The sequence below is a fragment of the Mustela erminea genome, chromosome 17 (assembly GCF_009829155.1).
Source record: "Mustela erminea isolate mMusErm1 chromosome 17, mMusErm1.Pri, whole genome shotgun sequence".
Lineage (NCBI taxonomy): Eukaryota > Metazoa > Chordata > Mammalia > Carnivora > Mustelidae > Mustela > Mustela erminea.
The window spans coordinates 59509829-59581175 of NC_045630.1; the positions used below are offsets into that span (position 1 = coordinate 59509829).

At 45.3% G+C, this 71347-nt stretch overlaps 1 protein-coding gene and 1 non-coding gene across 4 annotated transcripts; both read left to right on the plus strand.

Moving 5' to 3' along the window:
• The first annotated feature begins 2057 nt into the window (after window positions 1-2057).
• On the plus strand, window positions 2058-31109 carry LOC116576378 (mitochondrial amidoxime-reducing component 1). 3 transcript variants are annotated; one of them, XM_032318554.1, is made up of 7 exons: window positions 2732-3003; window positions 6692-6865; window positions 16442-16604; window positions 17600-17740; window positions 21607-21668; window positions 21765-21836; window positions 29691-31109. In XM_032318554.1, exons 1-7 carry the CDS (start codon window positions 2732-2734, stop codon window positions 29812-29814), a joined length of 1008 nt encoding a protein of 335 aa, XP_032174445.1. In that variant the 3' UTR covers window positions 29815-31109. The 3 variants fall into 3 exon arrangements, with proteins under 3 accessions (XP_032174446.1, XP_032174447.1, XP_032174445.1); XM_032318555.1 differs by lacking the exons at window positions 21607-21668; window positions 29691-31109 and adding an exon at window positions 25730-25880 and having other exon boundaries at window positions 2058-3003; XM_032318556.1 differs by lacking the exon at window positions 21607-21668 and having other exon boundaries at window positions 2072-3003.
• Window positions 31110-41670: 10561 nt separating this feature from the next.
• Window positions 41671-41794, plus strand: LOC116576842. The gene has a single exon (XR_004280305.1). It is a non-coding gene; the product is annotated as a U6atac minor spliceosomal RNA (small nuclear RNA).
• The last annotated feature ends 29553 nt before the right edge of the window (window positions 41795-71347 follow it).

Genomic DNA, 71347 nt, shown 5'->3' on the forward strand with positions numbered 1-71347 from the left:
TATTCTATACATTCACAACACAGCACATAGTTAACACATGTTAACTATAGTCAACATGCTGTTCATTTTGTCCCTAGAAACTTTTTCTCTTACAACTGGAAGTTTGGGTCTTCTCACCACCTTTATTGATTTTGCCCCCCCCCCCCCCCGACTTGCTGCCCCTGGTAAACTCGTCTCTTCTCTGTATCTATGGGTTGTTTGTACTCTTGTTTTTGTTCTAGATTCCGCTTATAAATGAGATCATACGGTGTTTATCTTTCTCTGACTTACGTCGCTTAGCATAATGCCGTCAAGATCTATCCATTTTATCTTGAATGGCAGGATTTTTTTCTTAAATAAAGCTGAATAATATTCCATTGTAGGTAGACACCACATTTTCTTCATCTGTTCATCTGTCCAGTGGACGCTGAGGTTGTCTCCATGTCTTGGCTGTTGGATATAATGCTTCAGTGAACAAGGGGTGCATAAATCTTTTTAAGTGAGTGTTTTTCTGGATAAATATCCAGAAGTGGAATTGCTGAATCCTATGGCAGTTCTGTTTTTAATTTTTTTATTTTAAAGATTTTATTTATTTATTTGACAGAGAGATAGTACAAGCAAGCAGAGCAGCAGAGGGAGAGGGAGAAGCAGGCTCTCTGCTGAGCAGGGAGCCCAATGCAGGGCTCGATGCTAGGACCCTGGGATTATGACCTGAGCCGAAGGCAGATGCTTACCTGACTGAGCCATCCAGGTGCCCCTGTTTTTAAATTTTTGAGGAACCTCCATACTGTTTTCCATAGTGGCTGCACCAATTTACATTCCCACCGACAGTGTACAAGGGATCCCTTTTCTCCACATTCTCCCCAACACTATGCACAGTCTTTTGTGGTTCCAAACAAATTTTGGGAGTCTTTTTCTTACCTTTTTTTTTTTTATTTTTAAAGATTTTATTTTTAAGTGATCTCCACACCCAACATGGGCTTGAACTCACAGCTCCAAGATCAAGAGTCACACGCTCCACCAACTAAGCCAGCCGGATAACCTAAGATTGTTTTTTTTCTATTTCTTTGAAAAATGCCATTGGAGTTTTGATAGAAATTGCATTGACTCTGTAGCTTTCTTTGTGTTCTGTGGCTATTTTAACAATATTAATTCTTCCAATCCACGAGCATGGAACAATTTTGCATTTATTTCTGTGTTCTTTAATTCCTTTGATTAGGGGCGCCTGGGTGGCTCAGTGGGTTAAGCCTCTGCCTTGGGCTCAGGTCATGGTCCTGGGGTCCTGGGATCAAGCCCCTTGTCGGGCTCTCTGCTCAGCAGGGATCCTGCTTCTCCCTCTCTCTCTGCCTGCCTCTCTGCCTGCTTGTGATCTCTCTCCCTATCAAATAAATAAATAAAATATTTTAAAAAATTCCTTTGATTAATATCTTCTAATTTTCAGTGTACAGATCCATCATCTCCTTGGTTGAATTTATTCCCAGATACTTTATTCTTTTATATATATATGGGATTATTTTTCTTAATATCTCCTTCTGATGGTTTGTTGTTCTGTATAGAAATGCAACTCATTTTTGTATATATTTTTTTACTGACTTCAGTTATTCTAATAGTTTTTGGTGGTATCTTTTGGGTTTTCCAAATATATGATCATGTTATCTGCAACACAGAGATTTCCTTCTTCCTTTCTGATTTGGATGCCTTTTATTTTTTTTCTTTCCTAATTGCTCTGCTAGGGCTTCCAGCACCCTGTCGAGTAAAGTGAGAGGATGGACATCCTCGTCTTGCTCCTGATCTTAGATGAGCAGTAGTCTAAAAAGAAGTCTTCCTTACATTTTAACAAGTGTCAGAGTAATTTTTAAAGTCTGGCCCATGAAACCGGAGCCCAAGACTCTTAAACCACCCTGATCCTGATGGTTGACCCTGTTGTTTAAAACATGACCCGATTGAAAGAGAAACGTGACTGAGGTCAGTGCCTGCCGCTTTGGTGGACAGTCCCTTCTGCCCTGAAGAAGCCAAGGGACTTCGGGCCAGGACCCGCCTCCCAAACCCCGAGTGCGGGGAAGGCGGCCGGGCGCGCCCTGTGCCCCAGACCCAGCAGAGGGCGCTTTTCGCCGCTCAGTGCTGCTCCGACCCCCGAACCCCAGCGGCCGCTGGCTCCCCTCCAGGCTCGGTTCGCGGGCTCTGGGCGGCTAACCGCGTCCGTCCGCCCCGATTCCCACTCCCGCAAGCTCCCTGGTCCCGCGTGGCGGGCGGGAGGGCGGCGGAGGGCAGCGGGACGCTCCGTGCCGGCCGCGTCGTGCCCACCGGCGCCCCATTACCCGCACGGCAGGGACCTCCCGGCCGCCGGATTTCTGACTTAGAAATCACACTTTGTCCCGCAAGTTTGGGATCTCGGACCACTTGAGGTTTCGTAAAACCGCGCCAACACGTAAAGAAAGTGTCGCTTGCAGCGATCGTGGGGGAGGGCCACGCGGGCCGCGGAAGGCGGAGGAGGCTGCGGGCCGAGCACCCGCCGAAGCGGAGCCACCACCTCCCACCGCCGGCGCCCCAGGGGCCACCCTCAGGCGAAGACCGCGGTACCCGGAACGCCCGGAAGGGGTTCTGGAGCGGCCTGCCCTTTCGGCTCCCGGCCAAGGGCCGCGCCTCCCTCCCAGCCCCAGCGGCGGCCGCGCTCTGGCCGGGTGACCGCTGGACGTCCGTGGAGGGCCCCGCCGGAGCTGCCGCCGCCGCCCGCGCTCCCGCCCGCTCGGCCATGGGCGCCGCCGGCTCGTCGGCTCTGGGCCGCCTCGGCCTCCCAGCGCCGTCCCGGCCCGCCTGGCTCGGGGCGGCCGCGCTGGGACTGGCCGCCGTGGCGCTGGGGACGGTCGCCTGGCGCCGCGCGCGCTGCAGGCGGCGCCGGCGGCTGCGGCAGGTGGGCACCGTGGCGCAGCTCTGGATCTACCCGGTCAAGTCGTGCAAGGGGGTGCCGGTGAGCGCGGCCGAGTGCACGGCCTTGGGGCTGCGCTGCGGCCACCTGCGGGACAGGTAAGGCTGGGCCGGGGCTGCGCGGGGTGGGCTCCTGCCGCCGGCAGGTCCGTCCTTCCTTTACAATGGGGCAAGGACAAAGAGAGCGAGGGGCACTACCTCCCGACAGCGGACCCCGGGAGCCCGGGACCCTGGGCCTCTGTGTCCCGACCCAGTTCCCGGAGACAGCTGTCTCTCCGCCTCCCGCCGGCGCTTTCCCTTCTGCGCTCCTGCCGGGGACTGGTTTTGGCGCCCAGGTGGCTGCGTGTGCAAGCGGACTTCAGCTCCGTCTAGCGGAGGCGACGAGCGTCCAGGGATTGGTCCCGCCACATTAGTTTTATTAATTGTCTCTGGAGAACTTGGGGAGACTTGGGGCCGCGGAGCCCAGCCCTCCTGCAGCGCACCCAGGTGGGGCGCATAGTCCAGAGGACAGCTGTTGCAGTTTAAGCTTCCGGCCGCTTTAGAAGTGCTGTTGCGCTGCCCTTTTCCCGAATTGTCGCAAGGCCTCCTGCAGGGATGAACAAACCGAGCTCCCGCGCCCCCGAGCCGAGGAACCAGGACTCTCCTTTCTCTGGAGCACGCGGGTGCTTTGTGGGGTCCTGTTAGTCAAACCCTGTGTGGGCGCTCACGATCTGCGTGAAGCCTCGGGGTGCAGGGAAGGCTGCAGAGGCCCCGAGCGAGCGGCTTGCTTCTCCTCTGGGTCGGGCGTCAGGCCAGCCCGGAGCCTCATTGTGAGGCTGCGCTTCAAGCGTCTGCAGGGAGCGCAGAGCAGAGCGCGGCTGTAGCCTTCCCGCCTTGCAGCCCCCGCGGACAGAGGCGACTGTCAGCACCAGTGAAGGGTGAGCTATGCGTCTTTGCTACAGGAAGGAAGCCAAGAGTCCTAGATATTTCGTGGTTTGTACGGAGCTCCCCAACTCTGCAAGATGGTCGACTTTATTGAATTCGTTTTGTAGGCCCCAGAGGCAAAGGGCATTATCACTTTACTGTATGGACTGGGAATAGTTACTGAGCTCATATATTAATAAGTAACAATCAGAGCCTGCATTGTGGCCGACCCTATTTTTGTCCACCCACTACCACCAAGTATGATCCGGAGCCGTCAACAAAGGCTTACTGTACTCAGTGTGGCAAGTGCCAGGGAGCGCCAGAAACCGCCTGGGGTGGGCAGGCATGACTTCCTCACTTGAACTGAAAATTCACGAATTTTCAAATAATTATGAACTTTCCAGGCAAGTAAATTGGGAGAGGAATATTCTAGAGAGAGGGACACCGAGGAAGCTGGGTAAAGACCCGGATTTGGAGGGAAAGTGTGCTGGGGGAAAGATGAGTGAGTTCTTAGAGAATTACGGGAAGGAATTGAAACCGGGCAGATATGTCTACACCACCGTGACCAAAAGGTGGAATCAACCCAAATACCCACCCGCAGATGAGTGGATAAACATCTCTGCACAATGGAATATTGTTCAGCCACAAAGGAATGGAGTTCAGATACACGCTACAATGTAGATAAATCTTTTTTTTTTTTTTAAGATTTTATTTATTTATTTGACAGAGAGAGATCACAAGTAGGCAGAGAGGCAGGCAGAGAGAAAGGAAGAAGCAGGCTCCCCTCTGAGCAGAGAGCCCGATGTGGGGCTTGATCCCAAGACCCCAAGATCATGACCTGAGCAGAAGGCAGAGGCTTTAACTCACTGAGCCACCCAGGTGCCCCCCCCCCTTTTTTTTTTTAAAGATTTTATTTACTTATTTGACAGAGAAATCACAAGTAGGCAGAGAAGCAGGCAGAGACGGGGAAGCAGGCTCCCCGCTGAGCAGAGAGCCAGCAGCGGGGCTGGACCCTGCGATCATGACCTGAGCTGAAGGCAGAGGCTTAAGGCACTGAGTCACCCACGTGCCCCCAGCATAGATAAATCTTGAAAACATTATGTTAAGTGAAATAAACCAGACACAAAAGGACAGATATATGATCCTAATTATATGAAATCGCTGCAGTGGGCAAATTCCTAGAGACAGGAAGTGGATTGGAGTTTACTAGGGGCTCAGGGGGCGGGGGGGAATGGGGAGTTATTGCTTCATGGGGTTAAAGTTTCTATTTGGGATGATGAAAAGTTTTTGAAATTGATGGTGATGGTTGCATAACATTGTGAAGGTGCTTAATGCCCTGGAATTGTGCACCTAAAATGGTTAAAAACACATTAAAAAAAATACCCATTTTCTGTCTTGGGTTGTTTCCACGTTTCGGTGTTGTGGGTAAGGATCGGTGTGAGGCCCTGTTTTCAATCCTTTTGGACATACCCAAGAGCATGCCGGGCATTTTATGTTATATATACTTTACAATAAAAAAAAATTAAAAAAGGAAAAGGCTGGCCTGCGTGAGGGCACAGGGAGTTGTGAAGGCAGCTGGGGTATGCAGGGCCTTGCCTGCCTGGCCAAAGACTTCGGGTTTTATCCTGAAAGCGGGAGCCATGAAGGGATTTTTCAGGAGGGGGTGACACGATTAGATGGGTGGTTGGGAAAGATCAGACTGCAGGATGCCCGGCGGGCTCAGTGGGAGGAGCCTCAGGCCCTTGATCTTGGGGTCCTGAGTTCAGGCCCCCCGCTGGGCATAGAGATTACTTCAAAATATTAAAAAGAAAGGAAAGATCAGGCTGCCATCGTTACCTGGAAGAATTATGACCTGCAGGAGAATATTCATGTGCTGGTACGAAGGATTTGGAGCAGGCCAGAGCTCCGGCGGGGTCCAGGATGAGGACCGGTGAATGGGCAGTTCGGGAAGGGGCTCCCACTCACCTTGTTCTCTAGTGTAGCTGAAGGATCTCGGCCATAATAACCCACTAAAGTGATGCAAGGAAGCTCTCTAACAACCTCCTCTATTTACCGGCAAGTTCTGTTTATGGATTCCGAAGGCACAAGCTGACTTTTCTAACTGTAATCGCTTGATCCAGCGTGAACTGAAATTACCAGCGTGTCCGTACGTTTAGCTCCCATACGTGCAGCTGAGGAGCGACCTGTACAAAGGACTCCCCACCTCCCACCCCAGAACAGTTTCCGATCGCTCTTCTTTTATCTTTTTCCTGGCAGGTACCTCTAGATCAGGAGTTTTGTGCCAGAAAAAATTTTGTCCATGGTATCAATAAACCTGGGAGCAAACTGCAGAATTCACCTCCATGAATACTGAAATTAATTTTTTTAAGAAAGTAGGGGTGGATTTGCCAAGGTGTAAGTGGTGTCTTATACCCCACCCCCCGGACTCCATGCTCTGAAGACAAGAGAGCAACCGTCTTGTTATGCGCTGCTGGAGCCTGGGGCCTAGTGTGTGCCAGGCAAGTACCTCCCGGTGCTGTTAGCCTCTCTCTGGGAAATAGTTTGTTGTCATCTCTTTGGGGCACATTTAATGAAACGGGTCAGAATTTCTGGCAGTTGAAATGAAAATATGATAACATCTTTGATTTCTGTGCCATCCCGGAGTTCAGAATGTTCTGAAGATCTTAGAGATACCGGATGCTTGACCGATTCCTAAACCCTTTGAAATTAACCAACAGACTGAGTCGTGCTGTGCTGCTGAGTTGATGTTTAGGATGGACACACAGACACACACACACACACACAGACACACAGACTCACACACCAGGCTGACAGGGAGGAAATCAAAGAGGACAGCGTATGCCTGAAGCTCCCACGTGCGGATCTTGTGTTTTGACCACGGCAGGTTTTGGCTGGTGATCAACGAGAAGGGGAACATGGTGACGGCCCGGCAGGAGCCTCGGCTGGTCCTGATTTCCCTGACTTGCGAGGGTGATGCCCTGACCCTCAGTGCAGCCTACACGCAGGACTTGCAGTTGCCTCTCAAGACCCCGGCCACGAATGCGGTGTACAAGTGTAGGTAAGGAAGGCGTAGACAAAGTCTTGCCACCAGAGGATGGAGGACAGGGATGGGGTGGGAGTGACAGCAGACCATGTCCGGAAGAGGTGAGATGTGACCTGCGTATTGCGGTCAGTCTTTGCCTATTATGCCCCGGGGAGACTGGGAACCTTCCAAATCTGAGTGAGGAAGGGAGTGGCAAATGTTTTTGTGAACTGTGCTGTTTAGTACCGGTGAAAGAGAGTTCTAAGATAGAAAAGACAGCTGTAGCCAGGAGATGCTCCGACCTGCGTGTGCCCGGGGGTCTGTGTGTGTGATGATGAGGTGCCCAGGGGTCTGTGTGTGTGACCGCGAGGGTGGGGGTTTCAGGCAGGAAGGGGCTCTGCACAGAGGCTTGCTCTTCCCCTGACATTAGCGGGGCTGCAAGGAAACAGTCTAGGAAAACTAGCTTTGCTTCTGAGAATGCATGTCTCGAGGTGATTTTTTTTTATCCATAATGGGGAAAATAGAATTTGGTCTAATTGTACTCCTGTCGTTGTTTTCTGCATTTTGAACTAAAATGCATTGTGAAAGGTTGGGGCGCCTGGATGGCTCAGTGGGTTAAAGCCTCTGCCTTCCGCTCAAGTCATGATCGCAGGGTCCTGGCATTGAGCCCCGCATTGGACTCTCTCCTCAGCAGGGACCCTGCTTCCTCCTCTCTCTCTGCCTGCTTCTCTGCCTGCTTGTGATCTCTGTCTGTCAAATAAATAAAATCTTAAAAAATTGAAAAAATTAAAAAAAAATGCATGTGAACGCTTAATGGAGTCCATAGCCTATCATCGCAAATAACATCACATCAAAAAATGTAGATCTAAATTAGTTGAAAAATATCTAAAGACTCCCAAAAGCTTCTAAGAGGCAATACCCATCTAATTTCTGTAATATTTCAGAGGTTCAGACATAATATATTTGTATTTTAATTTGATGTTTTTTAACTATATTCATAGTTGAAAAACTGGAAAATACTAAAAGGAGTAAACAAAAACCTGTGAGATACCTATAAGTAATACACTGATATTTTCTGTAAAAAAAAGACTCTGATAAAAATCAGAGTCTTGAATACGGCCATATACTTGATATGTTTAGTACTTTTTCATATTGCTAAAAATCTTCAAAGATAATAATTTTCACATTGACCTAACATTTCATTCTGAGGGTGTGTCCTATAATGCATTTTAACATGTTCCCACAATTAAATATTTGGATTGTTTTCCATTTTTTCCAGGTGTGAAGAAGAATGTGGCAATTATCTCAGTGTAAATCTTTGTTCAAAAATGCTTATTATTTCCTTAAGGAGAAATTTTTAGTGGTGGTTTTGCTTGAAACAAGAAACTATAGACCTTTGATGTATGTTGCTAAATAGTTTTGCCAAATGGTTACGCTAACTGTATAGCAATCAGTATTTTGTGGGTATCTCTAATTGCATTCTGAGCACTATGTTCAAAAATATTTGGCCATTTCATAGGGAAAAAAAATCACAATTTCTTGTTGTTTTCATTTGCATTTAATTTTTATCTGAGGCAAACTTTTTATTTTTAATTTTTTTTTAAGTAGGCTCTGCACCCAGTGATGGGGCTTGAGCTCATGACCCCAAGATCAAAGAGTTGTATCCTCCATCACCTGAGCCAGCCAGGCGCCCTCGAGGCAAACTTTTTAATATGTCTTTTGTAATTTGTGTTATATATTTGCTCATGTCCTGGTTCCTGTTTGTTTGCCATGATTAGGTATCTACCCATATTTTCTTGTGTTTTTTTTTTTCCACTTCATTATTAATTCATTTGGAATTACGTGGAAACTTTTTTCATGGCCCCATACAGGCTCTTTGGTCCACACTCAAAGACTAAACAAGAGCATGTTTGGAAATTGCAAAATGAGAAGGCTTAGACATGTTAAAATAGTTCACAGACTCTTAGGGCGAGTATGTCAAGGACCTTGTCGACCTGGGTTTCCTTTGGCAGCCCAGGCCATTCTCTCATGGAGTTTTAACTTCAGCCCACAGTCTCCTAAAGATTTCTTTCTTTATTTTTTTAATAAGATTTTTAAATTTATTTATTTGATAGACAGAGATCACAAGTAGGCAGAGAGTCAGGGAGAGAGAGAGAGGAGGAAACAAGCTCCCAACTAAGCAGAGAGCCTGATCTGGGGCTCAATCCCAGGACCCGGGGATCATGACCTGAGCCGAAGGCAGAGGCTTAACCTACTGAGCCACCTAGGGGCCCCATCTCCTAAAGATTTCTGATGAGTCTTAGGTCCCTGGGATCACTTTCAAAAGGTCATGATCACAACCAATACACCTGTTTTTACTGTTGAAGTTCTTGCTTGATTTTCTTACAAGCCATACCAGCCACTGATGGATACAGAGAATTAGGGCCACTCAATGGATTATCCATTTGGACTTTTTTTTTTTTTTTTTTTTTTTTGCTTGGCTTTTTTGGGACAGAGTGTCAGTGGAATGTTGGACCCAATGACACAGCCGAGGCTGCACAGAACACAGGAGAAATGTGGGAAGAGAAAGGAAGAAGGCAGAGAACAAATCGTGCTAATTTAAGGGCCTCATGTTGTGGGTATTTATGAATCTTCTCTACCGAAGGCAGTTAGTAAAGGATGGAGGAGGTAACTCCTACTCAGATGTGAAGACAGCAACACAGAACCCTGAGCATCATGAGAAGTCAGTGAAACCTGACATCACCAGGAGAGCATAGGAACCTAGTCACGTATTTCAAAGACACGGAGGTGTGTGATTTACCCAACAAGACATGCAGACAGCTGTTTTAAGGAAACTCCTTGAGCTACAAGAAAACATGGAGAGACAATTCAGTGAAAACAGGAAAATAATAAATGGACAAAGTGAAAAGCTAAGCAAAGAGATAGAAATGATTAAAAAAAAAACAGAGAAATTCTGGAAGAATAAAATGAATGAAATAAAAAAATGCCTAGAATGTTATCAGCAGCAACATGGGTCAAGCAAAGGGAGGAGGAATCTGTGGGGTTGAACATCAGAACTTCGAAAATTATCCAGTCAGAGGAGAATAAATGAAAGAGAATGAGAAAGAGTGAAAAAAGCCAATGTGTTGTATTGATTACCATTAAAAGAAACAATTGGTGAATTATTGGAGTTCCAGAAGAAGAAAAAAAAGGGAAGTGGCAGAAAAGTTACTTAGAGAAGTAATGGCTGAAAACTTCCTCAATCTGGGGAGACCTTTGCATCTCCAAGTTTGTGAAGCTTATAGGTCACCAATAGACTTAAATAGAGCCTCTCCCAGATCCCAGACATTATAATACATCAATCAAAAGGCAAAGAAAAAGAATCTTTTTTTTTTTTTAAAGATTTTATTTATTTATTTGACAGAGAGAGACACAGCGAGAGAGGGAACACAAGCAGGGGGAGTGGGAGAGGGAGAAGCAGGCTTCCCGCCGAGCAGGGAACCTGACGTGGGGCTCAATCCCAGGACACTGGGATCATGACCTGAGCTGAAGGCAGACTCCCAACAACGGAGCCACCCAGGCGCCCAAAAGAAAAAGAATCTTAAAAGCAGAAAGAGATAAGCAGCTCGTAACTTACAAGGGAACCCCCATAAGGCGATCAGCCGACTTCTCAGCAGAAACATTACAGGCTAGCAGAGAGTGGGATGGTCAAGAATGTTACCAGTCAAGAGTACCCTCTCTGGCAACGTTAGCCTTTAGAAATGAAGGACAGATAAGGATTTTCCCAGATGAACACAAGCTGACGGAGTTCGTCTCCACCACATCTGTCTCACAGGAGATGCTAAAAGAAGTTCTTCAAGCTGGAAGGGAAAATGCTAATTAGTAAGAGGAGAGCATATGAAAATATACAACACACTGATAAAAGTAAGCACAGGAGTGGGGCACCTGCTGGCTCAGTTGGTAGAATATGTAACCTTGATCTTGGGGTCATGAGGTTGAGCCCCATGTTGGGTGTAGAGATAACTAAAATAAATAAATAAATAAATAATAAACAAAGAATCAAATTGACAATACTCTAATACTGTAATATGTGGTACGTTAATCACTAACTCTAGCATAATGGTTAAAGGGCCAGAATCATAGAACTATAGCTACAATAATTTTTCAATAAATATGCAGTATAAAACCAGTAAATTGTGACATTAGAAACATAAAAGGGAGTGGGAAGTTAAAGGGTAGAGCTTTGTAGGAGATCTAAGTTGTCAGCATAAAATAGACGGCTATATCTATAAGATGTTTTAACTAAACCTTATGGGTAACCACAAAGCAAAAACCCTTCAGTAGAATCATAAAAGATAAAGGGAAGGAAATCAAAGCATCCCACTATGGAAAGTCATCAATTTACAAAGGAAGCTAGAAAAAGAGGAAGAAAGGAACAAGGGAATTACAAAACAGCTAGAAAATCACAAGATGACATTATCTTCGTTATCAATAATAGTAATCAGTAATACAACAGCTGGGGGGAGGGGCAGAGGGAGAGGGCAAGAGAGAATCTTAAACAGGCTCCACGCCCAGTGTGGAGCCCGATGTGGGGTTCAGTCTCACGACCCTGAGATCACGTTCTGAGCGGAAATCAAGAGTTGGATACTCAACTGACTGTGCCCCCCAGGCGCCTCTAGGTATTAATAATTAATGGAAATGGATTAAATTCTCCAAAGGCACATGTATATGCTGCCTCTTAGAGACTCACTTCAACTTTAGGGACACACCCAGGCTCTGGGTGAAGGGTTGAGAAAAGATAATTCAACACACCTGGAAACCAAAAACCGAAAGAGAGCAAGGGTTGCTGTATTTAGTCAAACAAAACAGACTTTCAGCCAAAGATGGTAATAAGAGACAAAGAAGGTCATTATATAATGAAAAGGAATACTTTTTTTTTTTTTTGAGATTTTATCTATGAGAGAGAGAGAGATCGCACAAGCCAGGGATGGGTGGGCAAGGCGGGGGAGGGATAAGCAGACTCCCCACTGAGCAGAGAGCCTGATGCAGGGCTCGATCCCTGGACCCTGAGATCATGACCTGAGTTGAAGGCAAACACTCAGCCGACTGAGCCACCCAGGCGCTCTGAAAGGGATAAATTCATCAAGAATAGGTACCAATCATAAATATATATGCCCCCCCCCCGCTTTGGAGTTCCTAAATATTAATATATTTCTTGTATATATTAATATAGTATATGTAATATATTAATATATGTACTAATTTACTAATACTAACAGAATGGACAAGACAATGATAGTCCGGCCTTAGGTATCCCACTTTCAATGATGGATAGATCACGTGGAGAGAAAAATCAATGGTGAAATGTTGGCCTTGAACCATACTTCACACCAGGTGGACCTAACCGACATTCACAGAACATTCTCTCCAACAGCAGCAGAATACACCTTCCACTCAAGGACACGAGGGGCCTTCTCCAGTGGAGGTCCTGGGATAGGTCACAGAACAAGTCAGCAAACCAAAGAAGACTGAAATCATATCAAATACTTTTACTACCACAATCGTATGAGACCGGAAGCCAAAATAGGAGGAGAGCTGAAATGTTTACAAACACACAGAAATTGAACACTACACTCAGACGAACCAGTGAGTCAAAGAAGAAATCGAAAGGGAAGTTTAAGAAAACATCTTGAAACAAACGAAAATGGAAACACAACTTACCCAAACCTGTGGGACGCAGCAAAAGCAGTTCTCAGGGAGAAGTCTATAGTGATAAATTCCGACATTTAAAAAAAAGAAAGATCTCAAATAAACAGCCTAATTTTATACCTCAAGGAGTTAGGAAAAAAAAACCACACTAAGCCAGAAGTTAATGTAAAGAAGGAAATAAAGATCAGAGCAGAAATAAATGAAACAGAGGCCAGAGCAATCATAGAAAAGATCAACAAAACCAAGAGCTGGTTTATTTATTTTTAATTTTTTTAAAAATTTGAGGATAGGGGTATCTGGGTGGCTCAGTTGTTAAGCATCTGCCTTCGGCTCAGGTCATGACCCCGGGGTCCTGGGATTGAGTCCTGCATCAGGCTCTCTGCTCAGTGGGGAGCCTGCTTCTCCCTCTCCCACTCCCCCTACTTGTGCTCCCTCTCTCGCTGTGTCTCTCTCTGTCAAATAAATAAATACAGTCTTAAAAAAACAACAACAACAAAAAACCCTCCCAAATGTGTTCATCACCTGTTTATGTTATCTTTAAGGCTTCTGGTCAACATAGGCTATTAGTAGTTAAAATTTTGGGGAGTCAACATTTAGATGTGGATTTTCCACCGCATGGAGGGTTGATGTCCCCAACCCCCACAGGTTCAAGAGTCAACGGTACTTCCTTAATGTTTTCCTTCAAATTGATTCAGCTTTTAAATAAGACCTTAAAGGCATTTATTTATTTATTTTTCTTATTCTCGGTATTTCTTTACAGGGTATGTAGTGAGCTCATTTACATACATCTTCAGTAGTGAACTATCAAAGGCTTTTCGTTCTATAAGAAACGTGTATCTAGGGGCGCCTGGGTGGCTCAGTGGTTTGGGCTGCTGCCTTCGGCTCGGGTCATGATCTCAGGGTCCTGGGATCGAGCCCCGCATCGGGCTCTCTGCTCCGCAGGAAGCCTGCTTCCCTCTTTCTCTCTCTCTCTCTCTGCCTGCCTCTCTGCCTACTTGTGATCTCTGTCTGTCAAATAAATAAATAAAATCTTTTAAAAAAAAAAAAAAAAGAAACGTGTATCTTGGGGCACCTGGGGATCAGTGGGTTAAGCGTCTGCCTTGAAGGCTCAGGTCATGATCCTGGGTCCTGGGATGGAGTCCCACATCTGGTTTCTTGCTCAGCAGGGAGTCTGCTTCTCCCTCTGCCTGCTGCTCCCCCTGCTTGTGTGCTTTCTCTCTTGGACAAATAAATAAATAGAATCTTTAAAAAAAAAAAAGAAGCGTGTCTCTCATGTACTGATACTGGATTTCATAGGCGTAAGATAGACTATCAGCACAACTTGAGTCGGCTTTTCTAAAGCACATTCTGGAATTCTGGGGAACAGTAGGCATTAGGATATTAACTAGAAAGGTTTTAGTAGGGGTGCCTGGGTGGCTCAGTGGGTTAAAGCCTCTGTCTTCAATTCAGGTCATGATCTCAGGGTCCTGGGATCGAGCCCCACATTGGGCTTGAGCCTGCCTCCCTCTCTCTCTGCCTACTGTGATCTCTGTCTGTCAAATGAATAAATAAGATTTTTTTTTTTTTTTAAAAGGAAGGTTTTAGTAGATTCTGGCAGGTAATCATGCAGGCAGGTCCTAAGGTTTCTTGAAGGTCCCCTGGTTTCTTCAATTCTGCAGGTGGTGCTTATTGTGTCTGTGGCTGTCCCAGGCTGAGCCCCCTCCCCACGGAGTGGTGCCTGTCTCCTAAGTCCTGGGAACAGCCCCCTCCTCCTTTTTTCCTTCTCTACTCGGGGCTTCTTACTTTCTGCAAATGGTCTTCAGTTCTGGACCTGTTCGTTAGCCGTGGGTTTCTCTCCTCAGATGGACACATGTTATTTCTTCATAGAAATTAGATTATTGCCCTGTATATATTTGCTGTTCTGAACATGATTTAAAATTCTAATCCCAGGGTGCCTGGGTGGCTCAGTGGGTTAAGCCGCTGCCTTCGGCTCAGGTCATGATCTCAGGGTCCTGGGATCGAGTGCCGCATCGGGCTCCTTGCTCAGCAGGGAGCCTGCTTCCTTCTCTCTCTCTCTCTGCCTGCCTCTCTGTGTACTTGTGATTTCTCTCTGTCAAATAAATAAATAAAATCTTTAAAAAAAATTATAACCCCAGATTAAAAGGTTTTTTTTTTAAATGTTGAGTTCATTTACTTATAGTATGATTAATTAGTTAATTTGATGTCGTGAGAATGAAAGTGCTTTTCCCCTTCCCTGCTGAACAGGGATCCGTGATTTGTGGGACTTGATGAAAGGAACTAATTGGGTGAAGAGGTGAATTTAGATTTTCTTCCTCTTCCTCTGATGAATGGTGCCGTAGACAGCTGAAAAACATGTTCCTATTTTAAATGAAACTGATGAACAACGAAGTTGCTGTATTTCTATGAATTTTGCCCTAAAATATAGGCTGGCCATAATTTCCTGTTCTGTGGACAGACCCCTAAAGGAAGGATCCTTTATTTTTTTTTAATTTCAAAATTAAGCTGTGTAAAATTTTACTGTTTTGGAGCAGCGTGGGTTTAGCACGAGATACTTTTTTCTTTATTCTTTTTGCTGCTTCTGCTGCTTGAAATGGATTTTTGTTTTGTTTTGTGGTGATTTTGCCTCTACTTTCTGTCATTTTACAGAAAGGACAATTATTTTTTTAAAGGTTTTATTTATTTATTTGACAGACAGAGATCACAAGTAGGCAGAGAGGCAGGCAGAGAGAGAGACGGGAAGGCAGGCTTCCCGCCGAGCAGAGAGCCCGATTCGGGGCTCGATCCCAGGACCCTGGGATCATGACCTGAGCTGAAGGCAGAGGCTTTAACCCACTGAGCCATCCAGGCGCCCCCAGAAAGGACAGTCTTAAAGGCATTTATTTAAAAAGGAAACCTTGGAAGTTCCTGGGTGGCTCAGTCAGTTAAGTGTCCAAATCTTGATCTCGGCTCAGGTCTTGATCTCAGGGTTGTGAGTTCAAGCCCCACGTTTGGCTCTGGGCATGGAGCCTACTTTAAAAAAAAATAAATAAATAAGGAAACCTTATATGGGTACCTAAACAATTTGCCAGGTAGAGAAGGTAATTGAAATCATAAATATGCTATAAATGGAATGTTACCCAATTCTAGCTAGAAATATTGCCTATGGAGAGGTCTCTGGACCTGAGGTCTTTCTTTTTAAAAAGAGACCAACAGCATGTGTTGCTAGAAGTTAAAGCCGTGCTGTCATGAAACCGAACAGAAATCACATTCTCTCTGTGCAATTCACCCTTCTTTCCTGTTGTACCCAAGTCCCAGTCTTACCTTGAATACCCACAGTAGTACTGATCCTATAGCTCCCACCCAGTCCTGCATCCTGGATGTCTGCAGCTGGGCCAGGGGTGGGGGAGGGGTAGACTTCAATGGTGCTCTGATTGCCAGCCATCAAATAAAATTGGATTATTAGTGTTGTCTATAATATTTTAGATTTTATAGGACATTTTCGCAGACATGACTGCCTCTAGTTTCATTATCTTCATACTGGTAACGTTTAGCTGGGCCTATCAGTAGAGGTTTCTGGTTCCTCTCCAGCTGGGGAAGCCAGATTTTGCTTTAAAGACAAGCATACTTTATACTGACACATTCGTTTTCTTCCGGAGAACACCATATCTTTTCAAACCTATGATCTGATTTGATTTTCCCGTGCATGCCTTACAAATAGAGAGGCACAGGTATGCATCACTCTGTTATGAAACTGGGGAAAGCAAGGCTTGAAACAGACTTCACTGAGCCTCAGACAGGGGTTTGGAGGCAGGGCCAGGCTAAAATCATGTTTCCTGGTAAGTAAGGAGTCACAGTGACATCCCGGCTTTTCGGATGTGTGTTGGACACGCTAGGTATCCAGATTTTCAAAGCCATGGCCGTTCTCTGCTCCTGTCCCCGCTGCAGAGTGCACGGCCTGGAGATCGAGGGCAGGGACTGTGGGGAGGCTGCGGCCCAGTGGATTACGGGCTTCTTGAAGACGCAGCCCTACCGCCTGGTGCACTTCGAGCCTCACCTGCGACCGAGAAATTCTCACCAAATATTGGACGCGTTCCGGCCCACCGACCAGGTCAGAGGAGCATCCCTTGGCTTTGGCCCTTGGTGTGTTCTGTGGAAGGCAGCTTCCTCGGCGGTGCCGAGCCCATCAGGAGGGGCAGCCTGTCTGCTGAGCTCTGCTCTGTTGGTTTGCCAGGCAGCGCCCCCCCCACCCCCCACCGCCAAGCTTGGCCCTAGCTGCGCCTGGAGATTATAAACAACAGGCAAAACAAAGCCCTTCCTATGGAAGCTTCGTCTGTGTTTCTTGATTTGGGGGACTCTTGCATTTTTCCCATGGCCATCTCCCTTCCTATCTGTGGAGGCGTTCCAGTGCCAGCAGGGGTTCAAAACTGTTCTATATCTGGATCTTTCCCACTCTGTTCTGTAGTTGTCTGTGGAGTCCAGCCTTTTTACCGTGTGATTGCAACGGTCCGATCACACAGTTGGGCAAATGCGTGTGAGGGTGTGGAGATCCACAGGCTTAAAGTGACCAGGTTGGCCCTTTCAGGAATAAGGCTGCGAGGATTCATCAAAAGGAGGGTTGGTAACCCGATGCTACGGTAGCACCATTATTATGGCTGTTAAAAAAATTATATAAATAGGAAACGGACTTGATGTTGATTTGCAGGTTGCATAAAAAATAAGTATCCAGGGAATCAATTAATTTTTTTTTCAACCGTGTTGAGGTCATCAGACTCATCAACATTGGGGCAGTTAAGGCTTGGAAAGGTGGAGTGACTTCCTTAAAGGCACTTGGCCGGTGGCAGCTCTTGATCCCAAGGCCACGTTCTCTTCATTTCATCATGTAATTCCTGTTATCTGTAAGGCTGCTTAAGAGTTCTGAACTGCTGTGACTTTTCTACAGAAAGAACTAAAGAAATACGTGGAGATATTGTGTGTGTGCACGCGTGGATGTGCGTGTGCACACGGAGTGGGGGAGCTGGGGAGGAGAGGGTTCCAGGAACTAGGCACATGGGACACATATGACCTCTGTGTGCCACATTCTGACCCTTTCTATTTCCTTACCAGATTGCGTACTCCGATGCCAGCCCCTTCTTGATCCTGTCTGAGGCATCGTTGGCAGATCTCAACTCCAGGCTGGAGAAGAAAGTTAAAGTGACTAACTTCAGGCCCAATATCGTAATATCAGGATGTGGTGTCCATGCTGAGGTAACAGGATACCTTCCTTGTCCCTTTCCTTGGATTTAACCTTTTTTTTTTTTTTTAGGGTATAGGAGTCTCTGACGTTGCATTAGTTTATTGAAGAATTCATTAATTATTGGTTGTAGGCTAGACAATTCAGAGTTTTGATTTCTGGAGCATCTGATCAGGACAGACTTCTGCAGGGAGGGCAGAAATACAAATGTACAAAGGACATGCCGGTGTCAGGGGGCGGTTCTGCGTCTGCGACTTCTAACGACAGTTCCCGGTAGCTAGAGTAGTTTTCCAGCCAGCTTTATGTGGCGTAAAATACATGACGTGTGTGGGCCATGGATCAGAGGCTGGTGTGTTCATGTCTTGTCGAAGCTGGCTTTTCTGTTTAGTCAGTGGCCCCAGGAGAAGACAGGCATTTACAGTATGGCTGCTGCGGGGTTGGGGGGGTTGGGAGCAGAGCCCCCAGGCTGGATGGTGCTGCCCTAAAATCCTTCCAGTGCCACCTTTGACCTGCACTCAGATGTCTACGCTGTGGCTTAGCGTGGAGGGTTCCCACCACGTGACATGGTTCTGGTGGCAGACTTACCTTTGTTGTTGTCTTTGGACATTTCATTGGGTTCTCTCCCTCGTCAGCCAGGAAGGTAGAGGTTGGTGGTCTGGGGGCTTGGGGACTTAGCACAGTACCAAGTACCCATCTGTGGGTACTCGACAGGCACTAGCTCTCAGATGGGAATTCTAGAGTTCAGATGGTGCATGTTTCTAGATGGAAAGCGGAGGGGACAGGCAGGGGCAGAACCGAATCCACGTGACTGAGTTCTAATCCCTTCTCCTCAAGGGAACGGATTCTGGCTTTCTGTCATGCTGTGAGGAGGCAGCCACGTGTGCTCAAAGAAGCAGTCTAGGAATTTGAGGCTCACACGCAAACCCGAGGCTTTGAGGTGGGCCATCAGCTTCCTCGCTGGCCTCTGTAGGACCCTGTGCGCTCCCTCTAAGGCTCCTTTACCTGCATGGATAATGAGGCGATCCTTTCTGCCCAGGATTACCTTGCAGGCTTATTAAAGGACCAATTTGGGGGGCCTGGGTGGCTCAATGATGCCTTCAGCTCATGTCATGATCTCAGGGTCCTGGGATCGAGCCCCGCATTGGGCTCTCTGCTCAGCGGGGAGCCTGCTTCCTCCTCTCTGTCTGCCTCTCTGCCTACTTGTGATTTTTCTCTCTCTGTCAAATAAATAAATAAAACCTTAAAAAAAAAAAAAGGACCAATTTGGCTAGGGTAACTTATGAAAAGTATAAATGCTGTGTCAGGCAGTGCAGGGCAACAGAGGGTCCCCCAGACCCCCTCCTTATGTAAAGCGCTCTGAGCACATCGAGTCTTCCAAAGATGGCAGGTCAGCTCCTAGTGTGAGGCCGGACACGCACTGTCTCCCCGGGAGCCGGGACTGGGTTGTCTCTCCGTGGTCCGCTGTGACAAGGGAGCTTGTCGGCCCTCACTCACGTCCGGCACAGTTCAGCCGGACTCAGGCAAGAGGGAAAAATCAGCATGGGCTGCCTTTGACCATCTCACTGATCCTCATCTCGCCCCAGCTGTGGCCAGTAAAGCAGTTTCTCTGGAGGGTTTTCCTTCTCGGGGAAGAGAAAGGAGTGAGGAGGGTTTCCATTTAATGCTCACACTGTGTTTTGCAGCCCAGGGAGGTGAAGTCATCATTCCCGTTTTATTAGGGGGAGGGGGGCGGAGAGGCCCGGGGAGGTGAGCCGGCTCACCCCGGGCTACCCCATGGCAAGAAGTGGAGGAGCTGGGTCTTGAACCCAGACTGTACCAGGGGCCAAAGGAACTCTGAGCATTGCAGGGGATGTGCATGAGGTTGGGGCACCAGATGTGAATCCACCTGCTTCACTAAGTGGCGGTGTGACCCTGGACAGGTCCTTGTACCCCTGAGGCCTCTGCTTCCTGCACACGTTAAATGCTGATGATTTCAGCTGGCCCGTCCCCTGAGGGCAGCTGTCAGAATCAAGGTCCGTAATCTGCGGGAAAAGCTCGTAGGCACAGAGAGTGTCCCAGAGGGGTGGGGGAGGGTTTCTGTCCAACAGTCAGAGCGAAGGGGCCTGGCTCAGGCATTCCCCCAGCTATGACCGACTTAAGCTTCTTTCCCCCTGTGATCCCTGAGCCCTGGGTCTTGTTGATGATGTTTCCTACCCCAGAGTTCCGAGATGGTCAGTTGTCGATGAATCTGAGTACGGAGGAGATGGCCCAGAGTAGGACCTCTGGTTTGGATTCGTTTGAACTGAATCTTCTTCTGGAAGCTTTCATTTCCTTCCAACTCTGAGCGCTCCCTCACTGGGAACATTTCGCACTTTAAGTCAGATGTTGACATGACACTGGCTGAGCTCATTGTGTCCCAGCGTGTCCGTCCTCACGCTGTGAGCTGGCGCCCCCGTGTCCGGTGCACTGTGTATAGACATGTGGAAAAACAGGGTTGAAGAAACACGCTCCTTCTTCCAAGGAGATCACAGTCCCAGGTGAACAGATTGTGCGCAGGCCAGGAGGACGGTGAGTGCAGGATCGTAGGTGACCCTGGGGTATGACTGACCCACACTGGATGGGAGATGCTGGCCCCCAACGGTCTGCTCAGGCTCCAAGCGTCCTGAGGCTCAGGCCTTTACATCTCTGGACTTTTCTTTTTTAACCTTATTTATCTGTGACTCAGCCCTCAGCCATTTCTGGTGTACCTGAAAGGGGCTCTGGAAATACTTCTTTGATGGATAATAAATGAACCCACATTTCTCTTTTTGGATCTTTTATGTTTTTTAATAACCACAGTGCCCCCTGGTGGACAGACACACACAGAACAGGCTGGGGTTGCTCCAGTTAGGGTGCAGTTTTTTTGGACCCTTGTGACACCAACAGTTCAAAGCCCCGCTTTATGATTAAAAACTGTAATACCTAGGGGGCGCCTGGGTGGCTCAGTGGGTTAAAGCCTCTGCCTTTGGCTCGGGTCATGATCCCGGGGTCCTGGGATCGAGCCCTGCGTCGGGCTGAGCCCTGCGTCAGGCTCTCTCCTCGGCAGGGGGCCTGCTGCTTCTGCCTTTCTCTCTGCCTGCCTCTCTGACTACTGTGATCTCTGTGAAATAAATAAATAAAATCTTAAAAAAAAAACCTTTAATACATAATAGCAAGAATGATACACACTCTTAGAGTTAAAATTCTGAGTCTGCAAGTCTCTTTCTGGCTTGTGGCCAACAAAGGCCTGGGCAGGTTGGTTTTAATTTAAGAATTTTTGTCTTCAGGCAGCCTGCGACTCTCTGCCAGGGTAAGAAGTTCAGGGCTATGATCAGATGTCCTTTGTCTCCTCAGTGTCTTTCTTCGAATCGTTCCCTGAGTCTCCTGACCCGTCTTTTGTGTCTTCTAAAGTCTCTGTTCTGGAAGGTTCTATTCAAATCCTATCTTTTCCATAAAACCTCTGCCAGGGGAGATGCAAGGTAAACCTACCAGTGCCCTCAGGGTCTAAATCCCTAGAGGAGGAGGACAAGAACAGGTTAGGGCGATCCCCTTCCAAGCCCTTTCTCTCTGTCGCCCATGCCCTCTGGGGGCCCCAAGCCTTCCATTCCCACCTCCTCAAGCCCAGTGGCAACTGTCGGGGGTGGGGGACTTTCCACCACAGTGTGACCAGTGGGAGCGGAGAGAGCCTTTCACGTCAGGAAGATGAACAGACATGTCACAGGCGGAGAGGGGCCAGGAGGGTGTGTGGCTTCTCAAGGCTGACGTAAACTTCTGCCATCTTGGGCGTACGTGGCTCCATTGGGCGGCATGTCACGTGAAGTCCCTGCATGGTCAGGGCGAGGTCTCAGAAGGGCTCAGAGGAATTTTGTGCTTTGTCCCCTAGGATTCGTGGGATGAGCTGCTTATTGGTGACGTGATAATGAAAAGAATAATGGCTTGTTCCAGGTAAAGCTCCTCCAGCCCTGGCCAGGAGAGGGAGGGGCGGGCCAAGACTAGTCCTCTCTGCCCCTTGTATGATGTTGTGTGTGTGTGTGTGTCCAGGTGCATTTTAACGACGGTGGACCCGGACACCGGCGTCATGAGCAGGAAGGAGCCGCTGGAGACCCTGAAGAGGTAGGACTAGGCAGCATGATCTCTCTAGAAGCTGTGAAAATAGCACCAACAGTCTTCAAGCTGCAGGGGGTCCCAGTGACTGGGTAACTTGGGCAGGATTCCGGGGGGCCGTGGTTCTACAGGGCCTGCTGGCACAGATCGTTTGATTTCTCATCTGGAGTTCATGATTGAAGCCAACCCATTAAGAAATGCGTTGTTGAGGTATTTTGGCAAATTATATTATGAAGTGAGTATTAGATGATACTAAAAACCTGTTAGGTGTGATAATGGCATTGTGATGGAAGAATTAACCCCATATATTTTGGGGAGGGGTGTTGAAATAAGTAGGGAAGTGTCTGGGGTGTGCTTATATTATTCTAACAACAACAACAAACAGAGGTCACGTGGAAAAAGATGCCAAATTTTGATTAATAGAATCTGGGGGATAATTACAGGGGGATTAAGTGCAGCATTTCTACTTTTATGTTTACTCTAAAATACTCATAATAAAAAATAAAAGAAATTTTAAGTGAAAGGTACAATTACAGAGAACAAGTTTAGACTGCATAGAAAGATAGTTAAAGTAATATAGATTTTCATTTTATTTTATTTATTTATTTTTTAAAGGATTTTATTTATTTATTTGTCAGAGAGAAAGGAGAGGGCACAGGCAGGCAGAGTGGCAGGCAGAGGCAGAGCGAGAAGCAGGCTCCCTGCCGAGCAAGGACTCGATCCCAGGACCCTGGGATCATGACCTGAGCCGAAGGCAGCTGCTTAACTGACCGAGCCTCCCAGGCATCCCAGTAACATGGATTCTTAAAAGCTGATTACAAAATAGCATGTATAGTATTTTTTTAATTTGATTTTGCTTTTTAGTTTTTTTTTTAAATTAAAGATTTATTTATTTATTTGAGAGAGAGCGAGCAGAGGACAGGGCAGAAGGAGAGGGAGAGAGAATCTCAAGCAGGCTCCACGCCTAGCACAGGGCCGGACTTCGGTCTCCATCCCGTGACCCTGAGATCATTACCTGAGCCTAAACCAAGAGTCAGATGCTCAACTGACTGAGCCCCCAGGCGCCCCCTGATTTTATTTTTTAAAATATACAAATGCACACGAGTGATAAAGGTCTGAAAGTTTATAAACCAAAATGTTAATGGAGATGCTCTTGTGGTAATGGAATTAGGGGCAAATCTGTATATTCTTATATGTAGTCTTTAGACTTTCTGCAATCAGCTGTGTTACTTTTGCTAAAAGGGCAGTTCAGGACCTGAGCGCTGCAGTGGTGGTATCTGCCCACTGTGGGGCTGGAGGGGGGCTGTCGGGTCTCCTCTCTGCAGCTCCCGAGCAGCCCTGACTTGTGTCCCCGGAAGCTCGAAGAGGGGGGGAGGGGAAGGCATGGAGTGTAGTGGTGGCTGCTTCAGGCAAATCCCCGAAAGACTTGGGCAGGAACGCAGTTGGTGCCCTCTGGCTCCAAAACCGTCGTGGGAGAGCACAGTGAGGGGGTCTGTGTGATCAGACTCACTGCCCTGGAATGTGAGTCCTGCCGCCTGCCCCCCGCCCTAGTGCTTACCCCCACCCCCCTCATCCTCTCTCACAAACCTCGTAGCCTTCTTTGGCCCAACCATTTAGTTTCCTTTGATCAACACCAATCTTTTTCTGCCAGTCTTGCTGTTCCAAAAGCTACCCTCTGGCCATTCCTGGGCCGGCTGAAGCCCTGGGGTAGATGGCTGTTGTCCCAGCCAGCAAATCCCCCCAGGCATGAGGCTCTGGGCCTGCCCCCAGAAGCCAGCACCCATAGACTGGGAAGACGGTGTCCTTCATGAGGGCCAGGCCACAAGGCAGAGAAGCTGGTCGGGAGTAAAGTCAGACAAGCTGGGTGGAGGCGGCTTAAGGAGAGGCATTCTTTTTTTTTTTTTTTTTTTAAAGATTTTATTTATTTATCAGAGGGGGGGGGGGGGAGAGAGCGAGCACAGGCAGACAGAGAGGCAGGCAGAGGCAGAGGGAGAAGCAGGTTCCCTGCTGAACAAGGAGCCGGATGTGGAACTCCATCCCAGGACGCTGGGATCATGAACTGAGCTGAAGGCAGCTGCTTAACCAACTGAGCCACCCAGGCGTCCCAAGGAGAGGCATTCTTGAACTGAAAAGCAAATGGCTGCTTTCCACTTGGGTCCCCACCACTCAGCATGGATTTGCCAGAACATTCCAAGAGACGGTGCAGACCAGCCTAAGGCAAATCTCATCATTTTCAGGGGTGCTGTGTATTTCTCAATCCTCAAAACAATGTGAATTCACTTTCTTGTTTTCACTTAATTTTATTACTTCATATTAAGAACTTATTATGACAAAACATTTCAGTTTTGGGGCGCCTGGGTGGCTCAGTGGGTTAAGCCGCTGCCTTCGGCTCAGGTCATGATCTCAGGGTCCTGGGATCGAGTCCCGCATCGGGTTCTCTGCTCCGCGGGGAGCCTGCTTCCTCCTCTCTCTCTCTCTGCCTGCCTCTCTGCCTACTTGTGATCTCTCTGTGTCAAATGAATAAATAAAATCTTTAAAAAACAAAAAAAAACATTTCAGTTTTGTACATTTCACTCCATGAACATCTCCCCCATCAAAAAAAAAGTATGGAAAATTTTAACTCTAGGGGGATGATGTACCAGCTGAACTGTTTAGAGATGAAGTCCACGGATGTCTGTGAGTTATTAGGAAATGCCAAAAAATTATAATGCATTGATGGATGGATACTAATGTGATCAAGGAAGTGTTGTAAAGTGTTATGGGTAGTGGGGTGCGTGGGTGGCTCAGTCAGTTAAGCCACTGCCTTCAGCTCAGACCATGTTCCCAGGGTGCTGGGACTGAGCCCCACATCAGGCTCCTGGCTCAGCAGGAAGCCTGCTTCTCCCCCTGCTTGTGCTCGTTCTCTCTCTCTCTCTCTCTGTCAAATAAATAAATAAATACATAATCTTTTATAAAAATGTATCATGGGTAGAGTCCAGGGGGTTGGTAAATGGGTGTTTGCTATAAAATTCTCCTAACTTGTTCACGTGTCTGGGAATCGTAACACTCCTATGCGTGTTGGAACATTAGTCAGGGAAGCAGGGTTTTGAGAAGCGGCGATGACAGACCAGCTTTTCCTCAAACGCTCTCACTCACCGTCGGAACAAAGCAGAATGTGGTCTTCCTACCTCCTTCCTACCTCCTGTTGCCACAGAGGAGCTGCTGGGAGAAGGGCAGGTCGGGGGGAGCCCCGTCCTGGGAGTCAGGAACCCCGTCCTGGGAGTCAGGAACCCCGTGCTCACCAGCCACTCCCCCTCTCGCAGTCCAGGGGGTTCTTCCCTCCGACATAAGCTGGGTAGGACAGATCTGGACGATTCTGTGTGCAAACCCGCTGAGTGATTTTGGGAACTGACCCGTCTCTCCCCACAACATGTGACTCCGTTACCCTGGACTTAGTGTCTCCGCAGGAACCCGCCCTTGAAAGCACTCGGGTGTTCAGACCCGTCCCCTGAGTCTTTTTTGCTTGCGTCCATCGGGAAGCTGTGTTTCTAGAACGAGGATCCTGGACCCAAACACAGAGCCAGGGCAAGTAGGTGGGGGTCACAGGAAGCCAGCACAGCCCCCCGATAACCCGCAGGCTTTCTGCCGTCCCGCAGTCACGCCCTACTGGCTCCTAATAGCCCACCAGGAGAGAGGGCGGCCAGGCTAGGGGTCTCCTCCGATCTCTTATGGAGATAGAAATGACCCTAGATGTAGTGATTTATGCTCTCCCCAGGACAGGTAGCCATAAATCCGGAAGAGAAAGGCTGGGTCTCGTGGCGTAAATCATGGGAAGCGAAGCAAACAGCAGTGTGCAGAACACCTCTCCTCTCTCAGGCAAGGGGCTCGGGGCCACACTGCTTTCCATTTTCCTGTGTCCTCAGGTGCCCAGGGGCTGTGCTGCTTCAAGAAGGCAAGGGAGACCTCTGCCAGCCTTATCCACGGAAGCCTCTTGCTTGCAGGCAAAGTGCGGGGTGGCGGAGCAATGAGAGAAAAAGTAATACGTCTGCCACTGCTGAATGTCTGCAGGCGGGAGGCTCAACCGACTGAGCCACCCAGATGCCCCCAGTCTTTTCCTTAATAAGGGAGAGTGATTTCCACACTGTTCTCTAGGGCTTAGAGTGGTGGGAGCCCATCACTGCTGCTTCCCCAACTTCTGGCTCCTAATAGAAAGAGAAGAGCACGTTTGCTTTGTGGATGCAAAAATTTCGTTGGACACATGAACACTTTGACATGAAGGACATTTGCCTCTTGTGTTAGGCTATGTTGAGCTAAAGACTGAAAGCTGTAGTGGTACTTCTGGGGGAGGAGACAGACACCCCCAGCCCCGTCTGGCTCTGTCACCAGCTGCCTGGGTGACCTCAGCAAGCCGCTTAGCTTCCCGATGCTTCAGTTTCCTTAATGGTAAACACTGGGCTAATAATACCTCTCCTGGCTGATCAGAATAAGTCAATAAATATGCTTTTTAAAAATAGGTGATAAAATATTGTATACAATGCCCATGTAGGCTCTGCTTGTTGATAATCTTGGTCTATGAACTTGATACCATCTGGGAGAGGGAGAAGCCAGAAGCTACTTCTCTCTGTTTTCTGAAATTACAGATCTGCTCAGCCTCTGAGGCTTCTCTCCCCTGAGCTGCCTTCACAGGACTGTTTCATTCTTTTTTTTTTTTTTTTTTTTTAAGATTTTATTTATTTATTTGACAGTGAGAGATCACAAGTAGGCAGAGAGGCAGGCAGAGAGAGAGAGGAGGAAACAGGCTCCCTGCTGAGCAGAGAGCCCGATGCGGGACTCAATCCCAGGACCCTGAGATCATGACCTGAGCCGAAGGCAGCGGCTTAACCCACTGAGCCACCCAGGCGCCCGGACTGTTTCATTCTTAACCTGGCCATCAGGTTAGTGGGTTTGTGAGGCCTCAGAAGTCGCCTGTGCCCCAAGGCAGGGACCCAGCGGTGACCAGAGAGAGACCCTGCTTGTCGTCATGGCCGAGGGCTTTGGCCAGTAACCGAGCAGACCAGGCAGAGTAAACGATGGGCAGGGCTATGCAGGTGGTGTTTCCGCTCCCACCGCACCCTTCCAGGCTGGAGACCCCTGTGTAAGTGCAGCAAAGTGGCTTGGACCTCCTGTTCATTAGAGTAGTTGTATGTTTCCTATTCATTGAAAAGGAAAATGCATTAAGAAAGTAGCTTTTAAATGAGTTCGTAGTTTATTAATTACCCTTGAACAAAATCCTAGATGATCCCGGGAAGATAGGACTGTTTGTAGTCCTGTCGAGCAGAGAGAGCTTGGTGTGTTCGGGCATTCGCAGAGCGCTCGCAGTACCCGCTTATGCCCACGAGGGGTCGCCGATGATCTCGTTAATGGGGGCTTCCGAGAGCCTGCAGGGGGGCGAGGGCTGGGGAAGCTTGTAGGGGAAGGCGGGCCTCGCAGGCAGCTGGCTCCCCGCAGCCACAGAGCTTCCCGAGTTTCTCTTCCGAGGCTGCGAAATGGCCTGCCACCGGCGAACCAGGTGACCAAGTCTGTGGTCCTACAAACCAACTCGTTCGCCCCACTTGGCGCTGTTTAAGGGACTGGGCTGGAAGGGGCTGGGGGAGTCTCTGTGGGCAGTTGATGGGAACAGGCAGGTGGGACCCACGAGTGGCCTGCCCCTGTGTACAAGAACTAATAGTAGCCTGCTCGGTTCTTCTCTGTGCGTGTCCCCAGGTAGTACGGAGATGGCCAGGGATCAGTCACATCCCTGATCAGAATAAGGCATATAAATATGCCAGAAGCCGGCGACTGTGGGTGCAGTGGCCAGACCCCGCCTGACGGCTGGGGTCTGTGCTCTGGGGCATGCTGGTTCCTCCTCTGAGACTCAGCTGTGAAATGGAGAGAAGTCACATTCTCACCTAGGCTTGTTTGTAAGGATTAGGAGATTGCTGTGTGAGTCCTTCAGAACTTTCAGGGCCCCCTCTGAACCCCCCCCCCCCGATAATCGGAGTTGGGGAATCAGGCTACAGGACTCTGATCCTCTCTGACAGACACAGACCCTAAAATGTCGCTGGTGTTGTGTGCTGATGGGAGAGGCAGGTGAGGGAGGCACCTGGGCTCCTGGGGTCCAAGGTCATTGCAGGGACTTGACCGCTGAGCTTGGGGCGGCGGGCAGGGGGGAGCAGGGCGGGGGGAGTACTCAGGGTGAGGCAGGGCAGCCTGGAGCAGCGGCTCCTGGCCCTCACCTATCCGCCCATTGCTCATTTGTTTGTTCAGCCGACCTTGTAGCAGAGGCCACAGTGGGCCAGGCTCTGTAGCAGGCTCAGGGAGGCCGCAGGGACTGGGGACCGGGACCCGGCAGGGCACCTGCATCCTGGTGAGGAACCAAGGGTCCCAGAAGGAGCCTCTGGATTTGATCAGCTCCGGTTTCTGAAACAAAGAACAAAATAAGGACTGGGATGCCACACAAGCTTTCTTTTCTTTTCTTTCTTTTTCCTTTTAAAGCACTGTAGAATGAAATGAAGACTTTCTATAAAAGTGTTTGAAACAGGAAGACGATATAACGGTGGAGCTAGCTTTGTTGAGATACTGAAGGAAAACTTGCTCCTGGGTGGGGGGTTTGGTGGGGCGGGGGAGAATGTCGCCATGTTGTTCCCACTCACTCTACCTGGGGCTGCTGGTGTTTTCTGCTGGGCAAAGATGTTCGTGCTGGTTCTGCTAGAGGCTTTTAATCACTCACGCATTCATCCATCGACGAATGGTTGTGGGTCACTGGAGACGTGTGGGGCCCCGTGCTGCGTGTGAGCAGTGCCACAGAGTTTGTCACCGCTGCTGCTCTCCAGGGACCCTCTGTCTTGCAGACGGACAGACGTGTGCCCTGACTACAGGACAGGGCATGGGAGTGTTCCGGGGCTAGGCAGGGACACGCTGAGGATGGGAAAATTACTCCTGGCTGGGGGCTCCCGGGCTTCCTTTCTATGAAATGGGGCATTTGAGTTGGACCTGGAGGGTGAGGTAGAATTTTAACACATGGGGAAATGGAAGAGGGGCATCTCACGGGAGCCAGCCAAGTACAAAGCAAGATAAAAGGACTTTGAGGGATCCAGTGGAGAGTGACACAGGTGCAGGTAAGGGCCAGAGGGTGACAGGTTTGAAAAAGCTGCTGGGGCCAGGTCGCGAGCCTTGCATGCCCTGCTGAAGGGCTGGAATGTTATTCTGCAGGCACTGGGGAGCCATTGAAAGTGTCCGAGCTCAGGCATGATTAAGACCAGAGCAAAACTAAGAACATCATATAGCGTAGCACCAACAGTGAACTGGGAGCCGGGGAGCAGAGATGAGGAGAAGAGGTTGGTTCAGAAGTTGTCACAGTGGTCCAAGCGTGCTGGAAGCAAGCTGGTGGCCGTGGATGAAACCGTGAGCACATCCAGTGATGCAGGGCAGGGTTTGGCAACTGTGGACAAGCGGTGGAGAGTGAGGGGGAGGGGGTGCTGCAGGCTTCCCGGGCTCCAAGCCTAGGGCACTGATGGGGATGCTGGTCCTAGTGAGGAGGGATGTCTAGGAAGAAGAAAGGTGGGAACATGTGTCTAAACCTAAGTACCTTATCGCTTAATGCTGCAAATGGGAACATTCCATGGAGGAAAGATGTGGGCGTCTGGCCATGGGGGGCTCTTCTGTAGTTTGTGCCCGCAGGCAGGCTGCTCCCGCACAACCCCAGGAGGCGCTCCTCTGTTAGACTTTGGTAGGAATGGTGCCCCCTGGTGGCCCTCTGGGGGGGGGTGGACATTTACCTTAGCCGGGAAGGAATCGTGGCTGTTTGAGCTCTTCCTCCTCCTGTCTGTTCGGCTGTGACTCACGGCGATCTTTCTCCTCCTGCAGCTATCGTCTGTGTGACCCTTCTGAGCAGAAGCTGTATGGAAAATCACCTCTCTTCGGGCAGTATTTTGTTCTGGAAAGCACAGGGACCATCAAAGTGGGAGACCCTGTGTACCTGTTGGGCTAGGAGTAGGAATCGTGTTCTGGAATGTCAAATACCTTTGAAAAAATGTCCTCAAAAATTGCCAACACTGGAAGCGAAGTTCTGGAACTGACGCCTCAGCATTTTCTTGAGGTCTGTGACTTCCAAGCACTTTGTCTTTTGGACTTCCTGGTGCCTCAGTGCCCCCACCCCCCGCCCCCAGTGCCTTTGTGTAAAGCAAAGAAACGTAGTCATGATAACTTAAGAGGACTTCAGTAAGTCGCTTAAATGACGAGAAAATTCTGAAAACCCCTTCTGTAACGGTGACTGTGGGGTCTGTGCTCCTCCTTTTCCATTGACCTATTCAGAGGGCTAACCTGTGTCATCTCATTACCGCTCGGTAGGGAAAGAGAAGAGCAAGAGGAAGAGTGGGCAGGTGAGGGGAATGTTCTGGAAAAATGCGATGGACACAGACTAGCTCCCCAGATAAGGCTGGAGGGTCACATCGCTTTTCTCCTCAAGCCCTAGACTAGCTTTTGAGAAGGCAGAAAGAGCCTGACTTTTGGGAAACAATCGAGATGTTAATTTTCCAGGGGTCATCTTGGACCTTGCTCCTCAGACAGTGACTGCGCAGGTTTGATGGATCCTTCGTAGCACGTGGTGTGTCTGGGCTGGAGAGCAACAGGCATGTCAGGGTAGGAAGTCAGCTCAGAGCAGCATTGCTGTCAGACTCTGATATGGAACATGTGAAAAGTAAGACAAAACCTTCCTCGCCTTGCAACAAAATATCAATATATCTCATTAGTAATCCCAAAGCTTTCCCAACATAGGAGAGTGGACAGTAGCACTAGAGGGGGAAAGACCCCTAGTTTGATGTTGTCTGAGAGGCTGCTTAATGTTGCCCAGGGAAATGTTGGGGTTCCTATTAGCAGAAGAGCCAAAAGAAGGGGCCAGAAGAAGATGCCACCTAGTGGTGGTGAATGGTAGCTCAGCCCATGCTGAGGAAAACATTGAAAAAATACCCGTGGATGGGTTTTAATTTTCCATTTCTGAACTTTTTTTTTTTTTTTAAAGGAAGTGGGGGTACCCTCCAGGGGCTCTCTCCTTCTCAGCTGTAAATATTTAATTTCTTAAAAGCTCTCAGGAGGATGACTGTGTTGTCACAAAGCCCTCCGGGATCCTTGCTTGTCCCATCAACTCATGACTGGCACATCACCTTAGCTCATGACCAGCTACGCGTCCTCAAATTCAAGGTGAGAAAGTTCTGGAGGCCACGGATGAGAAGAAATGTGATTTTGTGATTTGAAATAAACCACTGAGAACCTTTCAAAGGAGAAAAAGAAAGCATGTTCTAGTTCATTAAAAAACAACATCTAGGGGCACCTGGGTGGCTCAGTGGGTTAAGGCCTCTGCCTTTGGCTCAGGTCATGGTCTCAGGGTCCTGGGATCGAGCCCCGCATTGGGCTCTCCACTCAGCAGAGAGCCTGCTTCCTCCTCTCTCTCTGCCTGCCTCTCTGACTACGTGTGACCTCTCTCTATCTTTCTCTCTGTCAAATAAATAAAAAATATCTTTAAAAAAATTAAAAAAAAAAACAAACCAACATCTAGGGCGTCTGGGTGCCTCAGTGGGTTAAGCCTCTGTCTTTGGCTTAGGTTATGGTCTCAGGGTCCTGGGATCGAGTCCCGTATCGGGCTCTCTGCTCAGCAGGGAGCCTGCTTCCCCCTCTCTGTCTGCCTGCCTCTCTGCCTACTTGTGATCTCTCTCTCTGTGTCAAATAAATAAATAAAATCTTAAAACAAACAAACAAAAATCTAATCTTTCTACTGATCCAATGATTTAACTCTAAGTTGGTGAACCATTTCTTTCACTGGCATTTTGTCCTTAGGAGCTGACCAAATCATGAAAAAATGTTCCCAAACTGTAAGTAAATGGAAGCTACTTTGACTAGTTTTGGATATTACTAACTTCTTGGCACAGAAATCAGACTCTGAAGCTGACTGATGTGAATGGGCAAAGCCAATAATTCTGCCACCTGACCAGACCCGGGTCTCTTACAAACGGACCTGCTCACACGCGGCTTCCCCAGGCGAACACCCATCTTTGACGGGCTGTCAAGGAAACATGCTTTTTACCAAAAGCTGTGCATTTTCCACGTCGGTTTTATAAAAGAGGTTAGTAATCATTGGAATCTAGCCTAGCTCTGAGGTAACATTAGAAGCAAACAGGTGCCTACGTCTCTGTTTTCTGGTTGGTGAATTCTTGCAATTTGTGTTTTGCACACTTGGCGTGATGTGGAGAATAAAAACAATCCGTCAGGTAATCTGGCCCATCACCTTCCGTGATAAATCCACTTTATGCTGAAACTACAGATAGAGGCAAAAATCAGAGTTCAGCAAGTCACATTCCTAAGGGGACCTTGGGACCCCCATGGCAGAATGCACACAGGATTTAAGAAACCAGGTGAGTATGAACTCAGGGCAACCAAGAGAGAGACTGCATTGAGAAACTCAGGGTTGGTTTGGTGGCAGTTCCTGGAGATTTGTCATTGGCGGCAAGCTGAATGCCTTCAACCTGAATTCCTAACCCTTTGTAAATAGTAATGTCCGATTCCCCAGTGACCCGTTCTGTGTCACAGGCCATCCTTCTTGCGGACCCTGTCCTTGTCTGCAGTACAGAGTGTGCCTCAAATTGGGAGGGGGTGGTACCGGGATACCATCATTTGTCGGGAGTCCCCTTCTGCCCCTCAGAGTGTGAGGAAGATTCCCGTCTGGAGAGAGAAGTTCCAATGACCCCCAGAATCTCCGAGTAGTTGCCAAGCTTTCTGTCAGGGAGATTTAAAAGCCATTTACTTGTGTTTATTTTATATTTAATGAGTTGGTTCATGCCAAAGGCCAGGCTGATGTCTCGTTTATTTTGGATTCTGAACATTTGCACAGTTTCCACTTGAAATAGCAGATCGGGAATATAGACAATCACAGACCCTCAGAAAGGTCTTAACAGCTGTGGGTGATGGACATTTGAGGTCAGGCCGAAATGTCCACTCTTGGTGGAGGTCGTGTTTCATTCTGGGTGGCGACTTTGTGCTGTGATCACAGCAGAGGGTTACCAGCCCAGAGCTGGAGATCCTGAAACAAAGAGGTGGCAGAAGCTCCATTGGGCAGACGGCTCGAAGGCTCACTTTCACGGCTGTTCCAGAGAAAAAGTTGGAGCTTCACAACCAGGAGAGAGAGCAGCGACTTATCCACACAAGGGCAGCAAAGAATCAGGTTCGGCCTGATAGAAACCAGGCAGTTGTCTGGCAATGAGAGATCCTCCTCCTGTCTTTCTGCCCTTGGGAGTGGGGTGGGGGACAGGGTGAGGAGGTGTGCATGTTGGGGGCTGCCCGTTTGGTAGGACAGGCCAGCGTGTGACTTTGGGAAACTATCTGTGAGGCTGTCCCCAGCAGTGACAGCAGGCTGGAGCTCCTAGCCTGTGTCCCCAGAACTCTGATAGTATGACAAATTGGAGCTCTCACCAGGGCATTGGGGCCGTACCCTAACACTACATTTCCCTAGGTTTTGTTGGCCCATGAAATTCTGGAACTTTGCCTGGAGGGATGCTCGTATGAAAGAATTCAATGGACCAATAACTCTGGGAAATCCTGCATGCCTCCCTTTAGGATTTCTTCGAAGGCCCAGCAACTCGCTGGAGTCTTGGGACCTGCATCAGAGAATTCTGTCTCCTCCAGTCCTCTTCCAAACTCCTAACGGACCTCCTCCTGAGAAACCCGTTCTGACCTCCAGCTCTCCCGAGGGAGCACCAGCCAGGACAAGGAATTACGACGAGCGGGAGACATGCCCTCTTGAGAAGGCCGAGGAAGTTAGAAGAGCCCCCAGTCACATGAAGGAGGCCTCTTCGTGGGATGCTTCCTCTTGTCTTCTCCCTTGTCCCTGGACGGAGGCATAAAAGGTTAAAGGAGGAGGGGAGAGAACACCTTAGACCAGCTCTCCTACTACGGGCCTTGCGGAGATGCGTTCCTTTTCTCTGGACTCTTTTTCCAAATCTGCATTCATGAATGGAGGGGGTGGGTCAGGGTTGAGGGGGTGAACACAGAATCTAGTCTTGGCCTTACAACAATACCACGCAAGTTCTCCAAGATGCTTGATGCACCAGGGAGGGGCGCTGTCTTCCCGCGTGCTAGCTTTACCTTTCCCTCGCATCTTGTTACCTAGAGCTGCGTCCCGCTGTATCAAGAAGAACTACCCCAGCGATCCTATTGCCCCTGGCCAGACTTATATTCTCACTTTATCCCATGATCTTCTATCCACAAGAACACTGTTTGCTTCTACCACTTTCTTAGAAGTGGACAAGTGAGTTATGATAGGGTCTGAAGTTGCCCAGTGTCAAGCAAGGGGAAGAATCTGGTTGAAAGATTCAACAAAGGCTTTTGGAATTGGGATAATAGAAGGGCACCGGAGGTATCCCTTTGCTTTGAATGCACTGTCTTTGGAGGGAGAGGCCCCTGCAACGGCTTTGACTATGATCCTGTTCTCCCTCAAAACACAGCTCATAGGGGACTGTGGGGCCATCTGGTCCCGTCCTCTTCAGCCCAGCTCAGGAAGAGGAGTTGCCCTAATCCTATTATTAGTCTTCCTGGACAGGCTGTAGTAACAAAAGGGGCTGAGAAGTATCTTCTCATCTAACTTCTCCCAAGGCTGATTTTGATGGGTGCATCAAGCTCAGTCATGTTTGGCTGTTGACCAACCTAATCTACCTACTCTTGGTGGTCCTCCGTGGTGCTCCCTTCCCGTCACAGAACATTCCAGACGGCTCTTCCTCCTACCTCCCTCCTGAAGCCCACAGCCTCTGATTTCTTCCCTTCATTTCCTGCTCTATGCCCTCTACCAACCCTGGCCTGTATCTCTAGTAGTCCAGACTCCAGTCCTGGGGCAGCCCTGTGGGATGGAAGTCAAGGCTAACTTCTCTCTCTCTCTTTGGAATTTGCTGGGAGTACTGTAAATAAAGTATTGTCATCATTATTACCGATTAACATTTTTACGCCTAATGAAGTTTCGAAGGGATGGTGTTTACTTGGTCTGGGGAGGGGCACCTTCCAGATGACTTGCCCAGCAATGAAAGCAGCTTGTTAGTTGGAGACCCGGGATGGCTGAGGACAGTTGGAGAGCTCTTCTTTGCAAGCAGCTCTGGTTAACATCAACCGGGAAAGCTCTTTGTAAACACATGAATAATTGATTGTCCTGCGCTCACATAGCTACCGCGGATCTGAGCCTGCATGACTCATTTGCAAGCCATCCCTGTCGTCTGGATGCCATAACATTGGAGGAATGATGATCGTTTCTTGGAGATTCTTCTGTGGCCAGAGTTGCCAAGACCAAGGCTGTAATGGTTTGTTATGATGACCTTTGTTATTCCATTAGGCTCAATTGCTTTAAAAAATGATGTGTGCATACTTTAGGAACGTTTTTACCCTTTACGTTGACCTGACATCATAGTTTATATTACAAAATGTATTAATGACAGAGGAGTGTTTTCATGTCCCAAGGACAAATTTTAACAACCATAATCTGCCCTTAGTCATCATAAATATAAATGTATTGGTCAAACAGATCTCGTTAATGTGGCCAAGATAAATGCAAGTCCATATTTTAAGGCAGTTGAAGTTCGAGAGGATATTTGGAGCTTTTTGTGGGGCTCAGAGATCTTGTATACGCGCTATCAAAAGGCTGAGAAAATTAACATGTTTCCCTCTCTGGTTTCTCGTCGGACAGATATAAACGTCCTGGGGATGTCAAGAAAGATTGTTCACATAGTTTCTGGACTCCGTGAATGCCTGGTGGGGTGAAGCTTAGTTCTTAAAGCTGTATTCTTCTCATTATGCTCACAGTGCTTCTGCAAAGGAACAAAATAAGGATTTCAAGACTCAGCAAATGCATTGCTCAACCCCATGCTTTGCCTGGTAGTTTTAATTATCTGAGGCCCCCTGCCCCACCAGCTTGCTTCCTAGGAGGAGCCCCTTTTCAACCGATGCGCGGCTGACATTTTGCAGTCTATATGCCGGGCACAGACTGGGTCGAACACCTCGCCTTCTTCTCTGTTACGCAGCCCTAGGAAGCATTGGCCGTTGCTGGTGGTGTCCACATTTTAAGCTTCTCAGGCAGAAAATAAATGCTTGTTTAGAATCCTTTTTAATCGTGAGCTTAGTCTGAACCATGAACATGTGTTTAAGGCAGTAATGTCTCTGACAGAGCAGACCATTTCCAGGGGGAGTTGGTCTTCCCTGAATATGGCAGACATGGTCCCATGATGAAAATCTGTGTGGCTTATGGTCACCTGGCAGTGACGGATGAGCACTTCAAATAAAACCATTTTCCATTCTTCCCTTAGAAGACTCTTCTAAGAGGAACCTTCCCTTCTGCATCTGCTGTTGTCTTCTCTAGTATCAACCAGGGGGCTTTGGAGTCATGATTTTGCCTGGATACCCTCTCTGGGATTGGGGGTTGACTCGCTTTCTTAATTTGATGATGTGGTGATAGTTCTGTGATCATCTCCTCTGTGGTTGGGACCTTTTGATGAATTTAGAGAGTGAGGCACATACACCCAGGGTTACAGAAGCACCGTTCACTCTAGCCAACAGGTGGGAGCAACCCAAGGGTTTGATGAGAGATAAACAGAATAAAGAAAATGTTGTATCTGTATAGAATGGAATGTTGTTCAGCCTTAACAAGGAAGGGAATTCTGGCACATGCTATAACATGGGTGAAGCTTGAGGACATGATGCTGATTGAAATGTGTGGGTCGCAAAGGGACCAATACTGTATGACTCCAGTCATAAGATACATGGTGCGTAGTCAGACTCAGAAGCAGACAGTAGAGTGGTGGATGCTGGGAACCAGGGGAGGACGAATGGGAATTACTGTTTACTGGGAACAGAGTTTCAGTGTTGTAGGATGGAAAGAGTTCTGTATATGGACGGTGGTGATGGCTGCAGAGTAGTGTGAACGTATTTAACGCCACTGAACTGTAGGGACGCCTGCGGCTCAGTCGGTTAAATGTCTGCCTTTAGCTCAGGTCATGATCTCAGGGTCCTGGGATGGAGCCCTGTACTGGGATCCTTGTCAGTGGGGAGCCTGCCTCTCCCTTGCCCTCTGCCTACTGCTCCCCCTGCTTGTCTCTCTCTGACAAATAAATAAATAAAATCTTAAAAAAAAATACTACTGAACTGTACACTTCAAAGTGGCTAAGAGAGTACATTTTAAGTGATGTGTATTTTACCACAATTAAAAAATAGTAATAAAAAAGAAAAAAAATGGGGCACATCAGAGACTTGGCATTAGCTTAATTTAAACTCCAAGGCCCCTTTTCTGGAAACAACCTGACTCTAGCCCCCAAGAGAACCCCACCCCCACCCAGAATACCAAGAGCTCCTCTTGCTGAGACTAAAGAGACTTAGAAATTGAAATGTGATAACTTTAAACTTAACCTTGATCGTGGGTGAGATAACTTAACTTTAAACTTTAATTTTTTGTTTTAACTTCTTTGGACCTTAACTTGTTGTTGTTGTTGTTGTTTTAAACAACAACAAAATTAATAAATTAATTTATTTATTTTAGAGAGAGAGAACACATGTGGGGAGAGGGACAGAGGGAGACGGAGAGAAAGAATCTCAAGCAGGCTCACTCCACTGAGAACAGAGCCTGAAGTAGGTCTCGATCTCATGACCCTGAGATCATGACCTGAGCTGAAATCAAGAGTTGGACGCTCATCGGACTCAGCCACCCCAGGCTCCCCGGACCTTCACTTGTAAGGGAATTTGAGCTTTGGAGATCTGGTAGTTCAATATTTTGAGAGGAGTTAAGTTCAAATGTAGAACAGCTTATGGTTGGCCTTTTATTGTTGGGGTGCCTCTATGATATCATCGGATCATTGCCTAATTTCTAATAGGTTATGTTGGTCAATGAGGCTTGGAAACAGATCTCAGTCTATTTGAGGAAATAGAAGAGAATCTACATTTTCTGTCTTGACTACAGAAAGGCCATGAAGAACATAATGTCCTGTACTGACCCATCTCAGGAACTTTGGGGGCAAAAATCCCCTCTGCCTGTCCCAGAAGGTCCCTAATGGAGCTGTAGCTGGTATTAGGGGTGTCGAAGATCCTGTCCCACTTCTGGTTGACCACAGGTATCATGGGTAAACACAGTGGGAACAAAGAACCAAAAAAAAAAAAAAGTATTGAGGAATTTTGGGGCAGAGATGGTAAGTAACTTCCCTGTAATAACCCCCCTCGGGATTGAGATGGCACATATCCCTAAAGTACCCACATGAAGGGATGTTAATTCGTCTTGGACCCTCTCTGCCTCCCCACACTCTTCTTCTCAGGGGAGACTTGACTGGTAATTTGGCGGCAGCCACTGAGCTCTGTGCCTCCTCCTCCATCTTTCTTCTTGGGCTCTGCTCATCCTCTAACTGCAGATCCCAGGTCTCTTTGAGCTGAGTGGTGAGCCGGGCAGAAAAACCCTGCCTTTATTGGAGGAAGCCTACAGTTTTGTGTTGTGCTGCCTGGGGTTCAGCTCCGGGATTCTGCATGAGAAATTCCATTGCTTCTATATTTCTAAACCACATCCTCCAAGCTAACTTTTATCAGTGATACAATAGATATTTTGATGTAAAACAGGATTTTTCTTTGCTCTAAAACCACATCCACATTCTCATTATGCCTTCACGTTTGTAGCATGTCACGAAGTCTTCAGATCACTGTTGCCCACACACGCTGTTTGATCGCTGGCACTCCAGTGAGCTCAGATGGATATGCAAGCTTTTTGGAAGCTGCTGCAGTGTTACAATCACACTTGTCCCTAATTGCCCAAGTCTCATTGGTGAGGTTTGAAGAGGTGACGGGCTAGAATGAGAACTCCAGGCTTCTGGCTGTGGGTCGTGGGCTCCTAAAGAACCAGTTAGCAAGAGTTATCTCAAAGAGTGGTAGTATCTTCAGCTGGAAACTGATCTGATCCCACAGTCTTGTTTTGAAACATCTGCTGATGACGTCACGAAGGGACCTTTCAGATCGGGGTCCGTAAGTTCCAGTGTGGATGTGACTCCCGTGGGAACCTTGAGTAGAGGGCTGTTCCTGCATCTGACACCCAGCTATGCTGATGGGGGACTGAGGTGGGCTTAGAGGGTCTCATTTTTATAAAAACCCAGCTGTTCTAAAGTCTTCCCTGATTTTCCGTAAACCAAGTTCTCACAATCCTAACCCCGTTTTAACGTGGGCGTGCTCCCTCATGGTGGGTAGAGTGACAAATCCTGGCTTTATTTGAAAAAGGGAACTTAGAAATACATCATGGTTAGCCACGGACGCAGGACACACACATTTTGGATGATGGGCTTATACTCATGCTAACACACACAGAGGCCCCTGGTGCCCTCAGGAGACCACAGCACCCCCTTCTGGATGCAGCAGTCAGTAAAGACACCAAACCTACCCCATGAACATCAAGCAGCCGAGTTGCCAGCTACATCATTAGCTAATCCTGAACAATTCTCCAGGAGGGAGAACGCCTAGGGCTTAGCTTTGCCTGTATGTGCATGTATGTGTGGGGGAGCGAATGAGGAAGAAAAATATTTTCTTCTTTTTTAAAACAACTAGTGCCGTTCATTGAATCAACAAATAAGGAGGAGGCCCCCCAAAACAGCGTTAACGCGTAAAGAGTATGGGAGCTGATGGATGGTTTAAAAAAATATTTATTTATTTATTATTAAGTTTTTTTTTAAATTTTATTTATTTATTTGACACACACACACAGAGATCACAAGTAAGCAGAGAGGCAGGCAGAGAGAGGCGGGGGCGCGGGGAGCAGACTCCCCGCCGAGCAGAGAGCCCGATGCGGGGCTCGATCCTAGGACCCTGAGATCATGACCCGAGCTGAAGGCAGCGGCTTTAACCCACTGAGCCACCCAGACGCCCCTAAAAAAAATATTTAAAGCCAAGGTAAGGATTAGGACCGCTGATGAGTAATTGCTACATGCTCTGAGGGCTCAGGGAGAAGCTGTGAGCCTACTGGTTTTTCTCTCTTTATACCTCCCAGCCAAGCTTCAGAGGAAACTCCACGTGAGCTGGAAAAGATGAATTTCAAGCTTCATTGAGAACTCTAAAACCTTAAATCCTTCTCGAAAATAACCTGCCTCTCAGGAATCTTGGGTTCCCCCCACCCCCCCCCATTATAAAGCTCTTCTTCAGGCTGTGGAATGGCTGCATTATTAACTATGATTACTTAAGTCTCTGAACCGAAGGATGCAATAAATCTGAAAGTATTTGTTCTGGTTTGTGACAAAGCAAAACTGTATAATATTAAATCAGATGTTGTTATAAACATATAAAATAGCACATTTTTCCCCCAACTTGGGGCATGGTGGCATGACGCTTCTGGGAACCTAAAAAAAAAAAAAGTTTTTGCATTCTTGGATCCTGAGGCCGGTTTCTGCTAGGTTTTCTTCTTTCTGCGCATGGATGCTAACGGAGGGTGCTTCTGTTTAGGTCTGTCTGTTTTCTCGGTGAGTTAGCAAGGTTGAGTATAAGTGTTCTTACTTCTTTACAGGCTGTTCTCTGGGGTGGAGCTGGTGACCCAGGCCGTGTGTGTGTGTGTGTGTGTGTGTGTGTCTGTGTCTGTGTGACTGTGAGTGGGGAAGATGAATGGCACCCGAGTACCCTGGAATGTTCGGGTCGGAAGGGCGCTTAGACACACACTAGTTCACCAGCCTCCTTGTTGCTCAGGTCATGTTTTCAAACGTAGGTTCGAATGTGTGGGAGAGTGAAACCATACAGATCTGGAGGTGGGGAGGAATTTTGAAATTCAAGTCCAAGTTTCTAGGTTGGGCCTCTGTGCCCTCTGGCTTGGTGAGAGGAACGGCAGGGTTGTCAGTCACGTGACAAACCTGCCACTGTCCTTGGGGGTCAACCCCAGGCCTTGGTAAGGACAGATAATCATGACCCTGCGGAAAGCTTCACGTCTGCCTCTGGACAGTGGTCAGGTTGGCCTTCATTTCCGTCCCTCAAAGGAGTGGCCTGGCCTCTGCAGGGTGTACACAGTCACGAGCAAAGAGCCACAAAGAAGTCAAAGAAGTCAGCGGAGGGAGTGTTAAGAAGTGATTTCAGGTTTACTTGGGTTGGCACTGATGGACAATTTTTGTCTCCAAATATATTATTTTTTATCATTGAGTTGATACGTTTATATTAAAAATACAACTATAGCCTCAGAATATTGTGTATTTAATAATTGCCTTTTACGAAGATGATTTAGAATATTAACAGCATTCTACAAATTACTTAGAACTGCACTATCCAAGATGGTAGCCGTTCGGGGTCATTGACACATGGCCGGTCCAAATGGCGTTAACGCTGTGTGTGTGAAATACATGTGAGATCGCAAAGACTCAGTCAGAATGGAAGAGTGTAATGTGTCTCTGCAATCGTTCTTTTTTTTTTTTTTTAAGATTTTATTTATTTACTTAGAGAGAGAGAGCACGGGCGAGGCAGAGGGAGAGGGAGCAGCAGACTCCCCGCTGAGCAGGGAGCCCACATGGAGTTCAGTCCATCATGACCTGAGTCAAAGGCAGACGCTTAACCAGCTGAGCCACCCAGGTGCCCCTGCAACCATTCTTACAATGATTACATGTTGGAATGATAATGGTGTGGATAAACAGGGTTAAGTAAATTACTAAAATTATTTTTTTTAATGTGGCTACTAGATTAATTGATTAATTAATTAATTAATATTTTCTTAAAGTCATCTCTACACCCAAAGTGGGACTTGAACTCATAACCCCAAGATCAGGAGTTGAATGTTCTGCTAACTGAGCCGGTCCGGTGCCCCGCTATGAGAAAATTTAAAAAATTACATACGTGGGTGCTGTACGAAGGAGAGAAGCTTAGCCTTCTCCTTGACAAGGACAGAGGAGGCCTTTAGGCCTGTACAACACACATAGAGTTAAGGCAGTGTCACTTACTTGGTGGCATGTGAACATTGTTTTGAGGGAGAAGAGTGACTGCTGAATGGATACAAGGTATCCCTTTGGGCTAGTGAACTGTTCTGGATAGACAGGGCGGTTGGTGGCAGAGTATTACGAATGTACTAAATGTCACTGATGATAAATTTTATGTTATGTGTGTCTTACCACTATGAAAAATTGCAGGGGCACCTGGGTGGCTCAGTTGAGGGTCCCATTCTTGATTTTGGCTCAGGTCACGATCTTAGGTGAGGGTCATGGGATGGGGCCCCACATCAGGCTCTGGGCACAGCTTGGAGGTCTGCTTGGGATTCTCTCTCTCCTTCTGCCCCTCCTCCAGCTCCTGCTCTCTCACTCTCTCTTTCTTTAATGATAAACAGATAAATCTTTTAAAAAACGGCCTATGTGGCTCACGTTATACTTGTGTTTTCAATGCTCGTTTAAAGTGAAGAGGTGGGGGTGTGTGGCTTTGCTGAAAACAGTGTCTTTAGAAACAGAAAAAAATTACAAGAGGCAAAGGAGGTCTGAAATCTGTCAGGAGAGGTCGGAATACTTCTCCTCCAGGGGGCTCCTGTCTCTTCATAATGCCTTTCTCTTACCTCATTCCACTGTCTTCCCCACTTGGCCTTCTCCCGCTGCTAGGTTGCTCATGAAGATGACTCTTTCCCTAAAATTCCTCCCAGTTTATGAGGCGTTAAGGAGTTAGGAATCTTGAGGGTCGGAAATAAAATACGACACCCAGATCAGGTTCGACAAGTCCCTCCCCTTCCCAGATAGTGTTGATTAAGAAAAAAGAAAATCTTTTCTGCACATCTCTGGAATCCAGCTTCTTCAAAGTACAGCCCATGAGGCAAACTGATGTGTGATGCTGGAAGTCAGGACAGCGGCTGGGGGGGCTCGGGGTCGGGAGGAGGCAGGGGGTGGGCGGGTTGGGGCCTCAGAGAGGGCTGTGGGGAATAATCTGGTATTGATCTGGTGGCTCGTGATCTCGGTGTATCCGTTTGGTGAAACGCTATTGAGCTTGTGACTTGGGTACTTTTCCGAATGCCCTTCGTACATCAGTAAAAAGTTAAAATAAAAAAAACCCCAAAACAAAATTCAAACCATCCTGAGAGGTGCACACTTTTTTTGAGTGGAAAGCTAACAGCTCTGGAAGGAGTGAATACAGAAGGCCTGGTGTGTATTCTGTGAGCGTGGACACCAGCAGACACTGTATTCCCTTCCATATGGGACCTGGACTGCCCCGCAGGTCACGGAGGCACAGATGGGGTGGCCCCTGGAGGTCCTTCTCCAGACTAGTGTTCTGTGAGTGACCCACCTCGGAAGATTTGTCTTCTACCTTATCCCTTGTTTCTCCCTCTGGGGCATCCACACACAAGGTCAGAGGTGTTGCTTACCAAGAGGCGGGCTAGTTTGTGTAGGTGAGTTAGCTACGGACAGTCACATCCCCGCAGGAGACTGGAGTTTCTCCTCTGCTTACTCAGCCATCCAAAAGGATGACATCTTGCCTTTTGCTATGACGTGGATGGAACTAGAGGGTGTTATGCTAAGTGAAATAAGTCAGTGGAATTTAAGAAACAAAACAGATGATCAAGGAAAGAGAAGGAAAAATAAAATAAGATGAAAATTGAGAGGGAAGCAAACCATAAAAGACTCTGAACTCCAGGGGAGAAACTGAGGGTTGCTGGAAGTGAGGGGGGTGGGGGGGGGTGGGGTGAATGGGGGATGGGCACTAAGGAAGGCACGTGAGGCGATGAGCACTGGGTATTGTATGCAATTGGTGAATCACTAAATTCTACCCCTGAAACTAGTACTACTAGTAATATGTCAATTAAATTGAATTTAAATAAAAAATTAAAAAAAAAAAAAGAATTCTTCGCCTGCTGTGAACAGTCGCCGGCAAGGGCAGGAGGGACCACTCCGGGGTGAGCGCGCCCTGGCTGCAGTTATCACCTACGGAAATCCTGTGTGCTGGTAAATTCCACGCTCAGCGAAGGCCGGAGAAGGGATGACAGGGAGCAGAGGGGCCGGGAATGCTAATGGGGGAGCTTGTTAGCAGATAGCGGCTGGGGAGAGGCACATGGGTTGGAGGAACATATGTGGAAACAGGGAAGGGAAAATAAATAAATGAGATAAGCAACTTCGTTTGCTTCCTCCTTTATGACTCTTTTACTTTGTGCTGGTAACTGTGGTGTCCCCTGGATCTCCTTTTCTGGGGACAACAGCCTGGTGACTGATTTTGAAAACCAGGTCTGGACCCTCTCTCCTTGCCCCGTGTCCATTCCGCTGCAGTGAGTTTCAACACCACTGGCTGGACGGGCTTCCCAGAGCCACACCCCTGCCCAACAGACACAAGCTCAGACCCCAGCCCCAACCTCTAAATTGCAAAGGATTCTTGGTTACACAGCCAGCTGGACCCCCTCGGCACTCCCCCACACCAGAGAGACCTAATGCTGGGATCACTATGAGGTAGTCAGTTCAATAGAGCTTAATAACAATGTTGTTGGCCTGTGGAGAGGTTTATCTTTTGTTGGAGCACAACCGGAAATGGTCAGATTGGCCTCAGGCTAAGCGCTGAGGTCTAGGTCTGCTGCCTGCTGGAAGGCCAAGCTCCAGGACCCAACATCAACAGCAACTGGTTCCCCTGGAAAAACTTTGGACCTCATGTAATGGGCAAGAGGGAACAGGCAAGGGGACGGGAGAGCAACCTGTCCACGCCTGTCCACCGCTCTGGTGGACATCCATTGACTGGATGACCAGGGCTTTGCCAACCTCTGTAGGACATCCGTAGTATAGGTATGATGATGATAACACAGCATACATCATATGATGGTGATAACACCTCACACATATGTAAGGGTCTGATAACACGTATATAAAACCACTTTGCAAAGTATAGAGTGCCTAAACCTTAGCTCTCTGGCATGGGCTGTCAAGCAGCTCGCTGTGGGATGTATGGAGAATGCCTTGTTGCCAAGAACTCAAAGAACTCCAGTTTGCAAATGGCTAACTTTTACTTTAAGAGCGAATCTTTAAGAGCGCTCTTAAAGAATCTTTAAGAGCGAATTGTGATTCCAGTGAAATCTATTAAACCCTACCCCTCGCCAAGAGCTCATGCTGTCTAGTGACCCAAGACAGAAACAGTTCAATGGAAAAGCAAGTCATGTAATTCTGAGGAACTGGCCTTGGGATGGCACTTTCGGGCTCACATCTGAAACCACTGTTTCCTCAGTCTGCCTCTGGACCATTACTATCCTGCTCCCCTCAGCAGGGAGAGGATGCCTGCTCCCGACTCACTTCTACTGCAGCTGAAGCCTTGAGAAGTTTTCTACATTGCTTGTTTAAGCCCAGGCCAATGGACGCCCCCTCTGCTAGACCTGCCTCCTCAAGCACATGCCTCAGCTTGGAGATGAGATGGGCCAGGGTCGAGTTGAGAGGGAGCGGAGGCCAGGAACCGCCATGCTGAAAGCCCATGTACCGCTTAGCTGGCGTTTGAATGTTTTCCATAAGGATTGTGAGGTCCTAGAGGCAGGAAAGAGATCTTAAAGCCATTCACTAAATGCTTACGGAGCCCCTACGATGGACTAGGCACCATTCTTCATGAGCAAAACAGACACATGCTCTTAACCAAGCTTACTGTGCCTGGCGTTATGCAACTAATGACACAAATAATTAATTTGCAAGTGTGATGAGTTCTCTGAAGGGGAAGTGCGGGGTGCTGAGGGAATGTTTCAGTTGAGCCCTGAAGAATAGTGGCCTCAACCCAGTGAAGGGTGTGATGGTGATGAGGGTCAGAAGTGGGTCAAGCCTTCCCAGCTAAGGGAACATATGTGTATGTACATTTTCTTCCATGAGAAGGGACAAAACGCCATATATAGTCTGCCTATCCCCTCCCCGACTTGTAGCCTCTCATCTCAACACTTCTAGAACTCCGCAAATGTCATTTCTTAATTAGACACAGAGACACTATGCTTAGTTACAAAACCAGCCCGATTTGTATTTTCATATTATACACATAAAGCTTGCTATTTCTTTTTGCTGCCCCCTCCCTGCCCCTTACATAACTGACCAAAAGAGAAAGCCGAAGAAAACACACACTCCCAGAGTTTATTATAGTTATTATGACTCAGACAGATTTGAAGACTAGAATTTAATGGAGTTTTTTTTTTTTTTTTTTCCCTAACATTCCTTGGGGACTTGAAGGACTTTTTTTTTTCCCACCAGCCATTGAAGTAAGATTCTAAAACCACATTTCTTTCTAAAAAGAAAAAAAAAAAAACCCCTCTTCTGACTTCAAAGTCAATTATCCTAGAAGCACAACACTTGCCCCATATTTTCACGTCCCTCCGTACCTGCCTCTTGCCTCTCCTTTCCTCTTTATGTCTCTGGTGTGGTGATAAGCTAACTAGAGAAGCTGGTGTCAGTCTTGGCTCTTGACCTTGCTGTGTTACTTTGGTTAACCCACTTCCCCTGTCTCAACCTCAGCTTCTTCAAATGTGCAACACGGGGATGGATCCTAGGACTCGGAACCCTAACATTCCTTGTTTCTCTTGGGAGAATCACAATGGAGAGACATTTCACCCAGCCGCTGTAGGCTCCATATTGAAAAGTCAGAATCGACTGAGGATCTCCTTCCGCAGGAGGGAAGCCGGAGCCAAGGCCTTCCTCGTCTTCAAGGATCACTTTGCTGGAGCCAAAGTAAGCAGGAGTTCCTCTTGTCCAGGCCAGCCGCCCCCTCTCCAGCTTTCCTTGTCTCCACATCCATCTGTCTGCACTTCTACAGGTCTTTCAAACTCCACAAATCTTTCCTTAGCTTTCCCAGCTAAACCTACTGTTCCCTACATGGATCTCCACCCCTGGGACTGTCCAGACCAAGAATTAAATGCCTCCAGGATTCTGGTCTGTAACACAAATGAGAGAAGATGGCCAGGTGAGGTGCACAAGCCCACACATTATGATTGGTAGGGACACGAACATCTCTGGTCTCATGCTCTGTTGAAGGGGATCTAAGTTCCACTCAGCTCTGACCAGTTGGCCTCATTCTGGAATAAGTGTGCAGCATTGCTAGATATTCTGCTGATCTTTTAAGAGAACCAGTATTTTTAAGTCAAATGTTGCTCAATTTCTGCCAATCATGACATGAGCCAAAGACAAAAATCTGTGGATCTGATTTAACCTGTGGTTGCTGGTTTGCTACTTCTGTGTGTAGACACAGTATTGGGTCCTTTATACATTCCACCTGATATTTAAAAACCCTATAATACTTATCTGTGCATTCATTCATGTAATAAATATTTGCCACTTATGATGAGAAGTAAATAAAATAAATATTTTTATTTTAAATATAGTATTTAAATATTTAAATAAATATTTCCCACCTACATAGGAAGCTAGGGAGCATAGATGAACTGAGACACAATGCACTGAAAATTAAGAATGACAGTGTGACCTTGAGTTTGAGCTGGGCCCAAACTAGCCCACTGATTGTATGTCATTCAGGGCTATGAAAGCAAGGGAGGGTCTTCTTGCACCCTATCTCTCTCAATCTCAGCTTTAGAAAATGCTTCTGTCAAAAAAAAAAAAAAAGACTAATCAATTGTTTCAAATCAGGTTACTTTATTTATTTCTACCCTTTACCCACGCCCTGAGCTGTCCCCCTCCAATATGAAGAAGCAAAATCATAGAAACAAATAGGAATAAAACTTTTAGCTCTGAGAGCCAAGACCATTCATCCATTCAGGATGAGAAACCTAACCATTTAACAGATGAGAGCTTTGAAGGGTGGATTTTAACAATCAGTATTAGTGGAAAAACCATCGGTTAGGAGTCAGATCACCTGGCTTCTAGTCCATTGCTGCAACTGAGAGACCTTGAGCGGACTGCTGGCTCCATCTGGCCTCGGTTCCTCTCCATCCCACTACACCCACCCTTCCACCTCAACCGCCCCAGGGTTAAATGAAAAATGAGTAGAGGATTTCCAACCTGAGTTCTTTCTGGCCTGAATCCTGGTGACTTCATGGAAGGAAAACATAAAGAAACATGAGCAGGTTTGCCTGGGTGGCTCAGTCGGTGTGAGCGCTGGACACCTGATTTTGGCTCAGCTCATGATCTCAGGGTAGGGGGCAGATCTCCACATTAGGCTCTGTGTTAGGGGTAGAGACTGCTTGAGATTCTCCCTCTCCCTCTGCCCCTTTTCTCCCTTTTCTCTTTTCCTCTCTCTCTCTCCCCCTCTTAAAAAAAAAAAAAGAAATAAGAGAAAACCTAAGCATGTCTCTCTCTATGAGAGTGGCCACAGCCCTGCTCTTCATAAGACAGAATGAGGGATGGAGCAGTTGAAATCTCACCTCCTCCCCTCTTCCTCAAGAACTAAGAGAATGGTTACAAACATAGTGAAAATGAACTTTTGGGACTTCATCATGCTAAAAATCTTCTGCACAGCAAAGGAAACAGTCAACGAAACAAAGAGGCAACCCACGGAATGGGAGAAGATATTCACAAATGACACTACAGACAAAGGGCTGATGTCCAAGATCTATAACAAACTTCTCAAACTCAATACTCAAAAAACAAATAATCAAGTCAAAAAATGGGCAGAAGACATGAACAGACACTTCTCAAAAGAAAACATACACATGGCTAACAGACACATGAAAAAATGTTCATCATTGTTAGCCACCAGGGAAATTCAAATCAAAACCACATTGAGATACCACCTTACACCAGTTAGAATGGCAAAAATTAACAAGACAGGAAACAAGTGTTGGAGAGGATGTGGAGAAAGGGGAACCCTCTTACACTGTTGGTGAGAATGCAAGCTGCTGCAGCCACTTTGAAAAACAGTGTGGAGGTTCCTCAAAAAATTAAAGACAGAGCTACCCTATGACCCAACAATTATTCTACTGGGTATTTACCCTAAAGATACAGATGTAGTGAAAAGAAGGACCATATGTACACCAATGTTCATAACAGCAATCTCCACAATAGCCAAACTGTGGAAGGAGCCGAGATGCCCTTCAACAGATGAATGGATAAAGAACATGGTGGTCCATACGTACAATGGAATATTACTCAGGCATCAGAAAGGATGAATACCCAACTTTTGCATCAGCATAGTTGGGACAGGAGATTATGTTAAGTGAAGTAAGTTAAGCAGAGAAAATCAACTATCATATGGTTTTACTTCTATGTGGAACATAAGGAATAGCACGGAGGACCTTAGGAGAAAGAAGGGAAAAATGAAGGCAGGGAAATCTGAGGGGAAGATGAACTATGAGAGACTACGGACTCTGAGAAACAAACTGAGGGTTTTAGAGGGGAGGGAGGTGGGCAGATGGGTTAGCCCAGAGGCTTTAAGGAGGGCAAGTTTTGCATGGAACACTGGGTGATATACACAAGCAATGAATCATGGAACACTACATCAAAAACGAATGAGGTACTGTATGATAACTAACATAACATAATAATAAAAAAAGCATATTGAAATGCAGCATAAAACACAGGCCACACAACATCCAGGCCAAGGTTTTAAAAAAAACTCTGATACTTAGCATATTTATTTGGATTTCAGGCTTTTTAGGCCAAAGCTCTGCACCTCTCCATTCACCCAGAACCAAAGCATTCTCTAACTGGGGCTTTGGAGCCTAGTTCCCTTTCCTTAGGAAAAGGAGCATGGGGGAGCAATAGGAGGTTTGGATGGAGAGCCGGGAAATGCTTCCTTGGGGGAAAGGGAAATCTGGTACCATCAATAAGGTTGAGTCTATAAAATCATTTTCCTCTGGGATTGAATCTTGCTAAATGTACTGTATATATCAGTCAACAACTCTCATCCACTGCCTTATTCAGAAATTCTACTTCCTATAGCTAACTTCTTTTGGCCCCTGACCTGTCCTATTTCCTGTATGGCTAACATATTAAATTTCAACTATCAGAACTCGCTAAAAACAAAGCACAGAAACCCAGCCAAACAAACCTTGGTTAAGAGCAAGTTTGTTAATTAAACATCAGAGAGTTTTCAAGAAAGTTGCTCTTGAGGCTTTCACAGCTTTTAAAGAAATGCCTTAGAACAGACCCACAATCAAGGGTATTTAAATAAGGTGGAAATTAAACACTTTGAGAGCTTTCTGTTCCACAGAAGATGGCAATCTAGCACAGGGTGCTGGTTTCCTCCCAGAGCCCCGTCTTGGAGACTCTCTTAAACAGGGAGTTGGTGGATCCTGGAACCTAAGAGAAAAACTTTAGGGATTGTGGTGAGGATGGGAGATGGGAATACATAACAGGAGGGGGCCAAGTGTTACAGACAGGGCATGACGATTACCTTTAGAGGTCAACTTGACCGGGCCATGGGGTGCCCAGACATTTGGTCAAACATTGTTCTGAGCGTGTCTTTGAGGGTGTCTGGATGAGATTAATATCTGAATCTATAGACTGATCGAAGCAGATTGCCCTCCCTAATTGAATGGGCCCCAATCAAAGACCAGAACAGAACAAAAACGTCTGAATTGGAGGAGACTACTTCTGCCTTACTGCTGAGCTGGGACATCAGTCTTTTCTGGCCTTTAGACTTGAACTGAAATATAGTTCTTCTCAGGTTTTGAGCTGCCGACTTTTGACTGAAGCTTATACCATTAGCTCTCCTGGTTGTCAGGCCTTCAGACTTGGGCTAGATTGATACAGTGGCTTTCCTGGATCCCCATCTTGTTGACTATAGGTCTTGGGACTTACTAGCTTCCAGAATTGCATGAGTCGATTCCTTACAATCTATCAGTCGATTGATTGGTCTATCTCCCATTGGTTCTGTTTCTCAGGAGAACCCTGACTAAGGCACAGAGGTTGTGCTTGGAGAGTGCTTTCCAGCTGGACTCTTTTCTCTCTTTCATATTTATCTAAATGAATCACACCCACCACATGGACCTTATAGAAAAACAAAAAACTTGTGCATAGCAGAGGCAGAAGAATAAGATCTTAGATTTTTCCTTGATTGGTAAGTGGAGGGTAGCTGGCCTCCTCTGAGTACTCCCTCATCAAAACATTCCTGCTGATGCTTTGGGTTTGGTGATTACCACAGAGAAAGATCATCTCTGAAAAAGAGTAGTGCCAGGGTAGGTCTTCCAGGCATTTCCTTGAGGGTGATTACATAGGTAGTGGTTATAGTGAAATTGTAATTTCCTCCTCAAGTACTTGGAGAGATTCTCACTCTCCCAACTCACTTGGAAGTTATGAAATCTAAGGCTTTGGGAGTGCCCAGTGGACTTAAATGCGGAAAGAAAAAAAATGAGAACTCCAAGGAACACAAGCATTACCAAAGAAGGGCTCCAACGGAACAACAAATCATATACCAGAGGAAGAAGAATTAATGAGTTAGGAAGAATAGGAACGTAAAATAAACTTAATGAACATCTTCAAAGCCCTAATGAAGAAAATTGAAAACATAAAGCAGGAATAAGACTCACGAATATGAGCTGTATTTCCATTTGGCAATACTGAACTTGAAAATAATAATAGTTTAAATAGAGAACTCAGTGGTTAAGTTGAAAGTACCCTTTTTTCCTTTTAATTTTGTGGAAGCATATGACTATATAAAGCAAAAGTTATAATATTGTATTGGGGGATGTATAATATATAGGATGTAATATGTATGTACTAATAGCACAAAGGCTGGGGGTAAGTAAATAGAACCCTATTGTTAATGCTGTTCCTATATTTCATGTTATATTTTATATTAACTTACATTTTCATATTAACTCTAAGTGATTAGTTAAGGATCTCTAAAAACAATCACTGAACAACAACAAAAATAAACAAATAAATGGGACAAAGTTTAAGAGCCAGTAGAGGACTGAAATGTTAAAAAAAAATTCAATCAACCACAAAGACAGAAAAATAACAACAGAGAAATAAAAAACAAAATGGAAGAAATAAAAAACAAAGAGCAAATGGTAGAAGTGGATCCAAGACATTAATCATTAAATTGAATGTAATTGGATCAATTTCATAGGGTTTGTAGGAATGAATGAAAAAGCAAGACTGAACTTATTTTCTGTCTACAAGAAAGGTACTTTTTTTTTTTTTAAAGATTTTATTTATCTATTTGACAGACATCACAAATAGGCAGAGAAGCAGGCAGAGAGAGAGGAGGAAGCAGGTTCCCTGCTGAGCAGAGAGCCCGATGTGGGGCTTGATCTCAGGACCCTGAGATCGTGACCTGAGCTGAAGGCAGAGGCTTAACACACTGAGCCACCCAGGCGCCCAAGAAAGGTACTTTAAATAAAAGAATGCAGGTAAATTGAAAGTAAAAGAATAGGTAGTGATGTAAACAGTAGACATAAGAAAATTTGAATGACTGTGTTAAAATCAGGCACAATAGACTTCAAAGCATAGTATCAGAGATAAGAGAGGCATTCATAATCATAAAATGGTGAATTCATCAGGAATACCTAACAACCAGAAACATGTATGTGTGTAATAACAGATCTACATAATATATTGGGCAAAATTGATTGAACTAAAGGGAGAAGGAATCCCACAACCACAATTATAGATACTCTTATGTCTCTTTCAGAAACTGATAGAACAACTACACAAAAACAACATCAAGGAGATGGAAGATCTGAATAATATTATTAACACACCTTGATCAAATGACATTTATAGAACATTATAACCAACATCTGTAGATTACACATTCTTTGCAAGTGCACACGAAGCATTTACTAAGATAGACTACATGCTGGGCTATGTAATATGTCTGAATACATTTCAAAAGATTGAAATCTTACACAGTATATTTTCTGTAATTAGATTATAAACCATTGTCAGTTATATAATAAGCAATTATGTATACATTATACATATATCATTTATATGTAAAGATGTACATAGGACTCCTCAGAAGGAAAGGCTGATTCCAGGGCTGGGGCAGGAAATATGTAAGATGAGTCCAGAGCATCTTATTGTGACAGAAAGTCAGGAAGCATTTGAGCCCCAATAATGGGGATACGTCAAAATGATATTGACACTGGTTTGAAGTGGTTGTCAGTATCCAAATCTGTGACAATTTTGTAATCAAACAAGGGGTAACATTAAAGGATTGAACTCATCAAATAAGATGAGAATCCACCAATCTATACTGATAGAAACAAACAAATAAATAAATACATGGGGATAAAGAGCGAAATCTTTCTTACAATGGAAGGAACAATGGAATGGAATTAGAAAATACTCAACGGCTACTAAAACTAATGTGAAGGTTTGGAGAGGAACAGAATATTTACATGGTCTTAAGGGATCTTCCAATGTATTACTTATTATTTATGAAGGAAAAAAATACTACTGTTAGACAGTGGAGAAATATGGCAGGTACCACCTTATATCAAGAAACCTTAGACAAGCCCAGACCAAAGAACGTTCTACAAAATTCCTCTTCTTCTTTTGAAGAGTCTGCATTCTTCGAAAATGTGGTGGTTGAGAAAAGGGCTGAAGAAATAGTCCCGATAAGAGGAGATGAAACAGCGGGTGCCTGGCTGGCTGCATTCGTGGAGCACAAGACTCTGGATCTGGTGGTTGTTGAGTTTGAGCCCAAAGCTGGATGTAGAGATGACTAAACAAACAAAAAAAAAAGGTCGGTTAAGTGAATGGCATTTGGTTTTGGCTTGGGTTGTGATCTCAGGGCTGTGATGTCAGGATGGTGGGACTGAGCTCTCCCCTCGTCCCCAGATCCTCGAATAGTGCAGTGTCTGCTTGGGACTTTCTCTCCCTCTTGCTCTGCCCCTCCACATCACACTCATGTGCACATTCTCTCTCTCTCAAATAAAATAAATAAATCTTTTTTTTTTAAAGGAGATTAAAGAGATGCAAAATATATCACCCTGGATAAGGAAAGTGCAATAGCTCTATGTCATTAATAGGACAACTGATGAGATTTGAATATGCACTCTGAATTAGATAATGGCACGATATCAATGTTTATATCCTGATTTTGATCATAGAACCGTGATACCCAAGATTATGTTCTCGCTTTTAAGGAAAAAGACACTAAAATACTCAGAGATAAAGGGGCCTGATGACATGTTTAAACATATCTTAAATGCTTAAAAAAAAAACAAACCCACAGGTATAGACATAATAGATAAAGCAAATGGGACAAAATGTAAATACTTGGTGAATGTGGGTAGACTGTCTGGGAGGGCCTTGTGCTCCTCTTCTAGTTTTTCTGTAAGCTTGAAATTATGTCAGAATTAGAAATTATCAACAAAGCCAGCGGGGAAAGAGTTGGCTAGTATAAGTAATTGAAAGAGTGGAGAGCAAAAGGCAATCATCTGTCCATTCTTAAGGGAACAGGAAGTCTAAGATGGTATGCATACACAAAGAATGGAGGACAATGTTGCAGTCAGTTAAAAATCTACACATGCGTAAAATAATGCGACTAGATCTGCATCACATACCATCGCCGGACAGGAGAACTAGGATGAGATCCACAGCAAAATACTATCCACTTTTGGCTGAGTGTGCACTAGCCAAAAGTCGATGTTTTTGGTGAATGTGAATGGATCCCAAGGACCAACCTTTCATTCCTTCTCCGTTTATGCTTCCTTGCCATCTGCTGTATTTTCTCTTCATTCCTGGTGTCTACAATGTAGGGTCAGTTTTTTTTTTCTTTTATTAATTTGATCCGTAAAACCAACCCCATGTATGTTAAGAATGATCTACAGAATTGTGAGGCCCAAGTTGGGTCTAAAATCCACTTGAACGACACACTCTGTGCCCACACCATTCATTACCCCTGTTACTATTACTCTAGAGTCTGGTGGACGTGTCTGGCCCTTCCCATGAGAATCTAGGCTCTTTCCACTCTCCTCACACCAAACAAACATTAGACTCAGTTACACTGAATTAATAATTAAACAAAGATGTTCTAACATGAAGTCTGAACTAATTTATGAGAGACCTCTGACCCTTGGTGTCCACTGACGCCCTCCGTGGGGTCTAATCAGTGCTATTGTATGTACAGTAGACAAAAATAGAGTTTACAACAGTTTGACAAATCTCAGCATGAATTACTATATCGTTTTGTCTGTCATAGCAGTTCAGGATGCAACTAATGAGAGAATTACATTTTCCCACAGAATGTCTGGGATGAAAAACACATTGTTCATACTTTTGGGAAAAAAAAAAAAAGAGAAATAATAAAAATAAGATCTTGTGAGAGCTTTGAAGTGCCTGGGGCACAATGACAGGTTCCTTTGTTGAACAGCGGATTTTCCTAATGCCACTTGGTGAGATTCTTATCAAACGTTTCTGAGCAGGAGACAATGAGAAGGAGCCTGCGTGAATAAAAGAACAGATGAGGAATGTGCTGTGATAAAGGCAGAAAGGAGGTGGGTGAGTGGGTGAGTGCCTAGGTCCTCATTGAAAACAAATACCTCGAGGTGGGGAGGGAGACGCGCTTTATCTTTGGCATTTTTTTAAAGCTCCGATCCAGAACTGTTTTGCCTTGAAAATGAATGGAGTGCCGGGGAGAACGGCTCGGCCTTGTTCTTTGGCCTCTGTGTCGTACTGCGCAGCCATTTTAATGAGTTATTTCCCTGAGTCGCCCTACTAGGCAGGTCGTCATCAATATCCTCGCGTTGGAAGCAGAGCTTAAGTGAAGTAAGGGTTGAGGAGTGACTCCGTAATAGGCCTTAAATATGTGAGGGTCATGTGGCTGAGGATGGGGAGCAGCTGTTTTGAGAGTCTCTCCTGAGTTCCGAGGAGAGGATGTGAGCAGACCGTCAGCAGGGAGGGAGGGACCGAGAGGGAGAGAATTTCAGGTCTTGGGGAGAAGCGTTCTCTGTGACATCAGTAAGCTTTCTGGGGGCAGGAAATCTGTCTCCTACCTACTTCTGGGCTTGCACCATCACAGCATCTCTTAGATGTATATTCCCAGAAATAAATGCTCGATTGGTTGATTAAAGAATGGTATGGACAGCTACTTATGTCAGGATCTGTCAACCAAGACTAGAGACCCATTGATCTTGGCTGACTCAATTACCAAGAAGGAAAGACCAGATGATCCTACAAGGTCACCGCTGTTTCTTGGTTTCCATAATTAGCTCCTATCTGATACTGGGTCTGTTCAATTCTATTGCAGATTCAGTCAAGTCACTATTTCTTGATCATCTGCTATGCGGAAGGCCATGGGCAAAGCTTTGTGTGCATTGCAGAAATGAATTAGTCATGGCTCCTGCCCTTGAAAAAGCAGAAGGTAGAATAGGAGAGAAAGCAAAGCATACAACTTGTTACATTACAGGTGTTGCAGAATATGAGAAGGGCCAGCTTAGCCATCAGTCCAAGTTCATGAGATCATGGTGTAGGAAACAATGCACTCCAGTTTGGGAACCAGAAGAGGAGTGAGAGTAAGAACACTAACATTACTGTGTACTGGGCAAGTGATGAGTGTGTCCCTTAGATTATTTTCTTGAATCCTTCCAATAACCACCCATGTACAATAAGTACTAAAGCTATTTTCATTTTGCTCATGATAATTAGGAAGCAGAAAGTTAATTGACTTACCAGCAGGCAGCAGAGGCAGGATCAAAGCTGGCAGCCCAACAGAGCTTAGGCTGTCTTGGAGAAAATTAACCTGTTTAGCACATGTGGGCGTCCAGTCTCTGGAGCAGGGGTTTCATATAGATCTTTCATTTAGTGCTCATGATAACCTTGGAAATTATATTATTGTCTCTATGTTACAAGTCTGAGACTTAATGAGATTAAATACCTTGCCTGAGTTATGTGGCTCATAAATACCAAATGGGGTGTTTAAACCCAGGCGAGTATGGTCTCACAAAATGCCATCCCCCCCACCCCCGACTAGCCAGAGTGCTGCCTCGAGAGTAAAAAAAAAAAAGGGCCAATATTCCCTCAGGGCCTCAGGAACTTCAGGCATGGACCCCATCCATGTCTCCTGCTCACTACTGGTGCCTCCTATGGAGGAACTGCCACTGGTAGCAATAGAAGATTTCAGGTAGAACTTCCACCATTTAAAAACTGGCCAAGCTGTCTGTAGGGCAGTTGTATTAGTCATCTACTGCTGAGTAACAAATTACCAAAAATTTAGCGGCTTAAAGCAATACGCATTACTATCTCACAGCTGCTTTGTGTCAGGAGTTTGGACACGGGTTAGCTGGATCCTCTGCTTAAGGTCTCCCAAGGCTGCGTTCAGAAGATTGAACAATGCATGAACAATGCAACAACATTACAAGCTGAGGCTGGTTCCTCTTTTAAACTCGTTCAGACTGTGGGCAGAATTCAGTTCGTCCTAGATGTAGGCCTCCTCAGCTCCTAGATGCTATCCCTCTCCACAGGCAGTTCACAGTATTGCTTTTTGCTTCTTCAAGGCCAGTAGGATATCTGCTGAGGAGCGTATCTCTCTTCTGAAGAAGGAGGAGGCTTCTTTTTAAAAGGCATTCTCTTGATAAGTCATATCCACTTAAGACAATCTCTCTTTTGATTAACTGGAAACTGACTGATTTGAAATCTCAATTACATTTGCAAAATCTCTTCATCTTTGCCAGGATAATTACCTTAATCACAAGAGTGATACGCCACCCTTCAAACAGTTTCTGTCCACACATCGGGGGAGGGGATTATATTGGACAAGAACACCCAGGAAGCGAAGTTTGGGGGTCATCTTAGAATTCTGCCTGGTGCATGGAACTCATTCCTGGTGCCCAAGGATGTGTTGGCCTCCTTCAGGCTAAAACAAGAATCCACTCAATTATGCAGGCAGGGCCAGAGCAGAGTCTCCTGGTAAGCTGCACGGGCTTTGGAATTCTGCATGTCCATTTCCTCTCATGCAGGGCTCACCTACCACCCATCGCTTTGGTGGGTCAGCATCTACAATGAAAGATTCCATGGGAAAACAGCAAGATTAATGTCTAAAGTTGATTTGGTGATTAGCTTTGGTGATTACCTTTTAATGATCTCTGCTTCCCCTCTCTCCCATTGTTGTCAACAGTCAGGACTTAGTTATACATATTATTTATTGAAAGAGCTTAAGAGGAAAAGGCCAAGGCTAAGGCCAAATAATCGAAAGGAAGCAACATGTCTGAGGACATCTAAATGTCAATTGATGGAATCAGCTTCTAGACTTGAAGATTTTATCTTTAAACAGTCTTGGGAAACTGCTATTCAACGAAGGAATTCTTATAAATGAAATTGGATTGCCTTTTCAAGGGCTGTCTATTGAGACCCCACCTTAAGGCTGTTTCGTTTTGTCTTGGTTTTGGATTTGTTTTGTTTTGTTCTACCATTTTCACGTATACACACTCAGCCTAAAAAGGATTGGACAATGAAAAAAGGCCAAGACTGTGACACTAAGCACATATGTAAGAAAGCAACTTAAGGATTTCAATATAATTTAAAAATGTCCAAGGCTTTGATAACCTTAGACAGTTCACTTAATAGTACCACCAAAATAGAGACGACTTTTGCTCCAAAGTCAACTCTGGTGGTGATCCAGCTTTTACTGAACAAAAGCAAAGACAAAAACCCAACAACACCCCCACCATTCTTTTTTTTTTTTTTTTTTTAAAGATTTTATTTATTTATTTGGCAGACAGAGATCACAAGTAGGCAGAGAGGCAGGCAGAGAGAGAGAGGAGGAAGCAGGCTCCCTGCCAAACAGAGAGCCCAATGCGAGGCTCAATCCCAGGACCCTGGGATCATGACCTGAGCTGAAGACAGAGGCTTTCACCCACTGAGCCACCCAGGTGCCCCAACATCCCCCACCATTCTGACCAAAGGTGAATCCTTCCAATGTCCTCAAGACTGAAGAGGAGGTTACTCCTACCCATCCTCCTTGGCTTCAGGGATTAAGTCTGCTGAGAACACATCTAGCTCACAAAGGCTTAGTTCCTACAGCTGGATGAGATAGTGGGGCAGAGTGACTTTTGTGGACTTGATAACTGGGCCCAGACTAGGCTCAGGGTGAGTCTGGAATTGGCTTTCAGGCCTCATCTCCTCCTCAACACCCACCCATTCCAAATTCAGCCTTGAGGGCCTTGGTGACTTTAAATATCTTTCTGGGTCTGTAATGAAGATGCTTATAAATATTACAAGAGATTTATCACTTCAGTGTGAAATTCTCTGATACCAGCAGGGAGTTTTTAAACACAACTGGCAACAAGAAGCATATGGTCAGAGATTCAAGTTACAGCTTTTTAAAAAATTTTTATTGTTGTCTGCCAAGGACAATATATTTTTTTCCCTTCTTCAAAATAAACATTGTGCAGGAATGTGCCTCAGCAAATGGCTGGGGTTCTATTATATTTCATGCAGCTTTCTAAACAATTTCCAACCCTGGGCTGGCCTGGTGTCAAACAGAAGGCAACCAACAATAGCAAAATCCCATTAAAGCCGAGAAGGTTCCTTCCTGAGGTGAGCCTGGCCAGAAATAGTCATCTTGGCTCATTCTCCAGTTTGGCACCGGGGACTAATAATGCACGGTCTCCTAATGGAAATTATCTAATTTCATCCAAAAGCTCCTCCAGAGAGAGCCGGGCTGACGCACTAACAGTCAATATAACAACATTCTTCTTGAAGTGCTGAACAATGGGCCTTTGGAGAGACTGTGATAAACCACGTCAGACTCCGGACAAACAGGAGTGTAAAAATAGGCATCAGAGGCATTGACCCAGCCACCTAATTTCTCAGGAGGGAGGCCCACAGAGGAAGGTTTGTTCAGAGGGCTTTCTGGGAATACATCAGATCGGGTGGGCGAAGGAGAGTGGGGAAAGAAAGGAAGGGGGGCAGGAGACAGAGAAGGAAAAGACTGAACAAGTCTTATAAGAATGGGGGGAAAATGAAGAAAATGGTAAATGAATGAGAGAAGAGTTCGTTGTCCATCTGTGGTCCAAAGTATTCCCATTTTATGATTCCCATAAAAATCAGGGAGTTGTTTTTCACATGTTCTGCGCAAGGAACAGCCACCAGGAATAATACTCCATTTAAAGATGTATATTGGAGTCCTGTGAAATCCATCTACACACACATAGGAGTTCTATAACACTGTATAATATATATTATATGTAGAATGTACCTGTAACTATGTGCAATTAACTATATCTAAATCTGTTTGTCTACCTATCTATCACCTATCTATCATCTACCTATCAGTTATGTAAACTATCCCAATAGCACTTTTCTCAAACCAATAGGATCCCCCTGAGGCAGAGAGCTGGTTTTATGTTTTCCATGTTATTACTTGTTTCATGAATATTTTTAGCTCCATGTAAATTTTAAGCTCTCCAAGGAAATAACTTGTGTCTATAATGGTTATTTACATCAAGACAATAAGCATCAGTCGAAACCGGTTGATTGATCCATTCATTATGGAGTCCCATAGTCTTGAAATGTCAGAAAGTTGCTTCATGTGTGAGCATTTCGAGAAAAACTTCTTCAAGATGAGTTAAGTCAAGGATAAAACCTATGTCAACTTTTCTACACCTACGGTCCCTTCCTCTCTCTCCTCCCATCAACAGATTAAAGAACAGTCTAGGTTCTGGAATAAAGAAAGAGTGCCATAGACCAGAAAGTCCTGAGGTAGAGAGGTTACAAGAAATTCTCTTTGGATCTGATGTGAGAATTTGCAATTCCAGACTGATACAAGGCAATGCTGGGGCTGCATTCACAGCACTGAAATTATATTCAGAGACTGAATCAAGATGGCAGCTTGAGCTTGTGAGTCGGCCTTTCCTGCTTCTTCCCAAATCTGGATATATATTTAATACACTGATAACACTTGTGTCTGAGGAAGGAAACTCTATGGCTGGGGAAAACCAGAGTGAAAAGGCAACTTCTCTGCATATGCTTTTATTTCTTTTCAAGTTTGAAATATGTTAATATAACACTATCATTTTTTTTCTTTTTTTTAGAGAGGGAGCATGAGCTGGGGCAGGAAGAAGAAGAGAGAGAGAGAATGAATCTTAAGTAAGTTCCACACCCAGCATGGAGCCTGGCGCAGAGCTTGATCTCACAACCCTGAGATCATGATCTGAGCCAAAATCGAGTTGGATACTTAACTGACTGAGCCATCCAGATGCACCTACACTCTAAAAATTCTTAAATTAAATTTAAATTAGAGCTTTTCTATGAGATAAAATGGACTTTAAGACCAAAGTTTAAAAGGAAAAGGAAGGGAATTTATATTGAACCAAAGTACAGTCCATCAAGAAGTTGTTAACCTCAGCATCTAACAACAACTTCAAAAAAATACAAAATAAAACCAATAGAAAAGGGAAGAGAAACTTATGAAGATACAGAAAAAAACCAGTTTAAATACACAAAATAAGTAATGACATAATAATAGCTTTTGAATAACATGTATATACCCAACAGATATGTGTAAAACTTGGTGTTCACCAGAGATGACAATGGATTATTTTTTAAAACATGACAAAAATGAGATCATGTGTTGAACCACAGAGAAGGTACCAACGTGTCCCCCAAATAAATGGAATCATATAGGTTGTATTTGCTGTGTGTAATGCAATAAAAAGAAAAATGAATAAAAATGACCATTACACACACATTCTAATTTTTCTACTTGGAAATTTTTTTTCCAAATTTGGAAATTTTTAAATGTCTTTCTAAGTTTTGGGGGTTAAAACTACATCAAAATTATTTGGAAGTATATGATAAGAAAGAAGTTATCAAAAAAATTTTTATGGCTAAAGCATTATGGCTAAAGCAATATTGGAAGCTTTGGAGTTTTAAAATGTATAACTTTTAGGAGATAAAAGGTTAAAAAATGGAGCATTGAACTTGGGACTAATAATCACAAAGTTAAATATAAAGGAAGAAAATAAGGACATTGGGGAGGGTATGTGCTATGGTGAGGGCTGTGAATTGTGTTAAGACTGATGATTCACAGACCTGTATCCCTGAAGCAAATAATACATAATATGTTAATAAAAAAGAAATATTAGTGTGCAAATACATATTTGACCATTCTAAAAGGACACTATTGTGTTTTGAGGGGATTTCTTCTGTTGAATATATTAAAATGGACACTGTCAAATATCTATTTAAAGAAAGTATTTCTTTATGTCTGTTTAAAGAAAGTATGATTTCTATTAGAAATCAGCTGTTTATCCTGAAAATTCCTTATGTATGTTGAATACTTCTCTCTCGCTGCTTTCCAGATTTATTTATTTATTTTTTTGTCTTTCAACATCCTTATTATGATTGGTCTGGGTATAGATCTCTTTACATTTATCCTACTTTGAATTGGTGGAGCTTTTTGTGTGTGTACATAAATGTAGGTTGTGTGTTTTTTTTTTTTTAAAGCTAATTTGGAAAATTTTCAGACATTATTTCTTCAAATATCTTTTCTGCTGTTCCTTCTTCTCCTTCTCAGACTCTCATTATGTGTATGTTAGTACAGTTGGTGATGTCCTGCAAGTCTCCGAATTTCTGTTCATTTTCCTTCATTCATGTTTGTTTCTGTTCCTCAGACAGGTAACCTCATTGACCTACTCTCAAGTTCACTATTTCTTTATTTTTGCAACTCAAATCTATTGTTGAAACGCTGTAGTAAATTTTATTTTTTAATTATTATTATTATTATTAGTAGTAGTATTTGAGAGAGAGAGAGTGAGTGCAAGTGAGAGGGAGAGGGAGCCAGTGGAGAAGGACAGAGAGAATCCCAATCAGGTTTTATTTTTTTTTCATTTATTTTATTTTATTATTATTATTTTTTAATTTTTTCAATTTCTTTATTTTCAGAAAAACAGTATTCATTATTTTTTCACCACACCCAGTGCTCCATGCAGTCCATGCCCTCTATAATACCCACCACCTGGTACCCCAACCTCCCACACCCCCGTCACTTCAAACCCCTCAGATTGTTTTTCAGAGTCCATAGTCTCTCATTATTCACCTCCCCTTCCATTTTACCCCAACTCCCTTCTCCTCTCTAACACCCCTTGTCCTCCATGCTATTTGTTATGCTCCACAAATAAGTGAAACCATATGATAATTGACTCTCTGCTTGACTTATTTCACTCAGCATAATCTCTTCCAGTCCTGTCCATGCTGCTACAAAAGTTGGGTACTCATCCTTTCTGATGGAGGCATAATACTCCATAGTGTATATGGACCACATCTTCCTTATCCATTCATCCGTTGAAGGGCATCTTGGTTCTTTCCATAGTTTGGTGACCGTGGCCATTGCTGCTATAAACATTGGGGTACAGATGGCCCTTCTTTTCACGATATCTGTATCTTTGGGGTAAATACCCAGGAGTGCAATTGCAGGGTCATAGGGAAATTCTATTTTTAATTTCTTGAGGAATCTCCACACTGTTCTCCAAAGAGGCTGCACCAACTTGCATTCCCACCAACAGTGTAAGAGGGTTCCCCTTTCTCCACATCCTCTCCAACACCTGTTGTTTCCTGTTTTGTTAATTTTTGCCATTCTAACTGGTGTAAGGTGATATCTCAATGTAGTTTTAATTTGAATCTCCCTGAGGGCTAGTGATGATGAACATTTTTTCACGTGTCTGATAGCCATTTGTATGTCTTCATTGGAGAAGTGTCTGTTCATATCTTCTGCCCATTTTTTGATATGTTTGCCTGTTTCATGTGTGTTGAGTTTGAGGAGTTCATTATAGATCCTGGATATCAACCTTTTGTCTGTACTGTCATTTGCAAATATCTTCTCCCATTCCGTGGGTTGCCTCTTTGTTTCATTGACTGTTTCCTTTGCTGTGCAGAAGCTTTTGATCAGGTTTCATGCTTAGCATGGAGCCCAAGCTGGGACTCAGTCCCATGACTCTGAGGTCATGAGCTGAGTTGAAATCAAGGGTTGGATACTTAACCTACTGAGCCACCCCTGTGTCCTATGAAACTTTGTAGAGAATTGAAAAAATATTTCAGTTCTTTCATTTTTCAATTCTAGAATTTACATTCAACTCTTTTTTATTTCAAGATTTTTAAAATTTATTTGAGAGAGACACAGAGAGCACAAGCAGGGGGAGTAGCAGAGAGAAAGCAATAAGCTGAGCAGGGGGCCTGATGTGGGGCTTGATTCCAGGACCCTGACACTATGATATGAGCCAAAGGCAGATGCATAACTGACTGAGCCACCCAGGCACCCCATGAAAATCTAGTGAATTTTTAAAATGTCAGTTATTTTATTTCTCAACTCCAAAATTTCCATTCAACTCTTTAAAATAATTTCTATTTTGTTATTGACATTCCTTATTGGTGACACCCCATTCTCATACTTTTCTTCTGTCCTTTAAACATGGTTTCCTTTAGTTCTTTGAACACATTTGTAATAGCCCATTTTAAGTTTTTGTCTAGTAAGTCCAAAGTATGAAGCTTCTCTGAGACAGTTTCTCTTGACTGCTTTGTTTTGCTTGAGTATGAGACATACTTTTCCCTTTCTTCACATATCTTGTAATTTTTTTTTAACTTGACATTTAAAGAAAATATGATGTAGCAACCCTGGATTTCAGATTCCACTCCTCAAACGGCTTTGCTCTTTTTATGTTTGTTGTTGTAATTGTTAGTATTTAGTGACTTTCCTTATTAATTATATAAAGTCTTTATTCTTCATCATGTATAGTCACTGAAGTTTCTGCTTGGTTAGCTTAGTGGTCAACTAATGATTGCACGGAGATTTCTTTAATGCATTAGACCAGTAAGTCTTCCTGCCTTTACCAAGAGGATTTGTGTATGTATTGAGGTTGCATCTTCAATGCCGTGGCAAGCAATTCACAATCATATCTTAGCTTTCGTTTCCTGCTTTTGCATATCCTCAGGTTCAGCCAGAGATGAGAGATTAGGGCCTCAGATTTTCCTGAGCATGTGCCAGCCCTTGCGAGTGTACATGACCTTACAGATTCTCAGGACTATGTCAGAGTTCTACAAAGCCCTCAGTAAACCTCTCATTCCCCAAAGTTTTTAAAACATTTTTTAGTCAAGGTTCTTGCTTGTCCTGTTATTGCAGACTCAGGTAGCTGAGACGTTAAACAGTTGTTGCTGATTGTTTTGGTAAATGCTCCCAGGAAAAGGCTGTTCACAGTGAGTAAACTCTGAATTAGGGGAAATAAAGGTTATCCCTGTAAGTGGAATTTTCTAGTGAACTTCCAGAGAGGTCAAATTCTGACCGTTCTCTGGGGATGGGACTTTTGAGCAGATCCAAAGTTAATCAGCTGGCTGTAATGGCTGCTAGGCTGCTGGTATTCATGGTACTGTAATTGTGAAGTTGTCGGTTTTCACGGCTACTCCATAACTGAGGAGAGGGGGATCAGAAAGGGGCAAGCTGAAGTGCCATAGAACCCATTGTTATTAACAAGGTTCTGCCATTTTATTTTATTTAATTTTTATTTTTTTAAATTTCAATTCCAGTATAGTTAACATACAGTGTTATATTAATTTTAGATATAAAATGTGGTGATTCAACAATTCCATACATCACCCAGTGCTCATCACGACAAATGCACTCTTTTTTTTTTTTTTAAAGATTTTATTTATTTAACAGTGATAGAGAGAGAGATCACAAGGAGGCAGAGCAGTAGGTAGGGGGTGGAAGAAGGCTCCCTGCTGAGCAGAGGGCCCGATGGGGGGCTCAATCCCAGAACCCAGAGATCATGACCTGAGCCCAAGGCAGAGGCTTTAACCCACTGAGCCACCCAGGCGCCCTGACAAATACACTCTTTAATCATCATCCCCTAGTTTACTCATCCCCTCATCCCCCTCCCCTCTGGTAACCATCAGTTTGTTCTCTATAGTTACGAGCCGGCTTTCTTCATTTGTCTCTCTCCTTTTTCTTTCCTTTGCTCATTTGTTTTCTTTCTTAAATTCCACATATGAGTGAAGTCATATAGTATTGGTCTTTCTCTGACTTATTTCACTTAGCATAATACTCTCTAGCTCCACCTAAGATTCAGTCAGTTTTCTCAAATAAACACTTCTCAAATTGTTGTGAGGTTTTGCTTAGTCTCTAGAATTCTGAAAAAAAATTGATTTTGACCATTTTTGCCAATGTTCTTGTTGTTTTTATAAAGGGGTGGATTTGGGGGCATCTGGGTGGCTCAGTCAGTTAAGAGGCTGAATCTTGATTTCGGCTCAGGTCATGATCTCAGGTCCTGGGATCGAGCCCTGCACTGGGCTTCCCACTCAACAGGGGAGTTTGCTTGAGGATTCTTTCTCTCCCTCTGCTCTTCCTCTAGCTTGTGAGTGCTCTCTCTCTAAAATAAATAAAACAAATCTTATAAAAAATAAAGGGGTGGATTTTCAGAGGTCCTTATACCATCATTTTGCCCTCTTTTGGTTTTTCCATTGGTTTTGTCTGATTGTTCTTTTTAGCCTTCCTGCACTGCATGTTTGGTAAGGTGCATTCTACAGTTCCATCTAAGTCCTAGATACCGGTATGGATCAGGACTGGGCTGGAAACAGTCTGAGGCATATTCTTCAGCCAGCCTGTGTCTGTCTATGTCAACCACTGGGTGTCAGGGTTGGAGAATTCAATCAACTAGCATCACATCAGCAATTCACATTTCACTGTCTTGTCCTAAAGTATATTACACAGCTGCTGCTGAATGTTTGCTTATATCACAATGTAGTTTTTCAGTGTTATTCCTCTTATTTATTATCCCTTTATCCTGCTTTATTTTTCTCCACAGTGTTTATCCCCATTAACATATTCACTGTTCTATTTACTTTTTGCCAGCTTCGCCTCCACAATGTGTACTTCTAGAAAGCAAGGACGTGGGACGCCTGGGTGACTCAGTCGGCTAAACGTCAGGCTTTGGCTCAGGTCATGATCTCAGGGTCCTGGTGTGGAGTCCCACAGCAGTCTCCTTGCTCAGCGGGGGTCCTGCTTCTCCCTCTGCCTGCCATTCCCTCTGTTTGTGTGCTTTCTCTCTCTCTGGCAAATAAATAAATAAAATCGTACAAAAAATAGAAAGCAAGGACATGTCTATTTTGTCCTGCCAGGTTGTCTGCTAGTTATCTTGTTGTCTAGCAGAGTTCCTGACACATAGTATCTGACTTAATAAATACTTGTGAATGAATTGAACTAAGTATTTATCAGCTCAGGAGAGATAAATGTCATTAGTTTGACATGTTAGTTTGTTCTTTAAAAAATCCATTTGCAAATTTTACCATTTGCAACAACATGAATGGAGCTAGAGGGTATTATGCTAAGCAAAATAAGTCAGTCAGAGAAAGATAAATACCATATGATCTCACTCACATGTGGAATTTAAGAAACGAAACAGATGAACATAGCAGAAGGGAAAGTAAAATAAAATAAGATGAAAATTGAGAGGGAGGCATGCCGTAAGAGATGCTTAATTCTAGGAAAAACCCTGAGGGCTGCTGGAGGGGAGCTGGGTTGGGGGATGGGGTAACCGGGGGATGGGCATTAAGGAGGGCACTTGACGTAATGAGCACTGGGTCTTCTGTGCAACTGATGAATCACTAAATTCTACCCCTGAAACTAGTAATACAGTATATATTAACTAAATTGAATTTAAATAAAGAATTTAAAAAAAACCCATTTGCTTCAAAGGAATCCTATATGTTTTTCAAAAAAAAAAAAAAAATCAAATTATGTGGCTAATATTCCAGTCCAGGATTTCTAGAGAATAATATCCTACTTAATAGTCTGAAGTTTAAAAATCCTTTACAATTTGGCTTAGTTTTGGCCTCTTGGGTTTGGCACCTCTCCCATTCCTCACGAATTCCCCCAAATACCTTTTTTAAAAAAATATTTTTATTTATTTGACAGAGAGAGAGAGAGAGAGCGAGCACACACAAGTAGGGGGAGCAGCAGGCAGAGGGAGAGAAGGAAAAGCAGGCACCCTGCTGAGCAGGGAACCCGATGTGGGGCTTGATCCTAGGACCTTGGGATCATGACCTGAGCCAAAGGCAGACGCTTAACAGACTGAGCCACCCAGGTGCCCCTCCTAAAATGATCTTTAACAATTAATTATACCTGAATGCTTTTCAACACTTTGGGACATAGAGAATCTGATCTCAAGCACTGAATTTATTTAAAGTAGCTACTGTTTATTTTAGTATCTTCAATATTAAGGGGATATAGAGGAGCCCATTGAATTAGAACTCCAAATCTGCATTAGCTGTTTGAAAATTATTTGCCATTTGAAAACCATTCTTGCTTAGAAGACTTGAATAAAGCGTTGGATCACCGATTTGTCTGGTCACACAATTTTCACTGAAGCCTCGTGCTTTTCCAGACTTCTTTTCAGACATAGATGTTAGAAGTCCTATTTGTTACCAATCATGCCTTTTAAAAAGTGTCCATGGGCTCTAGGTATTCTGAAGCTACTGTTAGAGGTTCCCGCCACTCTTTTGGACTTAATCTTAGTGACTTAATGTGATTTTTTTTTTTTTAATTAAAGACTACTGAAGAGCCCTCACCTCCCTCACCTGCCCCCTCTCTCTTTATTCGCATTCTTGGTGTGTTTAGCCTTCAGAGGGTTAAGTGAGGAGAGCTGTAACAGAAAATAAGCAGTCTTGGCTGCCAGGAAAGCTAGGTGGGCAAGTAGACAAGGCGCCGTTGCTGCGCACAGGAGTTGTGACCTTGGACTCCTGGTGGTAGCACAGGAAATCAGTCGTCACTGGAGACAGGCTGACTCGGGGGGAGGGGGCTGTCCCCCAGGTGCAGGGAGTCCAGCAATGGCTGAAAGGAGGTTGGGGCACTTGGACATCCGGGTCTGTATCGCAAAGCCCCAAGTTCTCCTGGAAGTATAGGGACAGAGCCCAGACAAGCCAAGGCAGGCCATAAGCGGAGAAAAAGGAAGTATGACCCAAAGTCATGATACATCTTCAATATATAAAAGTTCACAGCCAATAATCAGGAAAACATGAAAATCTCAGAAAGATTTTCTTTCTCTCTGAGAAAGAAACAAGTGAGGACCAAGAAGAGGTGACTTTGATAAAGGGACTGCAGAACAACCCAAACCATGTGAACATGTCAGCTACCTGCAAGGACAAATACAGAATTAAAATAGTGGCCTTGAGAAACATCTTTCCTTTAACAATCCATGTTTTGTTTTAAATCACTAAATTTGTGGTAATTTGTTGCTCGGTATGGAGAACTGACACACCATAGATTCATGGCCAATCTCAAGTAGGTTCTGGGCAAATACAGGGAGAAAATCAGATCTGACTTCATTAGGTCATATTTATGATCTAATTAATAACTGTACTAAGCTGCGGCATACACTGTGGAGTCCTGTAAGGCGATTCTTCTGTTGGCACAGAGCCTGACTTATCTGTGATCCTAAGTTCAGCGTTACCGTTTACCCCATCACCCCTCGTCCTCAGCTCTGTACTTGCAGGTTTCCCCCAGGAAGTACTGAGAGCTCATTTAACTGTTATCTACTTCTTGGTAAAATAAACAAAGCTGGTTAGGGGAGGACAGCTGCCTCCCCCATGGTTCACTACCTCAATGTAATCCCTTAGATTTTGGAATTACCGGCTAGTGACAATGGTTACCATGTAGGACCAGTGACACCGGGGCCTTCTGCTTGTCCTGAATATTCTCTACCAAAGACGGAGAATCACAGACTTCATAGGAACTGGGGGCAGGGCCGGGCCATTAGGATCAACTAAAATCCTGTGACTCTCATCTATCAAATAAAGGCTAACTAAGGCTGACAGTGTTTCTTGAAGTTTGGATTCAAAGCTGTGGACAAACTGCTTTGATGACTACACTTAATATTTTCCTGTTGCACTGCCTGATGTGACTCATCTTGGAATACTGGAGAAAAAGCACTGACAGAAATAGAATGCGTGAGACAAACAGCGGCATATATGGAATGCCATCAGAAAAGCAATGAGCCACGAGGAAAGTAATGAGTGCGAAACGAGAGAGCTCCTGTAAGGTTTTCAGAAAAGGGACACCGGGGGCTCCTGGGTGGCTCAGTCGGTTAGGCATCCAACTCCTGATTTCAGCTCAGATCATGATCTCAAGGTTCTGGGATGGAGTCCCGGCTCGGGCTTCACACTTCCTGCAGAGTCTACTTGTCCCTCTCCCTCTGCTCTCCACCACCCCCTTGCTCTCTCTCTCTCTCTCAAATAAATACAAATAAATAAATAAATAAATAAATCTTGAAAAAAGAAAAAGAAAAAACACTGAACAGATATCAGTTCCTAGGAGGAGCTCATCGAGATGACCTTCACAACGTAAGTGAGCGCAGTTTGAATTGTGAAAGACACAGGTTTGGCGTGAAAGATGTGGGTTTGGTGGGACAGAACTATTTCAGCAGGGATGGCAAAAAGAATGACATGCTAAGATGCATTCTGGTTCTCCATCAAACCAACAGTGACCATTTACTATGTGCCTGGTGCAGTTTAGGGGAGAGACGGTGGTGAGCCTGCAGAGAAAGACTTGATCTCAGAGACTTTCCAGCCTGGTGGGGACAGACAGACAATAGTCATGTCTGAAGAAGGAATCCCATAGTTCCAGGTATCCATAAACACTCTGAAGAAAGTGAAATAGGGTGGTGTTGCAGAGAGGAACAGGTGGGGTTCAGGGATGGTCTCTTTTGAAGAGGAACATTTCAGTTGAACACTGGGTGACCCAAAGTAGAGAGCCGTACAAAACTCGGGGAAGGGTGTTCTAAGCAGAAGAGAAAGTGCAAAGCCCCTGAGATCAGTCAGTCTGTCGTAGGGGCAGGAAGAAGGTCATGGAGGCTGAAGTGCCACGAATGGTAGAGATTGAAGGGAAATGAGGTCAGAGAGCCAGGCAGGAGGGAGCGGAGCAGAGAACAGACTTGATTAGGTAGAGGGGATCAGGCTGAGTCAATGAAGACAGAGAATGTCAGATACAAAAGGCTGGAAAGGATAGACTCTTGATCTCTGGATACTACTGTCCAAGGGCCAATGGTGCCTGGGAGGGAAAATTCTGGCTCCTTCTCTAAAGAAAGAACAAGAGCAAGGGATCCCTAGAAAAACGATGAGCCAGTGCCCCAGTGGCCGAAAAAGCCATTTCGAGTCCAGTGGGCACCACTTCCTAATGGTGACTTCAGGCAAGTTACTTAGCTTTTTAAAACTCCGCTTTTCCAAATACATGGAAATAGTAAGAAAAGCTCCTTTCTAGGGTTGTTTCTAAAATCAACTGTGATAGTGTTGTTCAGAGCGTAGTGGAGTGTGGAGCCCTCATACTCACTATTTTTATCAATCTAAGCATAAAACAGGGAGCCTCTGAACCAAGGAGGTTGGCCAAAAGGTTTGGAAACTTTTTTTTTTTTTTGAAGATTTTCTTTATTTATTTGACATACAGAGATCACAAGTAGACAGAGAAGCAGGCAGAGAGATAGAGGGAGAAGCAGGCTCCCTGCTGAGCAGAGAGCCCGATGTGGGGCTCCATCCCAGGACCCTGGGATCATGACCTGAGCTGAAGGCAGAGGCTTTACCCCACTGAGCCACCCAGGCACCCCAAACATTTGGAAACTTTTAAGAGAAATTTCAGAAGAGTCTCTAGGACCTTAAAGACTAAATTGTACATACAATTTAGGGCAGGAGAAAGAAGAGGGTAGCTAAAACCTGTTTACCTCCCTG

Coding starts and splice junctions, on each gene's coding strand:
- LOC116576378 (XM_032318554.1), top strand. CDS start 2,732: ATGGGCGCCGCCGGCTCGTCGGCTCTGGGCCGCCTCGGCCTCCCAGCG. Junction 16,605..17,599: donor CGTTCCGGCCCACCGACCAG/GTCAGAGGAGCA, acceptor TTTCCTTACCAG/ATTGCGTACTCCGATGCCAG. Junction 21,669..21,764: donor AGAATAATGGCTTGTTCCAG/GTAAAGCTCCTC, acceptor GTGTGTGTCCAG/GTGCATTTTAACGACGGTGG.